This window comes from Anomalospiza imberbis, chromosome 2 (genome assembly GCF_031753505.1).
Source record: "Anomalospiza imberbis isolate Cuckoo-Finch-1a 21T00152 chromosome 2, ASM3175350v1, whole genome shotgun sequence".
Classification (NCBI taxonomy): Eukaryota; Metazoa; Chordata; class Aves; order Passeriformes; family Viduidae; genus Anomalospiza; species Anomalospiza imberbis.
The window spans coordinates 9,896,814-9,968,902 of record NC_089682.1 but is presented as its reverse complement, the minus strand read 5'-3'; positions in this window follow the sequence as shown (position 1 = coordinate 9,968,902).

The window sequence follows — 72,089 nt, the reverse complement described above, 5'->3', positions numbered from 1 at the left end:
TTGGGTTTCCCTGCTTGCAGGGCATGGATCAGCTGCAGGAGCAAAGAGGAAGGCTTAAAGTGGGAACAAGAGCACTGCTCAGGGACCATACAAGTAAAGATTTGTTAAATCAGGCCTTTCTCCCTAACAGAATTTAAAAGTGTGCTACAGTTGTCCATCCTGCCCACTCATGGTGAGACCACTCGGCTCTGCCCGTGCCAGGCTGAAGGACCCAGAGCTTGGCCCTATGGCCACTGTAGGGCAATGGGGCCACCTGGTCCCCATCCCACTGTAGCTGTGGACAGTTTTCAAAGTCATTTGAGATTTGCCACAGCCAAGACATGTTGGAGGTGGCAGGAGCCTAGGCTGGCCCCAGAGGCTGGCGGGAACTGCTGGGGACAGAGCCCAGTGTTGGAGGAGGTGTCCCTGTGCTGGCACCCTGCACTCCAAGGCACAGACACACACAGCCTGGCACCCCAGCTGTGATCTGCAGGCTCACCTGCACTCATGTGCCAGGGATAGCTGCCAAGTCTGACCTCCAAAGTGTCATCAGGAGACTGTGCAGTGACGAAAAATGACAAAAAGCCTTTGTCCTATATAAGTTAGAGAATCACCTGAGAATGTGGTTTTGAAACCATTGCATCCACTAAAAAAAAGGAATAGCACTGGGGCACTTTTACTGAAGCACAAAATATTTCAATGTACATTTTTACAGTCTCTGAATAATTTAGGAATGCAAACTTGATAGAACTTGCCTTATTATTCCAATACTTTGTCAAGGTTATCTTCATTACACAGTGGTTTACCACATATAGAAAAGCTGTAGGTTTGATTGAAAAAAGCTATTATAGCAGCCAGAAGCCCCTTGAATTATATGTGCCCATAAAAACCATTTGCAGTAGCTTTTACTGCATTTTTCTTGCATTTAAACTCTCTGTCAGTTTCAGATATCTCAAAAGTCAAACACTGTTTTAAGATGTACTGAGCATGGAAAAGAAAAAGTCAGCATTGTGGTATTAGAAAAGGTTTTAGATTTGAAGAAATGGTGATCTATAAAACTAGCCTTAGTCCCAAACAATTGACAAGGATACTCTCAATAACAGTGTGTGGACATATAGGCCAGCTGCACGGAGTTTGAAGGGCTGGCACAGCACATAATTTAAAAGACTGTTTCTCAGTTGACCCTTCAGTGTGCGAGAAAATACCCTTCAGTACAGTCCCCTGGAAACTGCTAGGAGATTGTGCCTTCTTTAATGCTTCAGAGGCTATTGACTAATATGTGATTCATAAATCCATCTCTGGTGCTGACTCGTGGAGGGGTATGTGGACTGATCGTGGCCTTGCATATATTTTCCAGTTGCAGAACTATCAGTTCACCCGCATCACCATCCAGTCAACAAACACCATCACGAGCAGAACATGTCACCCTCTGAGGCTTCTCCTTCTGGAAAGACAGCCTGGAAGAGAAAATAGCTCCCACTGTACACAAAAGGGACTAAAGAAAGTGATCTAGGGAAAGAATAGGAAAAGGAGAAATGAAGGAGCCATGAGGTGTTTGTTCAAGGTGTGTGTGGAGGGTAGGTACATGAGAGAGAGGCTTACAAATGGCTGAGATTGTTATTACCAATAGTTCCTATTCACCAGATACCTGAAAAAAAAAAAAAATCCATCATTTCTTTGATTCAATTTTCCCAATTCACAGCAACAAGGGAGAAGCACAATTTTTTCCCCGAGTTCTGACGATCCCATTTTATAAACAGGGAAGGCTTGTGCTGTGACAGTACAAGCTGCATGCATTTCAAATCTCATGTTCAATTTTCTCCAAACAAAAAAGGTTTCTTAGGCTTTTCCAAATAATAGCAGATAAAACTGCATGTATGTGTAGCTGCACAGATAGACACAAAGTATTTTTCAAAGTTTTCTGCACATGCAACAGGAATTTTACAGGCAAGAAAAGCTGGCTTGAAGGAACTGGCATCGCTCACTGAATAAAAAATATAATAAAAAAAAAAAAAAAAGAAGAAAAGACTCTGACTTACATGCCTATAGAGCAATTACAGGAAAATGCTTGTACTTTGGCTACCAGCCTTCCCAAGCCTTACTCCCTAACAGCAATTTAGAAATTTATGATGTTATTATTATAACAGTTGTTCATCCTGCATACTTCAGTAACCTACAGTGCATTATTATGGGTCTCCATAAATAAAATTCTATCTTTTATGTATGCAATATCCCCCTCTCCCTTGCATTGCAAATTCCATTTCAAATTGTGCAAATTCAGAAGTGCTTAAACTTCAGCAAAACATAGGAATTTAGCAGATTTACAGTGCAGTAAAAAAATAAAAGTCAACAGCATACCACCAATCTGTTCAAAACCAGACAGCCAAGAAAACATGTGCACTTCCCAGGCTATTGCATATGCACAGCACTTTTGCCTAGCACTGCCTTCCTAGCTTCAGATCTATCTTTCCTCATCATGCCACCCAAAATCTTATTTGAAGATGGTAATACAAATAATGTTGAAAATACATCACCTTGCAAATGGTTATGGTTTGGGAACCTCCATTCTTTTCTTCCCAAACATCAACAGGTTGCAGTCCCGTTTTGCCAGGTGGGGAAACCCAAGTGATCAGACCAGTGAAGAACAGAAAACACCAAATATTTGCACAGCAAGAAATGATTACACCATTGTCCCTGGTGTGAAACCCACCAAAGAAACTCTCTTCCTGACACACTAAGCCAGTTCCTTTTAAAGCAGCATCTGCTTATTGGTGAGATGCAGGGCAAAGAAAATTGTGAGCTGGAGCAGATGAGACATTTAGGATCATGCAATATTTATGGGATGCTTAGGGGAGAGAAGGTAGGATGATAAAGGGAGAGATCAGATCAGGAAGAAACACGAATAGGAAAAGTGTGAGGAAGGAAGATCAAAGGGTGCACTTCCATGTAAGCAGGCAGCTGAGCAGTTTATTTGGCAGAACATTATGTTTGATGGCTACAGTCTGTTCTATTTTCTATTAAATCCTACTTCTAACTCAGTATTGGATGAGCATGCCCCATTCAGAGCAGGTGCAGACTGCCAGGGACCTTTACGTGGGGCAGGACATGAGCACCTTGGGGTGGGAGCATAGGCGAGGGCTGCTGCAACCACCCTCAGGGTGTGCATGTGTGTGTGTGAGCAGCTGGAGAGCTTCAGGTCAGAGCAGCAGGCAAGTGGGAAACAGAAGAGCTGTGAAAGGGGTTTTTCCTTCCCTGAGGATGGGGGTCAGTTTCAGGAGTGGCTGGAGTTGGGACCTGGGATGAAAAGAGCAACCTCAGCTTTGCTGCAGGGAGGGGAGATCTCCTGGGTCCACAGTCCACCAGGTTCAGCTCCCTCAGACAGAGTTCAGCTGTTTGATCATGCATCACAGTCCTGTTAGGGACACAGGGTTGTATCAAATGTAACTGCTCAGCTGGGCTGGCTGCAGTGGCTGGACATTGTCACTTTGCTCCTACTTTCTTGTAAAGCATCAATAGGCTTAGGAAGAACGTCCAGACTGCCATGCCAGCAGTGCTGCATATCTAGCCCTTAGTCCTGTGACAACTCTTTCAGCCCCATAACACAGATTCACATAATTCACAGAATGACTAGGTTGGAAGACACTTTCAAGATCATCGACTCCAACCCAGATGTTGAAGAGAGAGACTGAAGCACAGAACAGCCAAGGAACTGTGATGACTGATGGAATTAGCTGCAAGTCATTACTGCAATGCCAAGGAAGAGCAGACCTGCTGGCGAGAGGAAGCAATCAAAACAGGAATGCAAGTCTAATATTTTCTGTCTTTTCGTAACTGGCTTCAAGCTCTAATAAACCTCTTCAGCTTTTCTTCTGTAAAAAAGAATATTGTTCAAGTAGCCATATGATTTCAGCTTCAGAAGTACAATTTATCCAAAGATTTATTTTTCTTCATTCAAAGTCAGTTAAAGATACATCTAACAGAAGAAAGACTCTCAAGATGTAAAAGCAAGGGATGTATTTTTATGAAATCTACACAGGAGAAGACAAAATACACACACACACATGCATTACATAGATAGATATGGATATATATATCTGAGATGTTAAAATTCTTAGTACACTAATCATAAGACTTTCACACCAATCAATGCATCACTTCAGTTCCCAATAAAGCAGCTTGGGACAACAAATGAAATTTGCTGAGCAACCAGAAGGCCAGCAATTTTTGACAGTGATTGTCCAAAGGGAAGGAAGCAAGTTTCAGAGATGATCTTACATCCTTGAAAAAGTATTTTCAAATTTGATTAGGTAGCAATCTGGGTGAGTGCCTCTGTCGATTTCAATCATTATGGTGAACTGCAGAAATACCACTGAACTTGGAAGAATCCAGGATTCAAAGCAATTTATAATGTTCTGGAGAACCATTGCACATCTGGATAAACTATATAACAATCCTATTACAATAAGTATTAATGGGTCTGATCAGTCACATCTAATAAAGGAAAAGCTGATTATTGTCTTTCATTACATGATACTCCTAGAGTACAGTGTAAGAGAAGAGTTAGCATCCTAGCAACTTCTCTGCCTTCATTTAAATTAATGTAAAATGGATGCCAAGCTGAGGAAAGGATTTCTCTAGCAGCAAAACTCTGACAGACTGGTAAATGTGACTGACAGGAAGCACTTCTGGGCCCGTCTGCAAGAGCAAAATGCTCCTTTGGAGGGACATCCAAAGCTGAGCAAGTGCAAGACCGAAGGTGAGACTGGAAATTTCTATTCCAAAACAGAGAGGAAAGGCAGATTGTCGTGCCAGCAGGAAGCAGAAAGGATTGATTAGATACTCCTAGAGACTTATAGGATAAAGTGCTTCTCATGCATGGTCCCTTAAGAACCCCTCCTGTCCATAATACATCATTTATAAGCTGAAAACCTTACTCTGCCCACTGCTGCTGCTCTGTGTGAGTGCAAGAAGGAAACTTGGTGCAGAATGAGAGGCCACCCACAGCAGGTATCATGTGAACACTCAGTTCCCTTTTTCTGCCCAAGAAGACAAAAGAAAGCAGCTAGATGCACAAATCTACTCCCTGCATTCAGGGCTGAGCAGGTGCTAACAGTGGTTTTACTTATCTGTGTTTTTAAGCACCTAACAGAGCTTTCCATCGATCAGGACCTCATTGCAGTAAACCATTGCACAGTCATAGAACAAAGAGTCTCCTTCCCCAGGAGATTGCAGGAGATGGTAGATAAGGCAGAAGGAGTCCACAAGTCCCACTGGCAAAACGACTTGGATAATATTAGTTAAAATAAGAAACTGTGGTCTTAGAAATATCATGGAGTTCTGATGACCCTGGACTGGAAATTTCTTCTCCCTCCACATTGTAACTATCAACTCCACTCTGGCCTATCAGCACTTTGGATGCATCAGTGATCATCAAGGACTGATGCCAACATTACAATCCTTTACTATAATAATTTTCCTCTATTATTAAGAAAAATCATCTGAGCAAAATTGGACCACTATTAAATGAATATATTCATACAATTTATTAATCAATGTTATAACTTTACAACCTAATTTATTTCAAATATAATCGTACCAAAATAAACATAATTAAAACCATCCAAGCTGACATGTCAGGACAAAGTATGTATTAGTAGATAACTACTGCTGATTGTGAATCATATAACAAGAACGGAAATGAAACTTTTTGTTAACTTTAAGAGGTGTCATGCCTAATTCTGATTCTAATCTAGATTATATTAATCTTGCATTTTAATGAACTGAGCCAACAAACAAGAACACTAACAGGCAGCTGTTCACAGAAGCAATGCAGTTTAATTTTGTTGTTTGCTTTCCATACCCTGCTGTACATTTGTGAAAGAAAAAAAGTCAATTCTATATACCACATGGCTATTTAAGCACTTCTTATTATGCTTTCCAGGAAGACCTGTCTTTCTTTTCCACCCAAAGCCTGATCTTGCTGATTATGTTTCTGAAAGAAGCTACGAGGGATAACCCAGCACTAGACTGAGAGGTAAGTATCCAATATGCAAATTATTTTTATCTCTACCTGCTAAAGGAAAATCCACATTTCATTTGTTAAGGAAACAGTCTCCTTGAAAGTAAATTAGATGTCAAATTTTCAATTAATATAAAGCAAGAAAGCACACTTGTAATTTTTTGTCTTCCACAGCAATGGTCCCCAGCCACCTGACAGCTCATCACTTGAATGTCCTTTGGAAGCTGCTTGGTGATCCAGCCAGCACAAGTTTAGAGCTTCTGAAAGCCAGCACAAGGCTGGAAAGAGTCACACATCTTATGCCCAAAGCATATCTGGCCCCCACATCCACTCATACCCTTGACAGCTTCTCTCTTCCTTGAACATTCTGAGAATGCCCAAACTGCTGAAGCCTGGGAGGTGCTGCAGGTGTCAGAGCCGAGCCTGCACTGCATGGTGCCCTCTATAAAACAGGGCTGCCAGGTGAGACCACAGGTTACAGCAAAGGTCAAACTGGCACAGCCTCTGGGACCTCCTGAGCTCGGCATGGTCACTGCAGAGAGCGCGGTGCAGCTGCAGTGCAGTCTGCACTGCTTCTGGCAGAAAGCTGGGGTCCAAAGCTCTGCTGCTCGAGCAGAAAACTGAGAGTGTCAGAACATCTCCTGTACTTTCACCAAGTGCTGCTGAACCTGCATTCTGCAATCCTTGGGAAGGAGCACGGAGCAGCCCAGTAGTACCAATAACTCAGCACTGCTCTCCCTCTGACAGCTTCTCCAAATTCTCATGTCAAACAGACCACTAAGCCTCACTTCACACCCAGAGGCTCATTTTTCAGCTCATTCTCCAAGACTCTAAAGAGCTGCACAGTGAACTCATAATGAAATCATATCTTTAATACTGATATGACTAAAACACAATTAGGACACTACTGAGAATGTTGTATATGGAAACTCCTGTATTTGCTTTCCTTCAGAGACTAGAACGTCAGAAGCCATCAGTTAATATTAGGTAGCAAGAAGGGACTGACTATTGAGCTCAAAATAATTTTTGATACACAAATATAGAGCTTGATAATACTGCTGATATTTAGGAATGGTGTGAGAATTAATTAGAATGTGAAGATTTACTAACTGGAGATGCACCTTACAGACATTTGTAAAATCATATTTCACCATGTATATTACTTAGTTCATGCACTATGTCTGCAATTAGAAAGTTTAATAAAACTTATTTTAACATTTTTTCATTTCTGACCCAGCTGACTCTGAGTTGTCACTTTGCACAGATTCTGGACACAGTCTTTTGCTTTGCATCATTCCCACTTCCAAAGCTTGTGTAGTAGAAGATAGAAGTCTCATTCTTGTCTTTTATTCTCACTTGTATAAGGAAGTGTGGACAAAAATATTTAATAATTCTTATAGATCACTGAGACTTTATAAAAAAAAAAAACCTCTGAATCCTATTTTTTTCTTTCTATGTATTTTTCTTCCTATGTATTTATCATTTCCTGTTCACCCCTAGCAAAGTTAGGAAGCATTTGCTCATGTCCTAGTAGTGTAAACATCAAGCACTTCGTAATATCTAACATTGCTGGTTTTGACAACCTCAATTTTATTATTAGGTCTGCCTTGCCAACAAAACATTGCTAACCTAGAGAAGCTTTGCTTCCCATCTTCTACTTTAAGCCAGTCAAAAAAGAAACTATTTTCAAGTTGTGAAAGCACATTGCCATGCTCTTCTCTGCTTCCCAATTTATCATAAAGATACACTAAATGTTATGATTCATATGGTGAAATGCAATGTATTCAAGTTTAAATGAAAACTACAGCAGTGAATAGCTACCAGCAGAAATAAGAGAGAATTTGAGGTTCTTCTTCTGTAGTTCATTCCTTGATTAAGTCTGACCACATTTTTCTTGCACCTACAAGTCTCTCTACAAGATAGATAGATGATACTTAATGGCCTGCCTTGAGACATGATTTTTAATCCTCAGAGGGAGAGACCAGAAAATCCTCAAATAAAAAAAAAACTCAAAGTTGATTAATAGATTATACCTCTCTTCATAACCCTGATAGAGGAGGAAATACATTTTTTTGATTGTAAAGAATTTAAATGAGCATAACTTTATGATGGATTCTAAACTACACATGAATGAGTGAGATGAAAATGCATTTAGAAAACCAGTGCATTCTTATTCTCACCTGAACTGGCAGATCAGAGGAGGCAGCTTTAGTTATTCGAATCCAAGGCTATAACATCTGCAAAATGCTGCAGTGTAACCACAGACAACAAATTTAAAAAAATTGAAAGAATAATTAAATTGAAATTCTTGCCTAGAAGGTCAAGTGAGTAGCTTCAGTTTTAAGTCAAACATGTTAGAAATCAGTCATCTAACTTGAGTTGTTAAAAAATAAGTTAAGCAAAAAAGGAAGTGAAACTACCTTGCAAATAGTTTAACAGATAATTCAAAGCCAATGGTAACACACTCTTTTTTTTTTTTTTTTTTCTTTTCAGATGAAGAAGAATGCTTAAAATCTTTGCAAAAGATCTGCTCATTGAAGCAGTTCAATGATCTAGAAACTAAAGGAAATATTTTTGGGGCATTTTATAACATTGTAGTTAACTGTTAAAAGGTAGAATAGAAAAAATAGAATATGCTAAAAATTGTTTTTATAAAAGGCTGGAATAAAGCATTTCAGCATTTCTAAAATGAGCCATTAGTTGGATGTTCACCTTTGAACAGCCCAACCAACAATCCTACCTACAGCTTCTCCTCCTCATTACCCACATGACTCTTCTTGTCTTTCAATACCATATGGAAAAAATACAGAGAAAACAATGTGGAAGAGAGTAAAAACAAGCTAGAAGAAGGTTAAAATGCACCTCTACACACCCATGGCATGGTCTGTACCAAACAGCAGGCACATGCCAAATACAGAGCCCCTCATAAATAGCCCTCCTGGAGCTCAGGTACCAAAACCTTCTGTCCTTTTCAAAAGGAAGAGATTAAATCACACATCCCTCTCTTCTGGATTGGCAAAGAGACCTGTGAGCACTGCAAATTCAGAGAGAAAGTTCCTCAGCTGTGGAGCAATACTCACTCTACTTATGGGTTCTGCCAGTTCTAGCCAACAACTTCATCCAGCTACAATTTTTAGGTAAAATAGCACCAATGAACATATTCATAAAGTCAATTAAAGCTCAACTTATTCTTCTAGGTTGAGAACAATTTGCATTCAGTCTTAGCTTTGGAAAGTTAAAATAATGATGTAGATAATTTCTTCCTATTCATTAAGGACAGTGGATATTTTTATCATGTTGGACATTTCTGCAGCATTTAGAAACACTATTTCAGAATGACCTAGTGTTATCTGAACAGAGAAAAAAATCCATGCATAATGTATCAGAATGTTTTTTCAGGAGCGTACAAAAGAAGCAGTGATAGCCAGCTGTACCTCTAGTGCTATAGCCTTACTGCATGGGGTATAAAACGAGATCCTGTGGAGAGGGGAAGAGCTGATGACACTGTGTGAGCCTAGTCAGATAAAAAGCATTAAAGTAAACATCTGCTGGGTATTAGACAGCTCTGCCAATGCACCTCCATGTAAAATCATCCCACTGTTACTGGGACCCGTTTCTTTATAGGATGAGTTCATAAATGAAAACCAGGTTACTGAGGCTGGACACAAGGATAAAGGCTATAGCTCAAGGGAAACTTTAAAGAAGCCACAGTCTTTCTTGTTTGAAAATACGTGTCACTTGTAGTCAGGGTTTCTGCTGTTCTAAAAACTAGGTTCTAAAAACTTTGTAACCCTTCTGGTATGGTTACAAAGCACCATGCTATCCTAACAAACATATCTGGCTTTTTTCATCATTTCAGTGTCACTTTTCAGTGATAAACTTGCCTATGAGTTCATCAGGAAATTGCATGAACAGGAATATACAAACCTGACCTAATTATCTTCTCTTTAACTAACATTTGCCAGCCTTTAAATATAAAGGAGTCTAGCACACACCTGAGGGTCCAAGTTGAAGAATGCCTTTACTAACCTTATACTGAACTTTTTATTACTAAATAATATGCCAGAGCTTAAGATAGTGGAGTCCGAGACTGCCAATCAATTCCTGCAGGAGCTGTAAAATAAAAGTAATGAATAAAGATTTATGATATTGCTCAACGCATATAGTGAGAGCATCTAGTACACTGAAAAGCACCCCCTTACCAAAACAACACATTCTTTGCATACTCTGAGGGGACAAGAGAAACAGAATGATGAAAATACAAGCAGTGTGTGGGAAACCTGTAAACACATTACTTAATGCACCACTGGCAAGCACAGTGTAAGAGAGGCCATTGTGTATATGAGCAGAATAAGAATTTAGGTAAGTATTTGCAGCAGGAAAGTAAAAAGTTTTTGTTTAATACAGATATGTTGCTAATACAACCAGGATTGTCATGCAAGGTTATTGCTAATAGAATCACAAAATCACAGGATCAGTTAGGTTGGAAAAGACCCCTGAGATCACTGAGTCCAGCCTTTGATTGAGCACCATGCTGTCAACCAGACCATGGAGTGCCACGTCCAGCCTTTCCTGAAACACCTCCAGGGATGGTGATTCCACCACCTCCCTGGGCAGCCCATTCCAATATCTAATCACTCCTTCTGTGAGTAAATTTTTCCTGATATAATGTTATGAACCATAAAGGGAATGTAATTACTCAACATTTCTCCAATATTACTCTAATTTATTTTCCATAAAATTATGCTGATTATATATATATATATATGTACATATAATTTTTAGTAATTACACACATACACGCACATATATATACACATATTGACAACATAAAATTCCCCAATAAATTTGCAATTACAGAAATTGATTTCTGATATCTGTGCAGATATAAATGCAGGTGTATTTGATAATAAATTCTTTAGTGTGGTAAATTTAAAAACATTTTTAAATGAAGTCTGATTAAAATTCTAAATGAAAATTTTAAGACAGCTTCTTCTTAGGCAAAACAATATATGATTCTAGTGTATGTTGTAGGGATTTTACATCAAATGGTATGGGTTACAGTTTTATCCACAAGATTCTGGGGATGAAAAGATTGGAAAGATATCTGGTTTTTTCCACTACCTACTGTTCAACAAAATGTTTTCTCTGTAGTAGGAAGCAAGGCAATATATAATAAGAGAAGTATCATGTCTAGTTTAAAGCACTATGACTTTGATGAGTTGGGGGAATTTTGTAATTCTGACAGCTAACTGATTATATTGACTCAGATTATAGGTTGTCATCATAGTGATGGCAGATTGGCCTTTTCAAACTAGGTAGATTGGTCCCTTCAAATGAGCACCTTGGGACAGTTTAGGTGATTTTCCCAACTCTGTCCTCTAGTCCATACTGTGTGCTCAGAGACTCTTCTTTAGATTTATTTCAGGGCCAATCACCAGTTTTCTTCAAACTTTTCTCAGCCTCAGGCATCTCATACTCCTCAGCCCACAGCAATAAAGACCCTCTGCCAAGATCTTCTAATTTCCTGAGAAATCTGGTTTTGAAAGAAAACATTTATTTTAATTGCTCTAACTTTACTCCCTGGCTTCACATACATCTGGAGGTAGGGAGTAGAAGCAGCTTTTAGTGTTCCTCTCTAGGCAGATCTAGGATAGGCATGCAATCTGGATAAAAATATGGCCTCAAAAGCAATCCTTGGGTTTTCCCAAAAGTTCTTGCATGAAGATTGACAGTGATATTAATCCCATTAATATCTTTATACACTGCAGGTATATTTCATACTTTCTGCTAAATAATTATTTCAGAATACAACAGCATGGCATGGAACATATGTGCAGCAAAAAATTATCTCCACAGAAAACATAAGAGATCTGGATTCATTGGTGCAGTCATGCTATGCTCCCTCAGTGAAGGCATCATAGCTTGGCCCAACTGCTTTTTGCCTGCAAGCCCCAAAAGTACTCATTTAAAAATGGCATTAGTAAAATTTAGTTTGCACATACTGAAAGAAAAACAGCAAGTGTTTGCATTTCACTGTTTCTGTACATCACTGTCCTGGGCTCCTCAGAGGCAGCAAGGAGCAACAAGCACCACCACCCACTGTGCATAACTCAGCCTTTGCATCACAAAAAAGCAGCTTTGCTGTGGTCTTCCTCGCAGCTGGCATCTGCAGGGCCTCTTTTGGATCAGGAGAGGACACTTAAAGTGGTTTATCCCCACGTGCTGCAGAAGGGTTCTCAGTGGAAAGGGGCATCTGCTCCTTTTGATTGAGCCTAACCCAGAAACTGTGTCCTGCACGTTTACCTAATCTGGTCCAACTGATGACAGGGTTTCAGTCCACAGGAGGATACCAGAGTGACTCTGAAGTAAACCTCTCCCTCTGGGGGTAAACCCACCACAGCCTCAGCGCTGTTTGGCTTGATAAATACAGTCTTACTGGGTTGCATAGTTTGGTGATACAGTAAAAGAAATGTGGAAATACCATGGCAAGATGGACCCTAGTCTCTCAAGAAGGGATTGACAATTAGTGCTTGGTTTTTTGCTAGATTTTTTTTTTGTTTTTTGCTCTTTTTTTTAACAAACAAACAAATAAAACCAACCGAACAACAACAACAAAAAAAAAACCAAACAGAAGAGGAAGTGATCTATTCTCTGGAAGTGTTCAACTCCAGGCTGGGTGGGGTCCTGGGCAGCCTAATCTAGTGGGTGCCATCCCTGCCCATGGCAGGGGGCTGGGACTACATGAGCTTTAAGGTCCCTTTCAGGCCCAGCTATTCTATAATTCTGTGAAACACAATATATGTTTTATTTTACTGCAGATGGCAGTAGATGAGACCTTTCAAAGATCTATAAAATACCATATTCTTACATTCCCTTGGGATCTTGACTGTGTTTAATCTCTACACCCTCTAAAAGATTTGACCTACAACCAAAAATATTATTTCTTACCTGTGTCTACCTGCAGACAAGCTCCATATAAACCTCATTTTATACCTCCTGGGTAGCTCAGGAACATTGATCTTCAAAGCACAGTTATGGAGTGGTCTGGTAACAACAGGAATGTGCTAAATTGTGCCACTCTGGGAGTGTTCAAGGTGTTTGCTAGAAGTTTTTCTTCAAGTAATACAAATATCAGTCTCACTCACCTTATGAGGTCAGGAGTCACAACACAGAATGACTCAGCTGATGATGTGGTGAATGACTGTCAGTTGTTTGTCTGGCACTATTATGCAGGCTCTCCAAGCTCCTGGGAGAAAGTAAATGTCAAAGGCACCTTTAACCCAGGAGCTGAGCTTTTTCAAGAGCTGGTGTTTAATATATTCATGCCAGGCTAAATAGGAAGGGTGACACAGGTAATCTGACTTCATCTGCTGCACCGAAGCACCATCTGTCAGTGTAATGAAGAAGGGCACGTTGAAACCAGATTACATTCGCCTGGAAAAAAAAAAAACAAACCTGAATTTTAGACTGGGCATTCAAAGGCCAATCCTTTCCCTGTTGAGTTCAGGCCAGAATGAGATTATGAGCTGTCTTAATTTATCTCACTTCCAATTCTTGTAAGCAGGGAAATAGAAACCTAAATAAAGTGAGCAGTAAATACTTTCTGTGGTGTGCAGAGAAACAGAACTCCTCTCAGCCCTCTCAAATATCTTTTGAAACAGAATTAACTTGGCTGCTGTGTTTCTGTGCATCTCCAGAATAAGACACTACATGCTGATGGGGTCATCCTGCTGAAGAGAGAAGAGACTGCCAGGGAGCTGCAGGTTAGGGAGCAAAAGTGGAGAAGCTCTATAGATGCGAGAAGGACTGGTAACCCCTGGGGACCTGCAGCCTGCCCACCACTGCAGTGCCCCTCACTGTGGGAGTCACCCTCCTGAGAGGCAAGAAGAGAAGGAGGAAATGCCCTGTTTCCCTGGAAGGTAGGTTGGCACTGGTCCCCTTTGTTTAACTACCTGTAGGGCAAAAGTTCAACTCCTTTCTGCTGTGTCCCCTGCAATCTATCATATTTGGTTGAAGGTTGGACTTGATCTTGGAGGTATTTTTCAACATCTATGATTTTATGATTCTGTGATCTATTAAGTAGATACATGTAGATTTCCTACATGTATCCCATGTAGGAAATTAGCAGTGAGCTGTTCAAGCTGCTGTGAGCCTTGAATAAAATTATCGGGGTCAAGTAGTGCTGGTAACAGAATCACCATTTGGAAAGTCCACAACACTGCTCTTTTCTTATTTTTGGAAGCTGTACTTTAAGTGCATCATTTTTTAAATGGTACAACCTGATGTATGGTGTTTGAAACATATTTTGTGCAATACATTCCCAGAGGCTCTTTGAGGGGACCAGGGAGGTAACAATGGGCAACAGAAGGTGAAAATAATGAGGAAGGTTTGGAGGACATCTTTTCTCCTCACAGAGTTCATAGAGTTTCCTTGTTTGTTTTTTTTTGCCATAGACTCTTGGGAGGAGAGTTTTTGCCCCTTAATTTTTAGGATTTTCACAAGACTTGATGTCCCACAAAAGAAAAATCTTCATTCTTAAGACTAAGGAAAGCTGACAAAAACTCTACTTCTCCCAATATGTTTTAAGATTAAAAAAAAAAACCATGTCTAAGTGTGGAGACTGACTGGGATAAAGCTTTCAGAAATCAGAAATAGAACTGATTCAGCGCCATTACCTCTTCCAATACTACTTTGCCTGAAGGGATTTCTAAAAGCTGAACTCTTCTCCAGCTGGTTTTGGGGCAATCCAAATATACAAAATATGACTATTCCTGCTTTGCCTTTTCCCTCCTTCATGCATGTATAATAATACATTATTATATTATACAATCATAAAAATACTCTTTGCATTATGTTATAAAAATGTTATTATATTGTTATAATATTCAGCAAATAATTCAATATTAAATTATATAGTATGTATTATATTCCTGCTACAGAATGATGTTATAATACTTTTTCTTCCCATATGGAAATAAATTTGCTATAACTATTGGTTTAGTTGTGTCTACACTGGATTTTACTTTAAATCAATATGTACAGATCTTGAGCACTCTCACGCCCACAGGGTATGATGACTTTTGTCCTGAGCATCTCTTGCTTCTCAGCTCTCATAATGAAGACTGAGGTCATACATTTCCCTCTAAGGTGTTTTTGTCCTTACCTTTCTTTCAAACCCTTTCAAGAGGTTGCCAAATGACCACTGTCCCAAATGACAATTCCCAGTGCCAGGACAATGGACAGTGGCTGGAACAGCAGCCAGCCCCATGTTAAATGCTGCAACCATTGTCTCCTCAGTCTTGAACCTCTTGATTTGGGACCATGGTACAGCTCCGTCACTGACAGGGCTTGACCACTCAGCTCTCAACTCCTACTGCTTTTCAAGCACATGTGAAAACAATAGATTTCATTTTAAAATGAAGGTTTTGTCATGAGGATAAGGGAATAAGAAACACTCTGCCATTTGCTCTGTCTGTAAACTATCTGCAGCCTTAGTTAGGTGTATACCAAGTACAGCTGAGACTGCAGTGCTCCTGAAGAACTCTGGATGTAAAAAAAAACTTTACAGAGCAAAGGAATTCAGTGTTCAAAGATGCATTTCACAAATAAGATATTAACTTCTAATCAAGAAGAGAGACACCACAATCTTAAACCTATCCAAGTACAGAAAATGCCCTATTTGGGGATAGGAATGTCAGAATTTCACTACATAAATAGTCATTAAACTAAAACAGAGATCTTGTAATGCAACATAAAATACAGGTTGTAAACACATACACCACAATGCATTTCATTTCTATTTCATTTTCCAGATTCCAAAGATTTCCAAACTTGTAATGTGGATTTCTCTCAGGGTTCCTAAGGTCAGGGTGACCCCGAGCGATCAACAAGAGTCTTTGCTTCCCTAACCCAACGGAAAGAAGGAGCCGGGAATGCTTCCAATTGTGCTTTCAAGGTTGTTTATTTCTTCTTATATATAATATTTTCTCTCTGACCTGCCGAGCTCTGGCTAGCAAGGAGGCCATAACATTCTGCTCTGCCCTGTCAGGCAGTGTTTACCTTTTATATCAAAAGGTACATATTGTCTATTTATAACAATGTACCAATATCTAACATCTATGTTGGACAGTGTGTCCCGATCCAAATCCAATAGAAAAGTGTCACCATCACACCAAGACATGGAGGACAAGAAGGAAGAAAAGGCTAGGACACGCCCAGATTCCTCCATCTTGTACCCCCTTGAACCCCATTCTAAAAATCCCAAAATTCTACTTTTCCACCCTGTGTTAATTCAAATATCACACTACTAAAACCCTTGTGACTTGCAATTCCCCATACAAGTTGACAGCCCTTTCCATAGGCTAAAATCTAAGCCACAGGTGTTTTTGACTTCTTGCCAAGGTCCCCGAGCCCCCTACCAGGTTCTCGAGACATCCAGGGCAGCCAGAGGGATGTCCTGGACTCCGACCGGAATGTCAGAATTTCATTACATAAATAGTCATTAAACTAAAACAGAGAACTTGTAATGCAACATAAAATACAGGTTGTAAACACATACACCACAGTGCATTTCATTTCTATTTCATTTTCCAGATTCACATCCAAAACCTAAATGTAGTTACTGTTGTGTGAATTTAGCAAAGAGAAGCATTAAAATCTTTTGCTGTTCTTTCAAAAGACAATTTGAAAGACCAAGTAGACGAGTTAAAATCTAGAAAGATCTTGCACATTTGGATATGCTGTCACTTGTGGATGCACACATAAATGCTCTCTTTCAAAATATATTACAGCCTGTGCATATGTGTGAAGGAAATATATACTTACACAGAAATATATTTTTCTAATTAGTAATTTTCAAAATTTTTTTTTTATTTTCTCTTAATTGTTTTTTGGAACACATAAGATAAAATTACAGAGAAGTGTAATTATAAATTATTTATAACTAGAAAGCATTGCACCTACCAGTATCTGGCTGTGACATAGGACAAATAAGAAATGCATCTTAGTGAAATCACCTCGCTGTTCTGCATTGATGAAGAAAATGGATAAAAATGCATGATGAAAGGCTTCAGAACAAATTTTATGGTCTACTTCATTGGAGTGGAATATATCTCCCCTTTACCAAACTCTCCTTGTTTTTCATGCATAGACATGATAATTTATTTTTCTGTAGAAGTACACTGGGTGCTGTATTTTTGTCTCAAATCTGAGAATTTTAGTGTGTCACCAAAACCACTTTCTGAAATGTCTTGTATCTGATCTCTATTTTAATTGAAACAGGCTGGTAAAGTAATGCTCATACAAGCTGCTAATGTGTGTGTAGTTTATCTTCATTTAATGAAATGTCAGGTTTAAGACAGGAGAATCGTGGAGTTTCCTAAACTGTGAGGAGTTTCAGCGTAATGAGATTGTGTTTCCAGCATTGCCAGAACTGTTTGAACTTTCTGTAGTCAGAAGGGCTGTACATGAGGTGAAACACTTTGCCTCCGTACAATTTGTTCCCCTTTAATTCTAAAAGACAATTCTGAAAGGTGTGCTGTCACTGATCAGCATGTACAATTCACACTGAGGCCACTGGGGGCTGGCACACAAATCAGCATCAGTGGATGTTCCCAAATACACCCTGCTCTCAAAATAACTGAAAAACGTTGTTTTAATGTATAGTTCTTCATCACAAAAAGAAAAAAATGAAAAATAAACCCTGTCCAAAATGATTCTCTTTCTTTTTTTCTCCTTATAAAATGCCAGAAATATCAGTGTATGACCTTGCATGGGAAGAGCACACTGCTGAATGACAGGCTTAAAATCCAGCTTGCTGTGCTGCCACCTCATTCCTACAAAAGAAGGGAAAGAAATTAAAGGCACACAGGTGATACTTTCTGATTAAATGGGGAGGAAAATTCTCATTTTGATGTTTTTTTCTATCATAGAATCAAAGAATATCCTGAGTTGGAAGAGACCCACAAGGATCTTCAAAGTCCAGCTCCTGGCCACACACAGAAGAGCCCCAAGAATCCCACAATGAGCCTGAGAGCATTGTCCAAATGCTTCATGAACTCTGTTGGGCTGATGCTGTGACCACTGCCCTGGGGAGCCTGTTCCAGTGCCCAGCCACCCTCTGGGGGAAGAACCTTTTCCTGATACCCAACCTAAAATATCCAATAGGCAAGTTCTCCTGTTGAATTATAGGTAAAATTATTTCAGCCTTTTCTGCATGGATTATTGCTGAACAGGGGTACATGGAGACAGTTGAATTTTGACATGAACTGAAAATTAGGCAAACATATAAAACAAAGACATGCTGCATTGCAGCAACACCACTGTTTTCAACTACAGCAGTTCCAAGGACTGCTTTACAGAATGATTCAAGAAAATGACATTTCCCCTCCAACCCCCATGTAGGTTGTTTTGCTGAAACTGCTGAAAAGCGGAGGATTCTTCATAACAGGTGAAAGTTAAGTCTCCTGGGAGGCAATGAGATTCTTCTTGTTACCTTCATGGTTGTTTGCATTTCTATTTTCTTGCCTTTATTGTTCGGAGGCATCTGTATATTTACCAATTTCGAACAAAAACATGAAAACATACATGGTAAACTGAAGCTTTCAATATAGCTCCAGAAAAAAATTCCCCTCCTAAGGCAGAATGGAGTTTCAGGACTTTTGACCTCAGTATTGTGAAGTGCTGTAAATGTATCCACTTACAGCATTTTCTCATCTATGAAAGGAGGAAAAAAAAAGCTAAACTGAATTTGAAATAAGCTAGAGGCATGAAATAACATGCTATAAATACAATATATCTTTTATATCACAAAGTTGGTATGATTCAAAAGAAGAGCTGTGGGGAAAAGGCTATTGAACTTTCCTTGGAAGGTGACAGAAATAAATCTCCTACTCTAATTTATCAGCCAGTATGGAACTAAAGCCTCTCCAATCAGAAGACACTGAGATCTATATATGAAGTGCAGGAAAAAGAAAGGGAAAAAGTAACACCCCAAAAGTTCTAACCTTAACAAACTCAGACTCACAGACTTCAAACACGCAAAATAGAAGAGTTAATAAACACTTTAATAGAAGACCAGTATTCTTTAGAAAGAAAAATTCTCTGATACATGCTGGTAGGTGTATATTTATCCTTTAAACCAAAGAGATACTGTGAAATTATTCTTATATTATATCTTGAAAGTGGGAGAAGCTGTAAAAAGTGGTATAATCATGTGGATGTTAAGGACTCACCACACTGGGTTCTTATACTCTTCTCACCATTTGGGATTTTCCCTTTTATGTCCCTTTGATGCAGCTAGGAAGAGTACTTCGGCTGAAAGGACTGCCAAGATTTACAAAACAGAATTGTTTTGCTTGAGTCTTAATCATAAAACCTTGCAGGAATCTAAAGTGCACCCCTCTTGCTGACATTTGGGGCTGGGTGGGTGTGTATGACCCTGTGGTGGTGAGGACAGGTGTCCCCACTAGGACACTGTCAACTCTCGTGCTGTCACTCCAAAGAGCAGCATCCTGAGCATCTGGGGATGTGTCACCCACACTTCTCCCCTGCAGGGAGGATCTATCAGCACATGGTGGGCCTTGGCCAGTGCTCAGCACCCAAAATGTGGCAAAACAGGGTAACTGCTAAGTTTTGAGCCACTGATTAACAGCTTACAATAGCTAAATAATGTTAATGATGCCATTGCCCTGTAATTAGTGTCATAAGGTTTGTGCAATGTCTCTTTTTCTTCTAATAGTCATGCAAATGAGCTCCATGAAGCATTTTTAGTCAACTTATTAATTTCCTAATCAAAACATTGAGAACAGACTGTCAGATTTTTTAACTTTAATTCTACTTGGTTAGTTTCATGCATTAAGCATCTTGCAGTGATGTTTATTTTGGCTTGAGCTACTCTGCAGTGCCACAAGTTGAACGTCCCCTGAGCTCCATGTGCATTTTTTAAAGATCTGTGTTTCGGGTAATTGGACTGGGAACTGTTTCCTGTGTACTGGTTGCAGATTAAGGAAATTAAGGGTGCAACAGTTAGAAAGGTGCATTTCTGATTTAATTTGCTCTCTGAAATGACAGAGCTATTCAATCAATTTCAGAGCATTGCTATTATTCTGGAAGACTGCCAGCCAGGGAAGTATAACTAAATTTTTAGCTGGATTTGAAACAAATAAAATGGAACAGGGAAGCAATTGGCACTGTTGTAATATAAAAGAACTGAAGGTTTGCAGAACAGGCTGACTTCAATATGTGTTGATTTTTAATTAAAAAGAGGAAGTAATTATTTTAAAAATCCATTCTTTGCAAGGCATCTGAAGATGTGGAAAAAGATAGAAGATAACATGCCTTTTTTATTTTTCAGAAAACAGGAATATGAATAATGTCATATAATAAAAAAAAGAAAAGAATTTTTACAAGTGGAGGGTAGATAAATAGGTATAAGGAAGTATAAGTTTAAAATTCTTGTTCTTGCACACTTGGCAGACTAAATAGTAGAAGAGATTGTTGTTAATGAGGATAAAGCTACTTTCTTAGTTCCCTAACATCTATAAATGGAGTTTGTGCATATTCTGGAAAGGAGTTTGAATGAATATGTATTAGACATTTGGTTGCTGTCATTTGATTATTTTCCTTTTTCCTTTATTCTGAAGAATAATAGCAGTGAAACTGGAGAACTGTATTAGTGGGTTGCTGATTGTCTCAAAAGCAGGAATGCTGTAGCATGCCCTGCCATTGCTGTCCTGCCTTGAATTAGGTTGAAGTTTGAACAACATGCAACCAACAGAATTTTATCTAATGATTATTAAATCAGCTGTTGTCTGAAGTAAAAAACTGTCAGGTTGTCCCTAAATTCTCATTAAAATAATGAAAGATTGTTTTCCTTTAAATTAATAAATACTGAGGAGACTCAAAAACTTACAGTAGGCATTTTAAGTTTTGATAGATACATTATGACTTGGCTCAATTGGAAATATAAAGGGAGATACATTCGGTACTCTGAAAGAGTTAAATTTTATTAAGTAAGAAATGTTTATAAGTACTTGGAGGGAGAGTGTTAAGAGGCTGGAGCCAGATTATTTTTGGTGCTGCTGAGCAATAGGACAAATTGACAAACTGGTACATAAGAAGGAAAACTGAAATTTTCATTAATTTTGAAATCTCCAAGATTTAAGGCTATCAAGAATCTGTATGTCAAAAAAGGAGAAAAAAAAAAAAAAAAGGATGAGGAAAGAACACTCAGCCAATCACTCCAATAAAGATATCAGGAATCAGCTTTATATTTATGAACAGGAAAAGAACAATTAGCAAGCTAAATCTTAGCTATTGAGTAATGGAGGGCTTAAGCAAGAATTGCCAGAAGTCAAGCTGAGAGTTGAGACCTTGCAAAGAAATAAAAGAAACAGTTTAAGAAAAAAAAATTGGAGGTTAAAAAGTGAGGTTCCTAAGTATAGAACCAGAAGGGATAATCTAAGCAAGTCTCCAAAGTCACAGAATTCACAGAATGACTAGATTGATAGAGACCTTCAAGTTCATCAAGTCCAACCAAGCCCTAACACCTCAACTAAACCATGGCACTGAGTGCCACATCCAATCTTTTTTAAAACACATCCAGGGATGGTGACTCCACCACTTCCCCAGGCAGGCCATTCCAGTACTTTATCACCCTTTCTGTAAAAAACTTTTTGCCAATATCCAACATATATTTCCCTTGGGACAGCTTAAGACTGTGACCTCTTTTTCTGTCAGTGCTGCCTGGACAAAGAGACCAACCCCACCTGACTGCAGCCACCTTTCAGGGAGCTGTAGAGAGTGGTAATGCCAGTTCATACTCTCAGTTTTCATTATGAAAGCTTCGAAGATATAAAAGTGAAATGCAAAAATGAAAACAGAGGTGTTTGAAATGACCATGTTAGAACTGAAAGGAAAACTCCAAGAACCCTACAGAAACCTGAAAGGTGCAGCAAAACAAATGTTAACTCTGGTAACAAAAATGTCAACTAACTCAAATTTGGGATTAGTGGATATAAAAGGAAAGAGTATTTAGAGCAATAAAAAAAAGGATGAAGAGATTGAGAAATCTGGGAATCTGATGTCCAAAATATGCATATTTTTAGAATATGAGAATAATAGAAGAAAAAACTGAGATGAAATGTAACACAGTTCACATAAATTTAACACAGTTTACCTAGAGGAAATTTGATTCCACCTCTGAAATTCTTCCATCTTTGTATTTCTACATATTTAATCTAGTGAAAATTTGTCAAATATTGGTCCAATTGAAGAAGATGCAAGCGATTAACTAAAAGCAGACAAGGAAGTGTTAAAGCAAAGGCCTGTAACATGTAACTGCTGGGACTGAAGTTATATGTTATATTAGACTTGAGCTATTAACAATTATTAGATTTTGTTTAATATTTTTGCATTTAGTCTACCAAAAAAAAAAAAATATATATATATAACAGAAAAAATATTAACAAGACAGAAGCTGTATTTAAAAAGTAATAATTTTAATATTCCAAATACTTATAAAATGTTTCTAAGAGCAATTTACTGAAATTAAAAGGCCTCTAATTCTTAGAGTTTTGGATATTTGGGATGTAGAAAGAACATCTTTACAGTAGGCAACACTGCAGATTTTAAAAAAGCCAAAGCAAATCTCTAATTATTTATAATACTGTACCCTGTAAGATTATGAAAGTCACTGCATTGTGCATTATTTGTGGTGGCAGGTGATTGCTTTTTCTCACTTCAGAGGTCCTGAACAGTCCAAAGCACCTTAGTGCAATGATCTAACAATTTTACAGCTCTGAAAGAAAAAATGTTCTATGGATTTATACCAACTCTGACTTTAACTCTGGCTTTCCAGCATGTGACTGCTAGGTCTAAATGCATTTTTCTTGCATGTGCCATAGGTCAACACAGCTTTCATCTATACCTGAGCTGCCTTTCACCTCAGAGTGCTGGGATTACCAGTTTGTGACACAACACGAGCTCTCCTACAGCTCACACACTTCAGTTAGAGAAACAAAAATTGGGGTTTTCTTTGAATTTTGCAGCAGATACAGTTTTTGTGAATACGAAAGATGAATAACATTGACAACTAAGCACAACATCTAATTGGACAACAGCAGGTGTAAATCAGAAAACCAAGGTCTGAACTGCAAATCAAAGCCACAAGACTGATGTGAAAAAAACCCCTAGAAATAGGTATAAAAATCTGCCAGAGAACAATCAAGCTTTTCAGTTAAAATTCCCTAAGAACAAGCCAAGACCAGAAGTGATTAAAGTCATATGTTCTTGAAGTGATATTTTCCAAACTATTAGCATCTTAAATTTCATCTCCCAGATAGAGTGAAAAATGAGACAAGTCTTTTAAAACATACTCCTTTAATGTATTTAGATATGGCACAAAAGAAATTAATTTCTTTCTTCATATGATTGGCAGCACCAATAAAAATGTACTCTGACTTTTAAGAGAAATGTTTCTTACAGTTGTAAAATTGCATTTCTCAGTGTCTACATGCATTTTTTAAGAGGCCTCTAATCTTAACAACATAAATTACATCAAGTAGAAAATGTTACCTGATTAAACAAGCTGTTTTCAGGCCTTGAGAACTGATTGTTGATAATGCTTTGCCCCAGCTCTACAGCATACTTGTACAGGTAGAATTTTAAAATTTGTTTCTTCCAGGATGTTTCTCAGGAAGCAAAGCAGGTTTTGATCTTGAAGCCAAGTGATTGTGATGGTTTCCAGTGTTGAGTCACTGATGTTAAATAAAGCACATACTGGCATTTCTGTCTTTCCCTCTTTGAGGGCACATAAAGTGATCTCTTCATTGTCTTTGACTACAGTTTCATTTAGTTTTTCAAAATTGAATGGCTTTGAGATCTCATGTGTCAGTAAGATCGGAAATGCTATTTACAGGAAGGTAAAGATAGAAAAAGAGAAATGTAAAAAAGAGAAATTTCAAAACTTTAAGACAGATGTGGTGGTGCATCCCTCCACAACAATCCCTCCACAATCCCTGGGCCTGGTCTAGGACCTCAGGAGTTCCTGATGAGCCTTGACCAGCTGGGGGATGAAGCACCTCTGGCTGTACCAGGTGCTCTTCCATGGCACAGGTGGGAACACCACTGAGTGTAACAGGAACATCAGCTGCCAAACAAGGTGGGGAACAGAGGATAATCAGTCATCCCCAATGGCCTGCTGTTATCATGAATCTATAATAAGTCATTGTCATAATTGTAGTGAATCCTGTTTAATCACTTTACGATTATTAAATTAGTGAATGATTAAATGCTGCTAAATCCTTTTGCACCCTTGTCTTTTGTATTTGCAACCTTATGCTTTTTTTACCAGGTAAATAATTTTTAATTGACTCTCATATGATTTTCCTTTGTATGTTTCATCCATGCATTAAGTAATAAAGTGAACTTCACCATTAAATTCTGTTAAAGTTGCACTTTCACAAATTCTTATTAAAACTTGCTATTTGCCAATATCTTTGATGGTGATTCTTTCACTGATGAAACCACTCATTAATGACATAAGGCCATAAGTGCACACTTAAATTAGTTCAAATGTGCAGTGAGCCTTAAATCTGAATTACCCCACACTACAGTGTAGTCTCCGTCTAAATGAATAAGAAAGGGACCTGCTTATCATTGTTCTCTTTGTGGTGTAATTTTTAGTGAGTTGTACAGATATTTTCAAAATTGCTAGATGTTATTTTGTGTCTGCTTGTGCTATAAGTATGTATTCTTGTGAAATACGAGTGGGAGATATTAAGGAAATGTCACTTGAAGGAAAAAAAATGGAGAAAAAGCATTGCTGACAAGTATTAAAAAATTGCGTAGGAGCTCAAGACCATCTCTGCATGAAATTCGACATACCTTATCTCTGCTAGACACCACAATGGTTAAGAATAGAAAGCAACAGTTATCTAAGCACTAAAAGTTGTCTTCAAGGCCACAATTTGAAAACCAGAAGAGACAAGGTGTTATTTTCTTCCTTCTTTCAGAGCTTTGAGAAGACTTTCAGCGATGCTGTTCAGGTCATGAAAGCAAGGTGCTGCAGGGAAGCAGGCAGGAGCAGGTCCTCCTTCAGCCTGTGCTTCTTCTACTCTGTGAAGTTCTAAGCACCCCTTTCCTTTCATAATGAGAAAAGATTTTTTTCTTTGAATCTGATGCAATACATAGCAGAGGAAGAACTAGGAAAGATGGGAGAAAGGAAAAACTACCAACAGCAAAACTGAAATGAAGACAATTCACATTTAGTGTAGCATGTGTGTGGTAAGAAAGTATTTTTTTGTTGGCTGGTATGAATCTGAAGACTGATGTAACTGCCCTTTCATGCACTTCCAATCAGGAATATATTGATCACTTCAGGAAGCAAAAGCCCTAATTGTGAATCACTCTTTCAAGCAGAGACTCTCTCTCAGTAGCTCAATGTGGCGGCACACGTGTAGTACAAGAGGATTTCATGCATGTTCTCCTGTCCAAGCAAGAAAAATCTTATTAAAATGTCTTAATCTTCTTGCATTTTTTCTTATTTTTAAAGACAAACAAGAATAAAATTCTGAATGTCCCATTTTCAGTGTTGCAATTGAACCAATAAAGCTGCAAAAGTTCCACTGTCGGGATCTCTGAAAATCAGGGCTGCTTCAGAAATGGAAATGAAGGATATTTTCTTGGATTTCAGGTTTCTGTCATACAAATTCTTTATTCCTTGTGCCTGCTTTGAAAGGTCTCCTAATGAATGTGGAAAACAGAGGGCAGAGTTATTCCAGGGCTGTTCCCATGCAAACAGCAACTGTGGGATTCCTCTCTAACTGAGCACAAGCTAACTCATTATCAGAGTCCTCAAAATTCTTATCAGGAGTATGCACAAGAGAATGAGCTTAAGGAAACAAAATTAGAAGTGATGCCTATACCATTATCATTTTTCATGCCTTTAAAAAGATAATACAGTCACTACTATACAGAATAATTTGGATGCATTTTTTAGTATGCCTGGCATTCTCAGAGCCTGGAAAATCTTTTTTTCATGAGCAACTATAGCCAAGGACTACACAGAAAACAATTTTAAAAGAAAAATATAGAAATCTCTGCTGTTTCAAATCACAAAAGATGTTTTGGAGATATTTGGAAATAATGGAGATAACAGAGCAGTCTTGGAAAGCCTAATACTTAGCCATCACTCTTAATAAAAAAACAAATACTACCTGATCTAGTAAATTTACATTGCAGCAATTATGCAAATGGGCCAGGCTTATTTTCAGTCAATATTTTAAAATGTTTTCTTAGTCATATTTATTCAAAATCTTCATGCTTCTCTGCCTCTAGCTGTAAAAAGCAGAGGACAGAGAGGTGTTAAAGAAAAAAGCCATTTGTCTCCAACTCGTCACAAAGACAAGATTTTGACCATTTGTTCTTTACTTCAAATATTTAAGCCTGAAATTCTTTCCTGTCCATTCTTTGTTCTATTCAAACTTTTATCTTACAGGGACTCTTAAACTTTGCTGAAAGGCTTGATTGGCAATGGACCAGGTCCCCAGGTCTGCAGCTAAATTAAATAAAATAAAAGCAGATTGTCTCTGCTCTAATACAGGAAGACTGTGTGACTCAGATTTATAGTACATCAAGTTGCCTACTGAAATTCTTCTAGAAGATACATAAACACATGCTTAAATTTCTGTCTGGATCTTAATCACATTATTCCCTTTGCTTTTAGTGGAATTAAATCACCTGCTCATTGCTGGTGATTAAGCACTTTCCTGACTTTTCCTGCTTTCTTCTACCAGTGCCAAAGGGCTGCACCCACAATTACACCCACAATCACAACCACTCCAATGAACATCAGCACCTGAAACCTGCAGAGTACCAGCTGCAGCTAAATTCACCTGTGGCAGGAGTGGCCCTGTCCTTTGCATCCCTGTGGTCTGAAATCAGAGAGCACCACAACTCCTTCTCTGCCCTAGTTTTTTCCTTATATAGAACCTAGGTATGTAGAGAGATACCAAAATCATCCCAAAATGGAGCCACACAGAAACAAGGTGCACATATGTCAGTAAGGTTTATTGGCACCCCCTGAGCTGAACCTCTAGTGTGGTTGAATTTGCATTCTCCTGAGGTGTTCAGATTTTTTCCTCTTCAGTTTTCTGACCTCTACTTCATTTTCATTTTCCACCAATATTATCCTGTATCCACGTGGCTGCAATATTTCTGCACACTGCACACATATATAGAATCAATAGGCAAAAATCCCAGAAATGCTTCAAAACAGAAAACTTTTGAAAATAATATGTTGAATTCAATTAGCTGAAAAAAGAGTCCTTGAATAGCTATTCCAAAAAGATATATTTTTGAAGACCAACACAAAGCTTACAAAAATTGATTCTCTAAAGGTCACTTTCATCCTATTTTCCCAGTAGTTGCAGAAAACAGAACTCTCTACATCTCTAAATTACAGAAAAAAATAAAAGTATTCCTAAGTTCTTGATGCTGCACATACTAGGACTAAAATTGTCTTTAGAGACACACAAAATTGCAGTTCATGAAAAACCACTTAAATGAGCACTAGGTAATTCTTTGAAAGAGTTCTCAACCATCCTGTGCTATTTCAAAACTTGGTTTGGGTGTTTTAGAGACCTGAACGCATTCTATTCGTTTTCTGGCTAGCTTATAACTAAATTTTGAAAGCGACTTCTGCAATTTCCAGATGCATTAATCCTTGTAATAGTTTTTTGTTTCTTCACTTTTTGGTTTGTTTGTATCAAAGACCAGCTTTTAAAAAAGTTATTTATTTGTGTTTATAACATGGGTTTCCAGAGTGTTCCATGTACTTTCACTAAATTTATGATCTATAATCACAAGCTGAATCACTGTCCTCATCCTTGTTCATGCAGGGACGCATTTGTAGGTGATAAATGCAGACAGAGTTGAGGGATAAAACGAATTTTGGCTCCTCAGGCAGAGCTTCCAAGACAAACTGCAGCGGCTCCCCATGGGAGTGTTCCCTGCAGGGGAATGCCAGCCCTGGCACTCTGCAGGGAGCTCTGTCCCTGCCTGAGCTCATGTGCTCCCTGCAGAGTTTTCATGCTCCCACAAAGAGAGTTAAAGAAAGCTTCCTAGAGATTCAGGGCAAGGTCTGGGATTGAGTGTCATGGCCTTCTCTGAATTTCTGATAGCAAAACCTGGGTTCTTCCAACAATCACTCTCACACCAGCTCCAGGTAGTCCACTGGATAAAGAAACAAGTTGGTGAGTCAAAAGTCTGTGACACTGAGTCCCCAGTGTGCCAGAATCCTTACATGACCTTGGGTAAGTCACTTAAATATTTATCCAAAACTTTATCTTCCTATTTGTGCAATGGAGTAGTTCCTTGCTTCTCATATGGGTAAATATTAAGAATTTCAGTGCACTCAGTGATAATGGAAGCCATCAAGTACCTAAATCAGCTACTCTTCATTGATCTATGATCCATCTATCAAAAATAATACCTTACAAACATAATCAGCAAAATATCTTTTGCCCTATTTTGGGAATAGTTTTTCAATTATGAGGCTGAAACTAATAGAATTTACTTATGTTTCCAAAGTGTATTTATACTTAACTCTTTTCAGATATACACTAGCTATTCCCAGAAATGTATCTGGTTTTATTCCTTTCAAAATAAAGTGTTATTGATACCAGTGTAATTGTTTATATTATGCATGAGCAATCCAACCCATGTCATGACTAACATAGAACTTACTCAGAGCATTCACATATCTTCACATGTCTTCCTATTGTCCCTTTTTATTCACTCTTTTATCTAAATTATGCAAGTTTTTTAAGTGCTATGATGTAATTTTTTTCCTGCCTTGAATAATTGCTTGTTCCTTTCTGATGATTTGCTTGCTGAGCTGAAGTGGCCAGAGCTGGACATAATCGATGAAGATATTATTATTTTTCCTTTCTGCAGGAAAAAAAACATCTTACTATGCAACTTGTTTTATGATGGCTTCAGACCTACATAAGCACAAAGCCTAAATTCAGCTTTTGAAGTTGTTACACAAGCAAAAAGTCACATTAAAGTCACATTAAAAATTGCACGCCTCATAAGCCTTTTTAAACATATCCTAATTTAAGGAAACACAAAGTGTTCCTTGTAACATTTGTCCTTAAAATGTGCTTCTCAAACAGATGAAAGAATGAAATGTAAATAAATTGTGTCTGAATACTTAATATGTCATTAACGTATTTCACTGTGTTTTAACATCCCCCCCAACTATTCACAGGGCCTTCGAGATAGTTCCCTCCTGTGTCTTTGTCACCACAAAATAATTCTTGCCCACGGTGCACATTAAGCTTCTGAAAGCCCAAAGGACAAAGGAACAAAACACTTTCTGTTTCTCCTTATTCTGCTTTTCTCCAAGGGCAATGGCACAAATTAGCACAGCTACGCAAGCGTCCACAATCACCAAAGCAATACAAATTGCTCCATTGCCCTTCCCAGACCAGCTCACCAGAGCTGCGCCCCAGCAGGTGCTCTGTGACAGGATTTATAACAGGGTAGCTGCAGCAAGGATGGTGAGACAAGTTTAGTTAATTAACTAAGTATAGCACCAATTCCAGAGAGCACTGCCTCAAATTTCCCTGTCAGGGAATTCCTCAGATCTTGGAGTATCAGCTTTCTCTACTCGCTACTAGGTTTTCTTTTCTTAGTACATCAGAGCTTTGCACACCATCTGCAACCCCACTGGAAAGCATTTTTTCAGCCCTGGTTTGCAGTGCAGATCAGCCCTACGTGGGTCATCCTTTCTCAGCTTAGTCTTGTGCTGCTTCCACACATTCATCCTCTAGTTATGGTCATTCCCACAGTCTTCTCTCTACCTGAGTGTAAGTTTCAGCAGTGTTGAGTGTAAGGCTTGGTTATGATTTTTAGAGGCATGAGAATTTTATAGAGCTACTTTTTTTTTTTCCTTTTTGGCTTTCAATCTAAAATTTAGGTTTTCCCAGGACTTTTCAGGAAACAATTTAATAGCAGTTTAGACAATATTTAATGTTTCTGTCAGGAGATAAATTCTGCCTCATGGTTAGGGCCATTTTCACCTCTGCAGGAAGACATTACATATTCTGAAAGCATATATTCAACACTTCCATTGCAAGGACAGCTGCCCTCTTGCCAGTCAGAGTGAAGCTCAGTTAGGAACGGGCATTTCCACCTAAATTATTTATATCTTTTATAAAAGAATTTTATTGAATAGAATTTTATAGAAGTTTAAAGATTGCTTTCAGAAACCACTTAAGTTAGGAAATCATTATGTGTTTAAACAGTCTGGCTTTGCTGCAGAGGCAGAGGGGCAGACACTGACTGACTTTTATTGGTTTCAACCAAGCCTTTGCTATATCATCATGGCATTTGCTATATTATCATGTGAAATTAATTTGCTTAAAATACAGAAGTCAACTAAGGTATCTATAATTTTGAATTTTTAAAAGCCAGCCTAGTCATTAGAGTTAGAATGTTAGAGTGTATATGTAAAGACAGTGCTGGACATTGACAGCAACTTCCAGAAAGAAGCAAGTTCTGAAACCATCTAAGAACTTTTCTAGACTTGTGGCCAAACCCTACAGAGTTTATCCATAAGAAGAAAAACTCACATGATTTGGAATATTGTCACAAGATTTCTTGGGAAACCAAGATGGTTAGACTTCGTTATGTGTGGTATTGTAGTGAAACAGGCTAGGAACATTTGCATAAACTGCCAGGTTATTATTACAATAAAGATCATAATTTCTAAAACTGCTAGAAGGTTTCTGGGGCAATATTGTGACCTGGCTTATTTTCTTAGAAGAAAAATATGACTCTCTTCAACATCAGTCAGAAGTCTCCCAGAGTAACTAAATATACCTGTATATGTACATACAAATATTAAAATCAAGATATTCTGTAAGATCCATATGAATTTCAAATACCTTGGTGCAATTAAAAGGTGTAAGAAATTGTCTAAGAAGTTCTGCAAGATCAACCCTTTATTGTCTGTTTCTAAAACTAAAATATTTTCAGCATTATCATGACAGATGAGAATGGAGTACACTTTAGTATGAATCAATATAATTTTTCATTGTCACATGCAATGGGCCATATTATTTACATTCACTCAACTAACAAGACCAGTCTGCAACAATATCATTTTCCAGTTCAGTAATTTTCTTTTTTTTAACAACTCATAACATTAATATAGCTGTTCCAGCAAAAGCATTAGATGCATTGGACATAAAATAAACTACATTTTAACAACCTCAGCGGATGTTGCCAAGTCCTGAAGTCAGCCAGGACCATGTGCTGCACAGTCTCAGTGCAGAAAATAGCATTAGAGGGAGCAAGAAATATTTTGTCATCAATGCTGAGATTATTTACTTGAGGTGCTTTTGTGTAGCTGTACTTCAGCCCTCTATGTGTCCCTAAGCTCCTTGGGTGAGACACAGGCTCAGTCACACTTTCACTGCTCTCAGAAGAGCTCCTTCAGTGGGTCTACAGCTACTTCTTACTGTCATATATGCATTTAATTTATGTCATATGGGGTCAATAAATGTACACACTATGGATAACTGCTATAATTTCCATCCCAAAAGTCTTAAGCAGTGTTCTTCTTTCTAGGCTGTGAAAGCAAGGCAAGCTTTTCTGTAACACCCAGGCCAGTTCCCAGGAAGGCTGTTTCCTTTGGCAAAAGGAAATCCCAGTGTATTTTTAACTGGCTGTGTTACCTCACTGGGGTTCCAGCAGGCACACAAAGAGAAATTTCCCAAATATTGTGATAAAAACCACAAGCAAACAGATAGTCAGGCAAATAGAAGGTCGTGAGCTTCCAGCCTGAGGTACAGCGAGCCACAGATTTTTTTTTCCTATGGACATATCAACAGGGTGAAGCACACTCCTCTGCTGTTCCCTACATCCCAGGGACAGTGTCAGCCCTGATGAAGATCCCCACTACAATGTTCTTTCACTCACACAGTGCTCACAGTTTGGTTTTGGTTCTGTCCCATGAGATGTTCAGTGTCAAACAGAAATTTGCATCATGCTGTGACTGAGCTCCAGCTGTGTCTTGACACTGAACAGCCACTGCCTCTTGAGAGGCACGTTTCCCCACACAAAGAAGATAACAGGTAACTATTTAAGTCCTTTGTGCTACTGATTTGTCATTCTTTGAAATTAAATAATAGCAAAACAGACAAATAAACAAATATGGAAAAAGGGGCTTCTCCTTGCAAGAACCTGGGAATTGCAGGAGTTTATCCCGTGTACTATGGGATGTATGAGTTGAGGCCTTTTGGATTAGATTTCTGAACAAAGTAGGGCAGGCTGTGGAATTTACAGAGGTTATATTTCCATCAAGGTTGGCTAATATTTGCGCATATTTTTATAATTAAAGATGATAAAATAATTTTCAAAGAGAAATTTACAGCAGTTCTGACCCACAGGATCAAACTGGACAAAAGAAGAAAGAGAATGCATTTTCCCTAAAATATGTTTAGCTTGAGTCTGTCTGTATTTCTAAGAAAAAAGGAATAATTTCAGTTTCCTGTCAGTATAATTCAATCTTTTATAACAAGCTTAAGTGAAAATTACAGTGAATGAAAACTCTTTACAAAATAATAGCTTTTTTTTTTTTTTGCAGTCTAAGACAGGAGTAACAGATGTCAGCACCTTACACTGAAAGAAGAGAAATTAGGAAAAAAAAATAGAAGTCTACCTTTTAAGAAACAAATTCTTGAATAAAAACCATTTGCTAACAATCGATTCCCCCCACCCAATTTCACCTTTACTTTTATTGAAGAGTAAGTGAGGAAAAGAACAAAACCAGACAGGCTGTGTTTAGGAATCTTGGGAGTTCAATTAATTTTCACTGCATGGCTGACAAGCCCCCAGTAAGAGAAGAAAGCAGTTAGCTCCTCTGTGCAGGTGAACTGAAACTCTAATTCTTTAGCCATGTGAGTTAGCACTGCTAGATAATATCCAGTGAAATGAGTTTGTCTCAGTCCACCTGATTTAGCTGTGAGATATTTTAGCTGGCTTTGTACTTCCATGACATGCTTGTATTTCAATAAAGCTTTATGAATGGAGGCTCAGCCAAGATTCTTCAGTCTCTTTTATGTATTCTTGTGCTCATCAGCATTTTCTCTGCTGAACAATAAAACAGCAGAACAACAAAGTCACAATCTTCTGGTTTATTGCCATGTCATTAGATTTGTCACACTAAAGACCACTTTAAAGGGTGGGCATTTTGATTCTTTTGAAGCACGTTTAAAGTAATTGATCAAAATGTTACTTGAATTTCAGGTTCCCTTAAAATACAACAGAGGATGTTTTCTTCCTCAGTCCCAGAGACTTTATTTATTTATCCTCCTACATCACTTCAGCAGCCCCTCAGCACACATATGCACCGAATGAAGCAGACAACCCATAGAAGAGCTGTTAATCACCGGCTACCAGAGAGTTTGTTAATTCAGGGCACACTATTCCAAATGCAGTTGTGGCTTCAGGACCTGGCCAGCACCATGACACTGCCATATTTCTAAATTACTTTCCCTTTTGCTTTATAGAAGTCCATTCCTGATACAACTCCTCAGAGCCTGAGAAACTCCTGCCAAAGGCTAAAGGTTAGTTTTAAATAAACTGACAACACACCTACTACCTTGGTCCAGATGCAGTTTATTTTACTTCTTACTACACAGAAATCAGGCTATGTCCTGTGAGGAGTTTGTCAGTGCAAATGGAAGCTGCAGTAAGGTCCAACCTGGTATTTCCTGAAAACTGCTGGGACGTAAAACAATCCTGACAAGTCAAGCCAGAGATGTGTGACATTAAAGACTACTGGGACTGAATGTACTCTTTCTTACGACTTGAAAATTCCTTTTCTTCAAATGTTCAGTCCTGCCACATTCTGCTTGGTGACAGAAGCAGAAAAACCTATGCACAAAGAGAGAAGTGACTGTCTGTGTTGAACCTCATTTAATGTAAATAAAAGAACTTGATCTTTCTGTCTGGCTCAGAAGAGTAACATTCACATCCTACTTTGTGCTTGATCTTTCTCTTCTACCTGAGCAATAAACTTTAAGCTAAGCTCTGCACAGGGAACCAGTCAGGACAATGCTTTTAGCATGTTTCTATATCTGTTTTACAGTAATGGAGCTTTGAAAGTTAGCAGTGTGATATGTTTTGACGTGGCGGCAAAATGTAATTTTTATAGGCATATTCTGCATTTGATTAGAATGTTTTATTTGGAATGCAACCGGTTTTGATCATGTGGCTCAGACAGTTTGCTGGAGTCAGCAAATTACCTCTGTTTTAAAATATTGTAATGCTTCTTTTCTGTGTTCCTGTGTGTGTGCACATATAATCATAATTATACATATTTTTCTCAATTAATGCTCAGTGAAGGAAAATTGTGGTACAGAACAGGAACTCCTCTACCTGTAACAATACATGGCTTTTAGTATAGTGTTTTGGAAATGAGGTTGTGTGTGAATTGACTGAAGAGTAATCTTTACTGTACATCTACAGAAATCATTCCTTCTCAGTTGCAAAATAGATTTTTCAACACTGTGCTTTGACACCTTGCTCAGAATTTCCATTCAGTACAGTGACAGCTCAAATACTATGTTCATTGAGAGGTGGAGATGCACCATTCTCAGAGACTGACATATAGAAAGAAGTAGCAGCGATTATGTATGCTTATATGATTTTTTTCCTAACTCACTCCACTACCTATTGTATTCTTTAATGATCAACAAGCTATTGAATATTTTCCTTTTTTTTCCTTGGCACCCACATTTAGCAGTCCTAAATGCCTAGAATTGAACTATTGTGAAGAAAACTCCTCCCATTCTTGATGGTTCTGAGTCTCTCAGGACTTCCTTTTCTTACATGGGTTTGTTTCACACAAATACAGTGTTTTTTTCTGGTGAAGGATGTGGAAGTATTCAGTGCCCAGAGAAGCAGAGAGGTTTTCCTCTCAAGCAGCCATCTACATGTGGGAGCAAAGAACTCTGTGGGCTTTGCAGGAGGGGTGCCTCTTGGGGGAAAACACATTGGCATTCCCCTGTCCTTTCCCTTCATAAAAATTCATCTCTTCTTGAAACCAGAGTCAGACTTGATGTGGCAATTCTGTGTAAAGTTGGGGTCCACTGCTGAAGATAAGGAAAAAACACTAAGACAGGGAAATGTGCATAGCCTGCTACATCTCCTATACCTGCAACAGGTCAGCCTAGTGCTTGAAATACTTGTATTAACTTTGGAGAACAAATAACATAGACAAGTCAGTAGGCAGCGAAGGAATTTAATACTAAACAGAAGCTCTGCTCTGTAACTTCCTGTCTCCTTTTCCACTGCAAGACAATCACATTATGTATTGTTTTTATAAAAGAACTGTGAGTCACTCTAAATAAAGTTTATTCACTATTAGCACAGAGAAAGTAAAACGTTATTTACCCTCAGATGACAGAACACATTCCCAGTCTGAGTTCATTGCCAGTTATGGGCTCATTGCTCTTTGTACAGCACTTCCCTCCAGCTGAACTACATTTTCTTACTTCTGGTGATCCTCAAAACTCCCCTTTGAATTGTTCTGACTTGCAAAATGAACGCAAATTATTTTGCTCTAATCCCATGGGACAAGAATTCAGTTATTGTGGTCATAGCTGTAGTCTTTCTCTGAACCGGTTCCTGCTAAGATTTATATAAAATTTTAAAAAATCAAACAGGATTTTCAGAAGGTTATAGACCAGGACTTACCACACTCCTCTCAGCTTCCCTACCTGAAATAAAAACATCCCCCCTTTGGTGGCATTAGTCATTTTTATTGTACAGAAAGTCTTCATGTCCATCCCAGAATGAACTATTTTTAGTTCCAGAAGATGAGTTCCCAGAAAAAAATTTTCTCCCAAGAAGAAATTTTGCTACTTTTTTCCATGTATTTGACCTTGCATTTTGTGCTTCTGACTCTGAAGCACTTCCATGAGATGTCAGGGATGGGATGAGCGCTGCTCACAGGAGCCCACAGAGCTTCACTGGTAGAAGGAAGACAAGGTGGCTGTGTGTGATGGTGGCAGATGCTCTGTCTTCAGAGACAAGGACAGAGTCTGGGGGTTAAATAAACTACTGCCTCGGTAAAGGACAAATTGTTCAGACTAATGGCGAAGAATATCCTCAAGGTTTTGCTTCCCTGTGAAGCTCCTGTAAACCTGCCTCTTTGTGAGAGGATTGGTGCTCTTCCCACACACCTGTCAACCACCCCAGTGCATGGCAAAAGTTACAATGGCAGAAGCAAATAAACACAGACATTTATTTCCAGCTTGATACTTGACTTTTCGTTAGTCTAACTGCACTGGAAGGAGAATTGAAATTGTCTGAGGCCTAGAACAGAATGGGAAGATGTGTTTAATCTTGTTGCAGATATGCTATCAAGAAAGACGCCACTGGCTAGACATGCTGCTTGAATTTAGAGAAAATAGCCATCTGCCTTTTAGCATAATTCAGTACCAAACAGAATAATTGGTTCTTTGAAACAGAAATTAGATCTTCATTCACAATTCCTGGAAGGAAGCTCAAATTGGAAAAGTTGTCTAAAATAGGTGAGTTTGGAGATAGCATTTTGTACAATGGAATTTGCCCATTTAATTAAAAACTTGGTTGTCAGTTGCTGTTTTCTTTCAACTAAGGTAACCCTGAGATTGAAGGGACACACATCTCTAAAGATAGAGCAGTGCAAATAATGGGTTTGGTTCCAGCTGCAAAATGAAGAAAGGTATTTTGAAATGGATAGAAAGTGGGGTTTTTTTGTTTGGTTGTTCTTTTCTTTCTCTTTTTTTCTTTTCTTTTCTTTTCTTTTCTTTTCTTTTCTTTTCTTTTCTTTTCTTTTCTTCTTTTCTTTTCTTTTCTTTTCTTTTCTTTCTTTTCTTTTCTTTTCTTTTCTTTTCTTTTCTTTTCTTTTCTTTTCTTTTCTTTTCTTTTCTTTTCTTTTCTTTTCTTTTCTTTTCTTTTCTTTTCTTTCTTTTCTTTTCTTTTCTTTTCTTTTCTTTTCTTTTCTTTTCTTTTCTTTTCTTTTCTTTTCTTTTCTTTTTTCCAGACAGAATGGGATTCAGATCCTTGAGTTGTAGGGCACAAAACAAGCTGAAAAGTCTACCAAGAACTGCTTATTAGTAATTCAGCTCAAAGCCAGTGAGTTCCTCAGAAGGGGTTAGAGGAGCACCAGAAATATTAAATAGGTGAAGATCCTTGTTTGTGTGATGCTGTTGCTCTGCTTGTGGCTTCTGTGATTGAGTTCTGCTAGATTTCTCTTTATAGGCTCAGTGGTCACACAAAACACAGACAGAGGTGACCTGCAGGGTCACAGCAGAGCTGGGACACATCCTGTGTCTCCCACACATTCTGCTTTTCACCTCCTACCACTCCTCTGCAGTCTGCACCAGACAGACCCCAGACCTACAGTCTTATTTGGCTTTTCCTTGAGGTTGACACAGCTTTATCCAGAATAACTGGTGGCCAACTTGTTGATTTATGTCTCCTCAGACTTCTTTCCATGGGCAAGTAATACCCTTAATTTTTTTTGTAAAGTTACTAAATATAGATGATTTTCTTTTTAGTTTCTGCAGATTATCAACCTGAACTCTGAAAACTGCACTTAATTCCAAACCCTTTGCCTTAAGGTTTCAACCCTCATTCTTTACTTTTTATCCTCTTCTGCTGATCAGTATAAGCAGACTTGTAAAAAAAACCCTCATCTTAATCTGAAAAATTAAAATAATTGAAGTAAAATATATTTTACAAATTTTAAAATATTTATTCAAAAGCAAAATATTAAGTAATAAAATTATTAAAGCTTGTATTTTACAATCAAAGAAAAAGAGGATGGAATTCACTAAGGACTTATTTGTGCAATTAAATCTATAGTTCTTCCTGTACACCACATAAAAACTCACACAACAGAAAACACTGTAATTCAATTTGCTCTCTTTAACTTAATTATCCACTTAATTTCTTAGAGCCATATAAAAACGCTAATTTTTTTTTCTTGTTAAACCTCATTGTGAATTTTTAAACAGAATTTATATGACTGTGTTACCATATGTATCTCAGTTATGTCATGCCTGAATTCTGGAAACTAGACTATCCTCCCAGAGGATTGAAAGCAAGGATTTGTTTTACTTAATTTTAAAATGCTTTGTTAACTGCTTGGGTGCTGCCAAATGAAGCTGCTAAATCCTCACAAGAAGCATTCAATCCTGTAATACCATCAACAATCAAAAGAAAGCTGACAAATATGACTCCCTCCACAGAACAGCATTATTAGAGCAGGCACTGCAGGCTCAGGCAGGAAAGATGAAGCAGTTTTCGGGCTGGCTCTTCTCCATGTGTTCTCTGAGGTGACTCCTTCACTGGAATAGCTCAAATGACTCTCCCTCAGCGTGGTACTTCCACCCTTTATCACTTGCTGAAATAACCTGGCACAACCTAAAGCCCTGGTTGGGTGAGTTTCAGTGTCCTGGAGCTTTGGTCAGCAGCAGCCAGGGAGGAGCCCGGCCGATGTGCCAGCACTCTGGGACACCTGTGCAGCTCCAGCTTCCTGGGGCTTGCCTTGCTGAAATGTTGTTGTGTGCTCGTGTCCAGTTCACTTCTCGAGGCAGTATTGTTTCATAAGGTTTCTGTCCTTCCCCTGCTCGTTTAGAAAGAGAATTTGCTGTATGATGACATGAAGTAAAGGTGGGAGGTGGGGGGACAGAGAGAGAGAGAGAGAGAGAGAGAGGGAGAAAGAGAGAGAGAATCCTGAAGTGCAGGAAAGGGTTCCTCACTGGCAGCAAAGCTTTCACCCAGGGAAACTATTATGGACAGGAAGATACCCTAGAATTAATACTATATTGACTGCCTCAAGCTAAAATTGGGTGGAGTCATTAATTATCTGCTGAAAATTACATCTAGATTTTATGTAAAACCATGAAGACCAAAAGCCCGTTTCAGACTACAATTCATTAAAACCAAAGCATGTGACAATGGAAACCATTACTTGAATGCTTGGAAAATAATACTTGAGTGAGGTATTTCTTCTTTCTGTTCAGACTGCATTTGAGAAACACATTGTTCTCTGTGCTGAAGCAATAGCTTCTGACACAACCTAACCACAATATTACTGTTGTTGTTGTTGTTTATTGTTTTTGTTGCTGTTGTTATAGAAGGAACTAAAACTAAGACAAAAAGCTCCATGCATTCTTCTCACTCTCGGAGCCAAAAATATGCTTTGAACATTTGGAAAGAGAAAGTAGGTAACTGCACAGAGATATATAACCCAGATTCTTGGGCTGTTTATTTTTCAACATATTTTACATTTTATTCTTCTTATACTTGATGTTCTACAGTGACCAGCACCGAGGTGAAAAGGGGTTAGCTGGTTAGAGGATTACATTTATACTGTTTGTTCCAGGTGGCCTTCTGATTACTCTCGGGATCAGGCTTGACTGTCATCTTTATCCCCGGGCTGCAAGTATATATTTCAAAGTCACTAACAACATGCACTCCACAAACTCCACATGGTATAGTATTTGCTAGGCAACCATGTACATGACAGACATTGTTTCAATTGTTTCATTTCAAATTAGTTGAGTGTCTTATATCTCCAGAACAAAGATACATTAGTAATTAATCCTCAAACAAAGGAGGAAAAAAGTAAAAATTGATTCCTTGTCACAGAAATAGAGAGCTAAGGCACAATATTAAGTGATAAATAATTAAATAATGTATATAGGCAGAAAGGTAGAAGATTTCTATATAAGCTGTACTTAAACAGTGGATAGTGAATATTAAAAGGTGGACCAGTGTGGTATCCAAGGGTATGGACTGTCTCTGCAGAACTTATGCTTCTAAGTAGATTGCTATTAGTATTTAGAGGTCTCAAAAGAATCCTGCAAATTGCCAAGGATACACTTTCAAGAAGATAGAAGTCAGTAAAAGGAGTTCAGAACTCCCTAATCCCAAGGTGCTTGTCATACTGCTTGCATTCCTAATTGTTTGTTCACATTCATGTACTGTATTTGCATAGCAAGAGAAAAAAAAATTAGTATTTGAAACATAAATTTCAGGCATATGTCAACATGTCTCACTAGAACTGCCTTGACAGTGCTGTCCTGGTGAGACTTTGGTTTGACTTTAATGTCAAGAGGAGTAATTCAATTTGCAGTCAGAAAGACATGGAACTCTATTCTGCTCACTGGCCTGCAGCCAGGTCACATTGGGTTGTGATCTCATAAACTTAAAAGAGTCAGCATGGATCAGAACTCGAGGAAATGAGCATTCAGTGATTTAGAAGTGATGCTTCTCATCTCAAATCAGCAATGCCCCAAGATGTCATTGAGGGCTCAGTTCCCCTATAAAGCCATCATTCAGATTGAACATAAACCTGATGCTTTGACAGTTTGTGTTTATTAAAGATTCAGGCTACTTTTCAGTGTCCTGAGCTTACACTCCCACTCAGCTCTCCAAGCTGACCTCTGCATGTTCCTGATGCACTGACCAGTGATCTCTGAAATTGTGCTGTCCCATACCATACCTGATGTGTTTTCTGCATGACTTTTACTGATGTACAAAATGTATCACACAGGGGAAGGTGCAGCCATCTCTGCTTCTTTACAGCTGGACAAATGTTAAAGCGCGCAAAACTTTCAAGTGTTTGTGCAGTCAGGAAAAACCTCGGCAGTTACCAGAAAACAACCCCCTAAACATAGATAAAATGTAACATTTTCACTAGTAGGACGTAGTGATCATCACTACATAGTTTGCAACATGTAATATTTATATTTCTCAGTACCTTTCAGAATGAGTGGTATAACTATGGCCCAAAAATGGTTATCTGGGAACCATATTAGCTATGTCCATCAAGAAATACAGAATAATGAAAAAGAAGGATAAAGAAGATAAGCAACTGACTGTTTTCTGACATCAACATGTTTTTGAGAAACCACAGAAACAAGGGACAGATGATAGAAATAAGAGGTAGAAGCTAACATGGCAAAGGAATACAATTGTTGAAATGTCAAAAGAAGATTGGGGTAAAAGGTATCTGTAACCACTTAAGGATTTTTTAAATGTCAGATTTTGAGTGAACAATGTCATTTAAACAAAGAGTAGAATTTTTTAGCAAATTGCTTGGCACAGCATTGCAGGCCAGAGTTCCAAGGAACACTGGTCAGCAGAAACATTTAACTAATGAGACCTTTGTGCACCACCACTAGAGAACCAAAGGACTGCTTTTACAAAGCTATAATCTGGCAATTACTGAGATTTGTGAACCTCAGATTGGATGTGATATCAGCTTCAGCAGGGATGCTGTGACAATTCAAGCTGGGTCTTCAAGAAGAGGGAAAGAATATACCTCATAAATCTGTATCTATTCCAGGTACAATGAATACTAAGCCTTTGAAAGCTACAATTGAGAGACTGCTTCACTTGGGGTAATTCTTTACCAGTACAATAAGCTTGTTTCATCAATCACTACATATTAATATCATGATTTAATTTTGATGTGAAGTTGTAAATATCTGAACATGGATAATTAAGTTTATGTTGCACCTGGCCAGAGATGTCAAGGGAGAAAGAGGAAGAGTGACAAACACTTTATACCAGGTTCCCTGATGCGAGATTCTCCAAGGGTAGCAGAACAATTTGCAAGCACTCTGGCCCAGAAGGGTCAGCACAATCCAGAAGCAGCACCAAAGTATTGATTTCTGTTCTCTTTGGCCTTTCTTAGAGCTGAGCTTGATGTGTTTCTCCTACTGAATGATAAATGTCCTGAGCAAGGATGGTTGCTGTACCCGTAACATTACAGTCACCTCACTCCTTGAGTAGTTCTGTGAAATAATTGAAGCAGAGCTTGAACTGAGTAAAAAAATATAATAAGGGCATCCTAATCTGCATATCTCTTGATATTTTGTTTTGCATTAGTTCACATGATCAATATTACAGAGATGCAGCTCAGAGTTCATATTGCATGTGTTCTGGTGCCTTGGACCCACATGAATAAGAAGGGATATTTTTAACTCCTAAATCCAGCATTATAATTCAAGTCACATATTCTATCTTATGATTTTATGAAATAGAATTATTGCCTGCGGATGTTAATTTCCAAAGAGAACAGTTCTCTGTTCAGAACAGGTTATTATAGATAGTTGTGTAGCTAAACTATACTCACTGTCACTCAAGAAGAGAAAAAGCCTCAAACCAATAGGAAATATGACAAGGGAAATGCTAGGAAAGCAGTTTAATTTTGAATATATAGTAATCTTCAGCTCTTGGGAAAAAAAGGCTAAAATATGAAGAGCTAAAATATGAAAAAAAAAAGTGTGACTAAAATAATAATAAGCTATCACTAAAATATAAAATTTTTCTAGGCCTAGATCCACTGAGGATGCACTAGAAGCCTAATAACTTTGGGGACATTTAAAATGAAGAGGTGGAAAAAAGATTGGCATTGTCATGTAAGTGTCAGATATATCCTAGGAAAAAAAAGCATAAGATGACAACATCAGTCTTTTCATTTGAAATTGTTGTGTATAAATACAGCTCAGACATTGATTAAAAAATAAATAGATGCATATCATATGCAATAAAAGTATCAGTGAAGTGAATAGAAATTTCAAAGAAGTTGTATAGGTAAACTCTATGCAAAGTAAAAAACTGTGTATTTCTCTGGGAAAACATCCTGGGAGATCACTAAATTTTCTAGTTCATCTTTTCGTAAATCATCTATTTACCTCTTTTTTTCTTTAGCCAGAAATTCTCACTCATACACTCAAAAAGTGCAAGAGAAAAATTGCTCACCCGAGAATTTCTTCCCATGTCGTGTATTGTTTTCTTTAGAACATAAACTGGAGAGAATCAGATGTATTTTCCATCTTTTTTTTTATTCCCATCATGTCTAGAATAGGTTTCCTTAAAAAATTGTGCAAATATCCAAGTAAGCCTGATGTTTGTTCCCATTTTTCCCTCATTTTCACACCTTGCTCTGTAAAACCCTTCAGGCCATGACCCTTAGAATGCAACTGCATCCCCTTCCCAGACAAGCAACGCTTTTTTTGCTAAGGGAATTGATCAAAAGCTGCTCTCATTCAGCAGGCACCTTCCATGCCCAAAAAATGTTCATCTGCTCAGGAATATTAAGAATGCACCACGAAGGAGGATTAAAGAACCAGCTACCTGTAACATGAGTAGCAGGAGTCATCATGAGTGAAAACTGATCAGTGAAATGACTTCACGGCTGAAAACAGCGCCTGGAGAGTGATCCCAGCTTACAGCAGAGAGCAGAAACGCCCACCGAGGGAAGATCAACCCCATTTGGTGTTAACACGACTTGGGTGCTGCAGGGTGGTGGCTTTCACACCACTCAGGAGCTGTCTGAGAAGGCAGAATTGCACTCCAGGGGCACAGCTTTCAGTGGATGACTGGCAGACAAAATCCTGAGAGAAAAGCAAGTCAGGCAAATCTTACCAGGCAATCCCTGAGAAAGATAAAGGTGTTTTGTTTTTTTTTTCAAGAAGGTTATGTAAATATGTTGAGCTAGTACTCCCTGTTGAGCTATTACTCATTGTACAATTGGCTTAAGGCAATTACAATCCAACACAGAAGCTAATCTGCATGTAGACTCAATTCAACAATCCAAAATCATGTTCAACAGCATTTTTTTTCCATACAGTCCCTCTGAAAATCACTGGGAAATTACTATACAACTTACACTGTACCTTTGTGTCATAAAAATGTGCAAGAAAGCACTCTAAGCACAAAATAACTTACAATAAGCCATTTGAAGTATTTAGAATTTATTTTCTTTAGGGGAGAGTTATGAGAAAAACATTATTTAAAAAAGATTCCCTCAGTGGCCGTGTGTCTCACAGTGGAAAAACTATTGGACTATTCACCAGTAGAAGACCATAAACTTTTATTTTCTTTCAGCTCCAGTGGTATTTACAATGTCACAAACATTGTTGGTGTCTGTACTAAAAGGTCAAGGAATAAGATTAATGCACTTGGAAAGATCCTTACATAGTGTTGTAGCATCATGAAATGTTACCTTTTTATAGCTAGCTTTTATTTTCAATTCTTGGATTTAATGTGATTTTTTTAAAATTAAGCTTTAAGAAAAAATAAATTTTTGTTTTAATTTTCATCTTTAGTAAATGATATTAAAGCACTAGAAATAACCTGGAGATAAAAAAATGTCATGAAAGCATGACTTGTTCTCATGATAACCACGTGCAACACACAGCTTCAGTTTCAGCAGTCCCTCTAGTAGCAATTCAAATTCAGAAATCCTGGTTATCATTGAAATATCTGTTCAGCTTCTGCTGTCTCACTGAAACAACACAAACTAAAGAGCCTGGACCATTTAAGAAAAAAATGATTGCTTTAAACTTTCAAATGGAATACATTAGTTGAACAATTTATTTCTTGCATTCTTACACAGTTTAAGCACATTGTAAAGGAACTTCCATCAAGAACTGCTTAAGATTTAAACCAAGTAATTGTGCAAAAGCCTCAAAGATCAGAGTAGGAGGAAAAAGGAGACAGTATGATTGATCACTCAAAGTCAGCAGTGTTCATATCCTGAGCAAGGCACATGCCAACTGCTCAGTGGAAGGGAAAAAAAGCCAATGGGATGAAGGAAGCAGGGAGTTATTTTTGCTTTCTTTGTATATCACTCATAATTTTGAAGACATCTATCCTGCTTCTCTCATCCATCTCTTTTGTAAACTATATGCCTTCAGTCTCTTCAGTGTTCCTAACTGTGAGAGTTCAACCAAATCTGCAATTATTTGCCCTCCATCCTATTTTTTGCTATATTCTTTCCTGGTAAGTTAACAGGAACAATTAAAAAGAATTATGTTAGAACATCAATATTGTATTAGAGAAGCAATCATTTTCAATATTTATAAATTATTTAGTATGCGTGTGTACACGTGTGGGAATATATCCCTAATACAATATATTCTGGTTTAATTTACACTGAAGCCTTGATTACCTCTTATTATGAGAAAAGAGGCAGTTGGACCCAGGAGATGTTGCAGACCACAGTCCTTTATGCCACTGTGGAAAGCAGGAGACAAACATAACTTGGTGTTTTGTGTTTGTCAGTGGGAAATGTGCAGGAGCCATTTTGACACTGGAATAAATGGCTGTGAAATGCCAAGTATATCACTGTCTTCAACTGTGCTACTGCAGAATGAGAGCTGTGTCCTTGAGCTTCACTTACCTCTTCCTGCCCATATTGGCATAAAATATTTTGGGCTGGAAACTCCTCTCAGGGTCTTCTGTGCACCTCACATGAAATAAAATCTCATGACTACTCATAGGATCTGTACCTGTCACCCCCAACAGTATATGCCTGAAATTTTGTTATTTCATTGGTCCCATTCAGTTTTTTAGGCAGATTGACATCCAGGAATTTTTGGTGATGCACGTAATAAGCTTCAACACTGATCCTTTGCCCAAGCAATACCTCATTGCCTGACAGCCTTTTCTGACATACAGAGAAACAAAACAAAGGGATTTCCTGTCTCAATATTTCCACAGGTGATAGAACTACTGAAACTGAAGAAATTCCCCACATTTGCTTCACATTTCAAAACAGCAAAAATGGGTTAGGAAAACAAATTTCTAAAATCAGATGTAAGAAATCTATATTGGCCAGTCCTACTATCAATTTCCAAGATTTTGTCCCCTGGTGCAGGTGTCTGTGAGGTTATTTCCCTGTCTGTGATTACTCCCAGGGGATGGATAGAGTGTGCACATGACCTCAGGCTGAATGAAGTAGAGAAATGGCAATGTTTACAAGTGGAACAGCCACATTTCATGTCATCCTACAGCAATAAAGTTCACAAAATATCATAGTGGGATATACAGCTGTAGAAACCAGTCAGGCCAGACTGCAAAGCTATGGTAAACTCAGCAAACAGATCACTCTGGGACAGAGAATATGCCAGATGTCATTACAGGAACTGTCAGAATGTCCATCTCTAAATACAAATAAACTACTATCAATAATAATTCATAAATTAATTATGAGAATAATTATAAGCAGTTAGATTAAATAAGAGATGAGCTAGCAGGAAGATTGGTAAATCAGTTTCCTTTGGAAGCAGCAAATGAACTGAGACAGATATTCATTTTACTGTCAAAGCACACCGTGATAAAGACAATACACGTCAGCCTTTCACAAGATTCCTCATGAGAATCCCAAAGAATATGTTCTTAAAAGAATTTATACAGCCTCCTAGCACAGACACCATATTCCACATGTAAAGAACAAAACCTAATTTTCTCTTGGACTAATATTGATAAAAGTTACTGCTATTTGAAAGAATCCTGGTGCTGAAAAGAATTTGAACAAGGCAATTTTTGCTATTATGGGCAAAGCACGATTCTTTTCTGTTTGGCTTTTGATTCACTTTGCAAAGCTCAAAAATGATGTGTTTTTTGGATAGATATCTAAATGTTAATCCTGTGAAAGAGATCCAGAAAGAAACTTTGATTTCTATACTTCTCCTTCAAAAGTAAATTGCCTTCTGACCCAGTATTTCTCATAATCCAAAACTGTAAAGGGAGATTAAAGTCTCTCCTGCCTGTTTGTGCCCATGCATAGCTATCAATAATTACATCCTTGCCCTCATTCATCCATTTAAATTTACTTTTACCTATCTGAATATACTCAGGTCTTTTAAAAACTGCTGTGGTCCACCCCTGCATCATACATCCTTTAGGACATTCACACACATACCTACTTTTGTGTGAGTCTAACTATAAAAATACAACAAGTTGCCTTAGATTTCAGTCATAAGTATTGCAGAAAATGCTCATAAGTGTCCCAGGAAATTCACACAGCTACTTAAAGATAGGTCTTACTCATAGCAGAGTCACTGGGAGACATTTACTAAGTGTCTGGTTGGGTTTTGAACAGCTTCAGTGGTGGATATCCCACAATATCTCAGGATATCCAGTGCTTGAGTGTTCTCTTAGGAAAAAGGTTTTTATATTCAGACTTCCTGTGTTTCATTTTGTGCCCATTGCCTGCTGTGCTTTTGCTGCGATGCACTGAGAAGAGTTTGGGTCTGTTACATCCCCTCATCAACCTATGCATTGGTAAGACCCCAAAGCCTTCCCTTCTCCATGCTGAGCAGTCCCAGCTCTCTCAATCTCCCCTGACCTGCAAGGTACTCCAGCCCCTCAGTCATCTCTGGGCACTTTGCTGGCTCACTCCAGTATGCCCATGACCCTCTGGTGCTGGTTGAGTAGATCCATGGAAGGATCACTTCTCTTGCCCTGCAGGCGCTGCTCTGCCCCATGAAGCCCAAGGTGCTGTTGCTGTTTTGTGTCCAACTAGCACATTGCTGCCTTGTGTCCAACTAGGTGTCCTCTGGGACATTTTCTGCAGAGTCGCTTCCCAACTGGTCAGCCCTCCACCTGTGCTGGTGCCTGGTGTTGTACTGGTGCCTGCTGTTATTCCACCCCAGGTGCAGGACTTGGCACTTCCCTTTCTTTGTCTTCATAAGGATCCTGTAGGGTCACTTCAGCCTGACGAGGTCCCCCTGAACAGCAGCACACCCGTCTCTGCATCAACCACTCCTCCCAGTTATGCATCACCTGCAGACTTGCTGAGGGTACACTCAGCCCCTTTTTTAAGTCACTGCTGCAGAGGTTGTTTTACCTTGAGCTTGGCTATTAAGTTTGGTGATCTGGTTGGTGTTACTTTTCATGAATCACATCCAGAGGATACAAATCCTGGGTATAAATATAATCATGCACTATCTCTGCACCCCTGAGAAAATCTTTCTTGTGTGAAGTACAAAACTTCCCCAGCTACTCTGTTCCCCAGATTCCCCAAATTCTCTGTGTTTGATGAGAATATGAAATCAAGATTTGGCAACTGTGTTTGTATGGCACGGTTCCAAATAATTCACTGATTTCCCACAAATTTATAGTCTGGACTGGGGGAAAAAGTCAACATTTTCAAATCTGAGGTCCTGGTAATGAGTATTTAGCATGATATTAAAGTCTTTGATGAAGCTAATGGAGTCTTAGATGTGTTGAGCATTTCCTGTCCCCTGTGAAGGCTGCAAAGATTAAGACCAGGCTACTTACTAAGATACAGAAATATGAAGATAACTGTCAGTCTTAGTAATTTTTGTATATGTAAATACAGGCATGATTAATATTAAAAGGATGTGATGTTCCCATATTTAGCTCATTTTAGCTGAAGGCTGCCAAAAACAGCACTGAAAATGGGATGAACTTTCTACACTGCACATCTCAATGGGACATGAGCTTCAAAGGCTGTTCGGGCATCTGAAAACCTAATGCAATTAGTTAATCAGTTTATTGTTCCTTTGATTGTAGGCAAGAATATATTGATTTTTTTTCCTCCTTTATTAATTCTACATTTAGAGTTCTATATTTGAAGCCTGCAAAAAGGGGGAAATGAGTATCTGCAGCTCACCTACGTCACAAATATTGCATGTTTTTCAAAGCATTTTTGATATGACATTTCTTTTAGTGCAATGAAAGATGCTTCTGTGGCATACTTAATTTCTTATTTCCTGCCTGTCACATTTTTGTCATTAATATAGCTTGCTGAGTATTTAACTAAATGAAATGGAAAGTAAAATGTCTGATTTCCTTCATGGTGTGTTTCTGGGAAAATGGCACTGTGCTTTACCCTACCTGAGCATTTGCCTATAGTTCTAGCAGAGAACCCATTCCAGAGTGGATTTTGCATAGTTCTTGTATTCCTGAGATAGTTTCTTAGAACCACTAGGCCACCTGAAATCATTATTCAATCTTACTATGTATAGTTATTACTGTCATTACTGTTATTTACATGTAAGGGAAATATTGAATCTCTACTTTTGCAGACAGAGGCGACAAACAATACTAAAGGTCTTCAAAGAGAAGCAATTGTCATCTGGTAATTATTGTTACTCTCCTTTCACACACCACATATTTTCATAAGGATTTATTTTTTATTAGAGTTTTCAAATTTAAACAAAAATGTGCTTCCACTTCTGAACTCAACCCTGCTCCATGTTCTGCAGGCGAACATGTGAAGTTTTCTATACTAACAAAGGGAAAATCTGTCATTAGCTTCATGTCACATCATTAGAATCATGCATCATAAAATATTTAAGACTCATACTTTTGTTTATTTCTGTTGGAAAAACAAAATACATCTACAAAAATGGATGGAGCAGCATGTTAATCACTAGATAGAGTGGAAAAATGTGATAAATACTTTCAAAGCCAGCACGTTGACTGGCAACTTCCAATATTTCTGTGAAGAATTTGTAGTCAGTGTGATGTCAACTCAAAAGATCATGTGACATGTTAGAAAAAGTGCATTTAAAAATTCATATTTCCTGCAATTTATATGGCTATCAAATCTAGAATCTTTTGGTCTTGAAAATTAATTACCACATGAATAAGTCATTATAAAGATGAATAAGCTTGTAACCAATCACAGAAATGTCTTGCTAGTGAAATTCAATTTTGAGGACCTCTTCACACATTGTCAGTGCTTTCATTCATGCAAGCTTGATCACAAGAAATGATGAAAGAACAGTTTTTATAATTTCCGGGTGGCTGCCAAAACTTCAAATCCAAATCCAAGTTTGTGAGAGTGAAAAAAACTCTTCAGAAGCTAATGGAACTGAACCCAATTATGTCAGGCTGCATTTGGTCCAGAGACCAAATTGTTAACTCTGTGTAGAAGCAACTCTCCCTTCAGATTAGGGAGAGCTGTACAAAACATTTATGACCGTAGGGGAAACCAAAAATCATCTCTAGAAGATTTAATCCTATCTTTGTCTCTTGTTAACAATTTTCTCCAAGTACTATAATAATGCACATGTGAATTCTTACTCTGTCTTCCCATCTTCCCACACATACCCCCAAGCCAAAGTCATGAAATATTTTCTAAGTCATTGCAGTGATAACATTGCTAGATAATTTACAGAATATTTCTTTCAAGAAGAACAGCAATTTTTATTTAAGTATGTGTCATGTCCTGTGCTCTGCTGTTGGCTAGGAAAATACTATCATCTCCTTTGCAACACTGATTAACTTTCATGGGATTTTTTTTGTGGATTTTTTTCCTACCAATAATTTACTAAAAAAACAGAATCACATAAATTGATAAAATACAGAAACACAAAGTGCACTTTAATTTGCAGTATTGACATAATTGTAGACCAATTAGCTTCTGTTAATGATGAGTGATGCTCCTTACGAATACTGTAATGAAGATTAGCCAGAACTGGTTTCGTTCTTTGCTGCAAGACCTTCAAAGTTCAGATTTTTCAAACTGGAGGAACATAAAAAGAAGCTACAAAGGATATGAAATCTCACTATCAGCAGAAGGCATAAATTTTGTAGAAACTCCTTTTACATTATTTTATGGCATTTCTAAGGGATCTTGATTTTCCTTTATTCTGTTGCTTCACTCATCTATTTGCAAGCATTCAATTCAATAAAGGCAAAAAATTAATGGATTAATATTCCTCAGTTTTCTACCATAGGCATATTAACACCTTAATCACTTTCTTAGAGTAGAACCACCCAGTTTATGCCTCCATTAAAATATGGACTAAGAAGACATCCTCCTTTGCTGTGAGAATAGTTTAGTTCAGGTACTTGTCATAAATAGTATCAGCTTTTTTTCTAATGAAGTAGGTACTCACTTTGCCTCTCATATGTCCTCCTATTAAATCAACATATATTTTAGAATATTTGAAAAAATAGTGAAGATAATTTATTCTTAACAGCAGTGCTGGTGACCTTTCTCTTCTACCATGCAAAACCAAACAATCAAACAAGAGCAAATCCAAAGGGAAATCAACAGAAAAAAATGTGCCTAGCTCTTTTTCCATGAACAATCTGTCCTAGGCTTCAGCTTTCCTGTCCACAGAACAATTGTGACTAACATGCTCTCCTCCCACAATGGTGCTACATGGTGGCAGCATGGCAACAGCAGCAATTAATGCTAATTGGACTCCTTGCATTTATAGGAAATCAGCTGTGTGTCAGAGCAAGGACACACTTTGGCACAGGGAATGGTAGAACCCAAAAGTACATACACACATAGTTATGCTGGCAATGGACTGCCCAGCTATGTTTGTACCAGGATATTTCCCTGGCAACAACCTACATCTGATTATCTGAACTAATCATTACATTATTTTATTAGAGATGTCAAATTTGCCATGTTTAATTTCCAGATGAAGAGATTGTAGAGATTCTTAAAAGAGTCTTGTAAAGATTCTATATAAAGAATTTTCTTTTTCCCACCTCTTCCAACCTGCTTTTGGCCTTCATACTTCAAGTCAGCTCATCTGATGCCTTCCTGAGCATGAACACAGACAAACTATGCAACTGGCTGAGGTTTTAAAATTACATATCCTCTCTTCAAGGATTCTCACTTAATTATTGACTAAGGCTGTTGGAGAAAGGCCAGTGTTTCACTTCAGAGAAGCTGTACCTTCAGCTCACTGGAGGAAGAAGAACAATGTGGTCACTGAGTTCCTCAGACCTGCCTTGAGGTTTTCCAGCACTTGTACTGTGCCCTTGCAGGGCTGACACGAAGGTAGAAGCAAAGGGTTTTCATCTCATTACAGAAAAAAGGAACTAAAATTAATGAAAGGTGATGCTCTTTCCTCTGGTTGATAGTGGGAGGGGTGGGATATGCAACCACTCATTTGGGGGGATTAATACCCACCCATCCCTGCTCCAGTGTTACCCTGGTGCCTTTGTCTGTGGCACTGAGACCACTGAACTGAACCTCTCGGTACTCTCTTGAAAGCCCAGTGCAGAGAAGGGTCATTAATCATTTTGCTCCCCAAGATACTTTGCCTCTGTCAAGAGCAGCTCCTTGTTACTTGAAGGATGCTCATGGAATTAAGTGAAATTACCCAAGTCAAAATGAACAATCTTATTATATAATAATGAATAATATCATCATACGGGACAGGGGGTAATTAAACTGAAGGAGAGCATGTTAGATTAAATATTATGAAGATATTCTCCATTGTGAGCGTGGTGAGGCATAGGAACAGAGAAGTTGTGGCTGCTCCACCCCTGGAAGTGTTCAAGGCCAGGTTGAATGGCAACCTGGTTTAGTGGAAGATATCCCCGTCCACAGCAGTGGGGCTGGAATGAGGTGGTGTTTAAGGCAGCTTCCAACTCAAGTGATTCTATGACAGTAAACTGGTTTGAAACGTTAGTTTTATCCATGCCTTCCTATTAATCCTTGTACTTGAAAACACTTTGTATTTTTGAAAAGCATTATAGTCTGACAATATAGAGGAGTGGGTGGGCTTTCAGTCCCCCTCTACAAAAACCACACAATAAAGTGATATATTCAACACACTTATTCACATTAACAGGCACACTTGAAAGCACAGGAAAACCATTTGCCCAATAAACTACCTATAAACAGCTAAATCAATATATGACCAGTCTGAGGAAAAGCTGTGTTTGGGCCTGCTTGTAAGCACCTGTAAGTAATTTGCATTATTTTTCAAATTAATAAAATATATATTGATGAATTAATGGGATTTTATGTTTCATATGTCTATTTAAAAATTAAGTATTGATATAGGAAATTATATCAATATATTTTAATGACATTTGAAAAAAAACTTTATTATTATTTGAGTGGTAAGTGCTGTTGAGTCATCTGTGATTCAGTTATTTGCCCCACTGCTAAAGCAGTAGGGGTTTCAGCATGACACTAGGATTTCTTACTGACAGCACACAGCACTTTGCACCCACTCATCCTACCTCCTTCTATCTTCGTCAGCTGAGACTCAAAGTTTCGCATGCATTAAATCTGAAGGCAGCTTATTAGGTTTAATTCATTGATCACTACAAAATTTAATTTGCTGGTTTTTATGGGAAAAAAGACTCAAAGCCTATACAAGTATAATAGCAATTTCCAACATTTTGTAATACTTCCTGATCTATCTACAGATTTTGGACTTGGTTTGTCAAACTGTGAGATTATCAGCTGAAATTTAAAAGAGTGGGAATTTCTAGGTCTTCAAGTCAAATAAGAATGAATATTCATGATGGTCAGAAACTATTAGTCAAGTAGAAAAAATATTGTTAAGTCATCATCATCATTTTTTTAAAGTAGCTTTAAAAGAAAAAAAAAAAAATCTCTGGAGGCTGGCCAGGCTGCCTTTGTGTGTTTCTAACTGTGTTATCAGGCCTCTCAAGCTAAATTGTCTCAATGAATGGATTTAGAAAGATCACCTCTCCTTTCTGCACTGCTCTGGATAATAATGGTATTTATCTCTCCCAGAAAAGTATTTGAGGACCTGGTTAACTATCCATTATCTGGCATCCAAAGGCGGGGTAGAACTGTAAAACATTAATAGAAGCAAGCAATACTTACCACTTAAATACTTAAGGCATAGATTTATCTCTCAAGGTGTGGAATTTAGATGCTGTTATTTGAAAACCCTGTATGTTTGCCAGCGCAACCAGAAACTGAACATAATTACAAGAGGCTTGGGTGACTTACTAATAGTGCTTCACATTAAGTAAAGACAACAGCTGGCATTATCAGGGCTACATTTCCATGTTCATTGTGTTTTGAGAGAAAATGGCCACAGCTATGGAGAGCATGTCATCATCACCCTAGCTAAGTAATTAATTTCTCATTTAATATTACCACTGTTGTGAAAGCCCAGCATGTGCTTGGATGGCCGCAGAAGAGAGCAACAGCAGCATTTAAAATGTTGGGGGTTTTTTTTTGGTTTTTTTTTGGTTTTTTTTGTTTGTTTGTTTGTTTTGTTTTGTTTGTTTGGGTTTTCCTTACAAATCATTTAATTTGTAGATTAAAAGACTGGGCATGCAGTTAAATGACCAGTTTTCTTATTTACCTACCAGCAACAGAAATGTTCTATTCTGTTAAGAGAATAAATTTAGATGCTGTAGCATTTTCATTCATTTTTCTTCTTAAAGTAGCTCTCTGTCAGGGACCTAAAAATCTAGAGAAAAGCTTGATATCTCTAAACAATTCATCCTTGAATTTTAAAAGTAAAGGTAAGCTCCTCACAGACTAATGGAAAATAAAGCCATGGTTTAAAAACACAGTATAAAATTTACCTAGCTTCTAACCAATGCTCAGATTCACAAAATTATTTCATCTTCCACATGGGTGCTCAACACCTAAATCCTCAAGTGTTCTCCACAGAGATCTCCACTTAAACGTTGGGCCTCCTTGGATGATGACAAATAAGAAGCATGTCTGCTTATCCTCTGTGGATGTTGCAGCTTCCAGCTCTGCTTCCCTCCAGCCAGAGCCTGGCAGGGCTGGGAATGCAGGCAGTGGTCTTGGCAGGGGTTTGGTGCTGCTCTAGCGGGTGGGAGGTCCCAGTGCTTCAGTAGCTGCTGTGAGAAAACTGTGTGGAAGCTGTGATTCAAAGAGGTGCCTGACACTTCAGATGCTTCCTGCTTTGTTTTCCAGGGCTGACACATTTCCAGGGCTACAATACCAAAATCGATGGTTTATCCATAAGCAAAGAAATAATGCTTCTGACAGTTCCTTCATTTTGTTTACTGGCTTTCAGCAGGGGGGAAGGAAGTAAAAGGAAGGAACGTTTGCAAAATACTGCTTTTGCTGTAATTGATAGAACACACCCCCTTTGACTGAAGAAGGAGTGAAATGAGATTAGGAAAGCTGAGGTGATGTGCAATCAGAAAAGAAAGACAGGTGAAAATACAATCCCAGATACACACGCCAGTTCAAGCTTTTTCCCTGGCATCACTTTTCTGTAAGAATGTATGGGGACATTGTACAAGATTAGTAGCTCCTGGCAGTTATTCCAAAGTACTTACCTAGGGCCAGATTTCTGATCTCTGTTAGCATGAAATTATACTCAAACCAGTTCATTTTTTAAAATATGCACTGAATAGTGCATATTGAAATAGTGCATATTAAATAGTGCATATTTTAATGTGTGTTTCAATATATAGTTTATTGTTACAAGACCCTTTCATTCTGTATGAAGGTAACAACTCAAAGCTGGAGAGGGAGAAGATGGTAAGGCTATATATATTTTGAAGAACAAAATGAGGAAAATGGAACTGGATTTTAGAGTGAGATGGGAGAATAAAAGTGAAAATTAAATTAGTGCAGCTGCATGACTCTTTATGGGAATTCCTTTCTCATTTGCCACCTAACTTTAATGTTAGCATTAGGATCTGCCATAACTGTTGCATGTAGTAATTAGACACATATTTAAAATTTTGGGTAACACCTACAGCTTCCTTCCTCCTCGTGGGAAATGTAGTTGTTGGCAATATTTTAAGAGTTGCAACTTCTACAAGAACATCACTTCCCTGTCTTAGATCCAGGGTTTTCTAGCACTCAAAAATTCAGAGATTGCTCAAATGGAAGTATTTAGCTTAGGTTCTAAGGGACATGAGGAACAAGAAGGTTGCTTGCCAGAGACATGGAGATACCTGAAGATGTAGCTCTCACCACACTGTTTGGTCCAAGCAACAGGGAGGTGATGTTCAACAGAGAAACAAGCAAAGGAGATAACAATGAGGAAAAGAAGATTTAAAATATCACAGTGGAAGTAAAACTAGGAAAGTCTTTCAAATCTTGAATAGCATTCCACCCATCCAATTTGACATGTCAGTTTCAATTTTTAAATACTTAGGACAAAAGTTTTTAGATATTTGTTATTTCACTTCTTTTTTTCTTTTGAAACATGCACAGGAAATTTTCAGCCCATCTCTGTCATCAGCCAAGTAACACAGTCCCAGCAAAGGCCATGTGAACAAGAAAACTAATCAGAGCTGGAGCTCCAGACTGTCTCTGCTAGAAGCAGCATTTTAAAAGAATAAGTGAAGTTCAAGGAACTTGAAGCTGCCCAAGGCAGCTAATTTATTTTTTTTAATGCACTACTACTCATCTCCATACATGAAAACAGTCATTACTGATGATATCATATACTGAGTTCTCTAAATGCACTATGCACAAGCAACTGGCTTGGTTCTGATCATATAAAGTCTACTTTAGTACTTTTCTTGTTAATTTTAGTTATTTTAGTTCATATTAGGGCACCAAACCTGTGTAAAACATTATCATAACCAGCATATGGTTTTCCTGACCTAGATTTCAGTTGTTTTTATCTCTCCCCCTTTTAAAATGGTATTTACATAGCACTTAAATTAACCTCTGAACACTGCAGGTTTACCTCTTCTATTATGGATAATTTGTTACGATCAAAAAAGAAACTTCCATTTCAGTTTTGGTGAAATAGCGGGATCGTTTGCATCCGTCCCTCAGCCATGTTGATGTTAGTCTAACTGGAAGCTTTCACCATGAAGGTGGCTGCTGTGATTACATTTGATCAGCTGTAAAAGGGATTTCCCAGAAAAAGGAATGGAAATGCTTTTATTGCCTTTTAGGTAATGTCAGATTTTTTTTTGTTTTGTTTTGTTTTGTTAATATGAGCTTTTGCCAATCTCTAACAGCATGATCCAAATCCCATTTGAAGGCAATGGAAAGTCTCCTATTGAGTTTGATGGCCTTTGGATCAGTCCCTAAGTGCATCTAGACTTAATGAGATGTTAATGTGAATTTTATGCTGCCGTGTATAGGAACAGATTTTCCAACCTTTCTTTTCCCCACTAATGCAAAAAGAGTGATCTGCCTTTTTAAATGTTTAAATTTTATTTTCCTGCTGTAGTCGGTATGCACGCAGAAGGAGGATTGATGCAGCTCAGTGTGTTCCCTACCTCCTCCCCCTCCCACCACCCTCTATCGCTGACACGCTGCAAACTGCAGAGAGCATCACCCGCTCTCGGGGGCGTCTAAAGGAGAAGTGAATCCCGGCCTCTCCTTCGCCTCAGCGTCGCCCTGAAACCCCGGGTTGAGAAAAAGGAAAAAGGCAAAATTAAGGGCGGCGGCGGTGGAGGGGGGTGGGGAGGGAAGGGACACACGACACGACGACGACACCATCAATAAAATAAAAGAAAATCAAAAAAGGAACAACGAAAAAGCACCAAACCCCGGGGAAATCGGGGAAGTCTAATCCTGGTTTCTTGCTCCACCTTGCGGGAGATGCGCACAGGGCCAGCGCGTCCCCCCGCACCTGAAGCGACATCCCGGGCGAGGGCGGTGGGAGGGACCCGCCTCCCTCTCCGGTGGGCGTCGGGGTGTTTTAGGAGCCCGCGGGAGGCAGCCGGGGGCTGCTGTGGGGTGTCGCGGAGCGCGTCTCGGCTCACGCACGGTTTTCTCCTTTTTTTTGGGTGCCAAAAGGGACTGATGCTTGTTCTGCAGCTCCTCAGGGCTGTCACGCGAGTTTGACTTCCCTGGGGACGCGGGGAGCTTGTGTGGCTCACAAGATTAACCCGTTCCTCTCAGTTGCCTGATACCCGACCCGAGGGCAAGGTTGCAGGGCTGTTGTCCGTTGGACAAAAATTCCACGTATAAATACACAGAAATTCTCAGAAGAGAGAAAGTGTATCCTGTGGGAATGTCTCAGTCACTCTAAGAACAAAACATCATCTGCTTCGGGTCAGTGCCATTGCTGACCTGGTCAGGAACACTCACTGAGGGTGGGAAGTTGAGGACGCAGCACAACACGTACTGTAGGAAGTGGTTTTGATCAGTGTGAGCAATTCCAGTAGTTCTCAGAAGCTGTTAGCATATCTTAAATCTACTCTTTTATAAATATTTGGAACACAGACAGGCGTTAATGGCAACGTTTTCATGCCCTTAGGTACAAAGTGAGCTTTCTCCGGAGCACTCTGCTCAGCATCTTTGAAAGCCTCAGCAGAGGATTCACCGCGAGCTGAAGCACAAGGGAAGCCACAGCTCCACACCAAGGCAGGCTGCAGGAGGAGCAGCTGAAATCCCATCCTCCCGAGGACAGCTGTCCCAGCAGGAGGGGGGAAGCAGACTCCAGACTAACACTGGGTTGTTCTGGTTGCTCAAAATCTAATGACCTGGTGACTTTTTTGGGCTACCTTGAACGTGGCACTGTGAGGAGGTCCAGGGTCTCAGACTCTCCTCCAGAGAGGAGGTAGTTTGTCTGTCAGTGCTAACAGGTGATGTTGACGTGTCAGGAAAGCCAAGGACTGCACTGTGAGCTGAAGAACAAGCAGAGAGAGAGTTCTGCACCTGGCCATGCGAGGGAGGATATCCAGCTATGGACAGCCCGAGTGCTGGCAGCCAGGGCTGCACAACAACGGCTCTGGACATACAATTAGACACAGGGAAAGAGGGTTTTCCATGGATTCATAGCCAGACTCTGGCAGAAGTGGCAAGCCCTGATCTAGATATTTGACACCACTGGGATGGAAGTAGATGCAAAGTTTCACTGTTTATTAGATTTCCCAAGAGCCCATGAAGGAAAAAAAAAAAAAGTGTTACCAGTAGAGACTATTTATAACAGCCATTAGTTATTTTCTCTCCATTCCTTCAATAACTGCTTCTGCAGTAAAGGCCAGCTATTTGCAGGTGGCAGAACATAGATTCTCATTGTGTTGATTGATAATTGAGGTATTTGTAAGTCAGCCTCGATTATGTAAAAATTCTTGGCATGTCTGACTTTTAAATAGAAACTTCCCTCAAACAAGCATCTTGGGAGACCATTAGAAACCCTCTTTCCCCAAAAAGCCTGAAAAGAGATATGCTATCTATCTTCCTTTAAATGTCATCAAACCAAGCCCATTTATTACACATTTCAGATCCAACTTAACAGTTTCAGCGTGATGTATTTTAGGAAAGTGGTAATCTCTTAGATTGCTTGAAAACATGCTGTTCTTCAGTGAAAAGAAAGAAAGATACATACTGCATTAAAAACCAAACCAGGAAAACTTGCATTTACCAGAGAATAATTACTTTATTTCCTCTGGCCAAGAATTTTCTGATCTAGCTAAGACCGAGTAGCTTTCAACATTAAACATTTTCAAAGCCCACTAGAATATGGCCATGGGTATCCCAAGTAAATTTTAGATCTGAAATCAAATCATCAAATAGATAATTTCTGCAATTGGCTGGTTGCAATAGCTCTATCAATTCAAACACTTATCCTACCTGGACTGTATGGATATGTCCAATACTTGGTTCATGAATCCTGCCAGCAGTGCAGGAACAGCAATTGTGCATCAGGTGAGCTGGAGCAGATGACATCTTTTATCTGGATTCACAAGCTGATCACCCCAGCTGTTTGGTACAGTTTGTTTACTCCCTGAATTCTCCCTTGTGCCTCCCCTCTTTGCTTTCATCTGCATTGAGCAAAACAAGTATATAAATGAGAAGGAACTTAGGCTGACAAACCACAAGTTCACTGCCAAAGGAAGATTAGACATGTATAATCAGAAGACATTACATATATTGCCATAGCCGCACTCAATGTGCAAAGATTATTTACCAGGTCCAGGGTTTAAGTGTGGTAGATGGATTCAGGCTAGCAACCCCCATGAACAAAGATGCTGTTTCAGAAAAAAGGTGTGTTCAGCTTCTGGAAAAGAAATTTACCTCTCAGCAGGCACTGGCAACTCTAATCTTATTTGCATTTCTCAAAGCAGCAGCACGCATCTCCCTTTCTCAGCCCTAACTCTCCCTGCCAGCTGAAGCTGTGCTATACAGATAGGTACTAAATAATGTAGGATTGTGCAGGTTGTCATGAGGCCTTTTCCTTCTCCTGTGCTGCAAGTGCCTTTTCAGAAGCAATAGTTAAGTTGTCAGCAGAGTGGGATTACAAATCTGATACTCAGCACAGTTTTGGACAGTTTGAGCTTTCAGGCATTTTCCATCAATGGACACCAATCATTTCACTGCCACGCTGGTGAGGTGCTCTGTTGGGTCAGGCGTTTTTTAGATGGGGATCAGAGAAACAAGCACAGGAGGGTGAAAACAGATATAATTTTGTAGATTCATGCAAGGTACCAAAAAATCTAAGGCTAGCAGATAATCTCCTAGGCTTTGAATTAAAGTGTCTTTCAACTTTGTTTAAGGGATTTGCATTGTCAAATCAAAATTCCTGAACATAAACATTTGTTGCTATAAATATTTAAAATTCTCCTCTGTGAAAATACAAATGAGACATATTAGCAAACACAGCATTGTGTCTCATTATGACTTCTATGCATAATGAAAATGTTAAAAGCAATATGGTTTCTTTTAAAATAATACTAGCACTTAGAGTATAATGGTACACCCTTGAAGATGTTATTTCACAAATATTCAGCGTGCAGGCTCTCATACTAATGCTTGTTGTAATGCAGCAGAAGCCTGTACTGCTATAAAATCTCACTAATGTAAATTACTTAGAGGGATGGAAAAACCTGCCTTTATGTTATGTAGTTCATTTTAATGTCAATGTCATTCTTCATTCCTCTATTCATATAGCTCTATCATTAAAGATATTTCTCTGTTAGGTGGAGATGAGAAAACAGCCCAAATTAAAAACACTTAAGGCACAGGCAACTGCACAAACAACCTGTGCTTCTGGGCATCCACCTCTGCTTGAGAGACTTCAGCTAACGCCCTTCAGGCATGAATAAGGTTGGGACTCTCAGGCACAGTAATAAGGGAGGAGTTCCCAGGTTCTGAAGAGCCTTAGGCTCTGTTTTACCTCTCAACAACTGCTCCTGGAGCAGTTCCAGCTTTGCTCTTTGGTGGAAAAGGACTAACCCTGTTCCATAGGTGAGAGGCTGGAATTTCTGGGGCTCAAGTACATCACAGGGCAACATTTTTCCTGCCAGCAGCCTGCACAGAGCCACCAGCCATCCCTACACATCAATAGGATCCAGGCCCACATAGCTCCCTCTCCACACTGTGGTGCTTTGAAGCAGAAACAAGAGATGTCACAGGGCTCATGACAAAAACCTGAAATTTGGCCAAAGTGCCTCCTTTTGGTTTTGATCAACAGCACAAACAGCAGGTATGAGCACAGAAGGTGGAACTCTGGCTTGTGCTAAGAGGTCACACGGTTTCTCCTCAGCTCAAAATAAAAAGGCTACAAGGATGGACATGAAAAACAGACAAACAAAGCAAAACACATACGTGCATCAAATAAGTAAACAAACAAAAATTAACAAAAATAGGAACCATGAAAGTTTGAAGCCAGGTATAATCAGAATTTGTGGGGTTTTCCCCCATCATAATGCAATCAGATCCACTTACCATCTACCCTGTTACCTTATATCCTGAATAGTTCAGCTTAATATTTACAGAGATAAAAGTTGGGGGACATGATACGTCATATTCCAAAAATCTAATCAATTTTGTTCTGGTTTTGCTGAACTAGAAAGCCTGCATTTGATTTTGTTAAATATTGCCATTAAACAAGTTTTCTAAAATAATGCAGACAATTTCCTGGGAAAGACATAAAAAATTCCATAGTTTCTATAGTGAAAATTCCCCAAAGAGAGCAGTCTCTCTCTCCATTAAATTTTCAAAAGAAAAGCTTCCCTAAGGCTCTGAGCAGAAGATGATAGTGAAGAGAATGTATCTTCCAATGTTTGATTGGTTACCACACAGAAAATGTGAATTCCAGTGAAAGTGAATCAAAGGTACAGTTAAAGGGAAACATGTTTCTGCTTCTTTGTCCTTAGCACCATATATGACAATGTAACAATGAGGTGGAAATCTGGAATGTTGCAATAATTTTAACCAAACATTTTGTCCTCCACAGCAATCACATTCTCTTTTGCTAGTGAACTACTACTCATTTTTCTGCACCTTTTCTTCACACCCATGCACTATGGTAGAGTTCTCAAAACATTGCCTCTTGTCTTTAATGATCTAGAAGAAGAGTTTTCACAGACATATTCTGAGTTGGAAGAGACCCACAAGAATAAATTACAGTACGCCATGTTTTTTTAATTACATGGGAAACATTTTTTTCCTCAGTGTCTCTGTGCATGCATTTCTACAAATAGTGAATTACATCTGTATTCTGTTTTCAACTCCTGATAGTACTGACAGCTCCTTTGGCGGCAACTCCTGATAGTAATGACATTTCCATTATGTCCAGGCCATGATGGGATTCCATCCACTCCATCATTTCTTGAAGATACCAGCCATACCACACAATCAAAGCCATACAAAACCAACGCCTTTCTACTTATTTATGGTTTTGTTATATGTGGGAGTCATTCTAACTGCAGGTGTTCCCTTGAAATCTCTGGCAAAATAAAAATGCAATCACATAACCCTGGAGCTTGTTTAGAAAGTACTTTAGTCATGGAGAAGTTTAAGCCTTGTCCATATTCAAGATTTAAAATATAAAAAAACATTATTACTAGACTCTCCCCTTTTCATATTATGAACTTTTTACTGCTACAAAATTAGTGCTGAAACTGATGACAATGCTACAGCATGGAGAACTTTCTGCATATGCACGGCTGTGGGAAAAGGAAACCTTTGAGCAAAGGAGCTACTGACTGACAGCACAGAGCAGAAGTGTGAGAGAAGTTGGTGAATATCAAATTGCAAAAGCATGAGTTTTTACTACCTCAGAGTTCTAGATTTTTTTCTTCTTCTTTTTACCATTTATCTTCTCATTTTTCCATCACCCATGATCTTCTGACTGACAGAAGAAATCAATCTCTATGCCTCTATTATGGGTTGTTTTATTATGGGGAATTATTTAATAACAGGGTATGTCTTATCTCTACCTGTGTTTAGGTGATCTCAGTGAGAAGCTTGCAAAACTCAAAGCAACTTAAAGAAAATGCATGGGTAAGTGTCAAGGGAGAATGAAGTTAAACTACAAATGCTCCTTGGAGGAATGTGAGTGTATTAATACATTCCTTCTAAACACAAAAATGAGACATGACCATGATGTCAGAATTAGTGGATGTACACAATCTTTCAGGAGTGAATGGTAGAAACAAGACTGCATTTTGTTTTTCTATAACAGAAAAAAAGAATAGAAAAGGTAAGAATGGTGTTCTAAAATCTGTTCTCTAAAGGCTGATGAAAACTGCAGAAGAAAAAAACCCCACATTATTGAGCTGAATTATATTTCCACGACATGTTTGAGGAGTGAATGAAGAATTTTTGCAGTTAAGTTCCTAAATTAACTCTCACTGCAAGCATATGTTTGCCAACATGTCAATGCTGCCTCAGCTCTCTGTGTCAGCTGCTTTTCTTCCAGGGCTGTGTCTGATATTCTTCCTTTCCATAACCATTTGTCACCTGGCAGATAAAACTCTTGATTTCTTAGCTTGATAGGCTAAATTCAATGCCAAAGATCCTGCTGGTCAGAGCAGTGAACTATGGCAGGTTGAACAGCAACATTATATTAGTTAAGGAGTCTGGGTTTTTCCCTAACTCAAAGATAATTATTATAAATTTTAATTCAAATATTTCTGGCTTGTAAGTGTGATAACATGGACTTTTTTTTGTTTGGCTTTTTTTTTTCCCAGATTATTAATCATAATAATGATATTAATCTCCACCATAATTTTTATCTTGAAAAGTTCAGTAACATATATTAGTAGCTTGTATTTCTGTAACTTGAAAATAACTTATTCTATGCAAATGTAGAAGACACATTGATTTGGCCTATACATGCTAAGTATGCCAGAGTTTTATAACCCAAATAATCGATTTCTCTGTTCTCTGCTGCAGTCCCTTCCTCTGTCTAAACACTATGGTGGCAGCAGGATTGACTGCATTCCTATAACATAATGGGTTTGGGTTTCTGTAGCTTCCTGTCAGAAGAAATAAAACCCAGAAGGAAAAACTGGCTACTGGAATGACTTTGTTAGGACTGCCTAGTAGTTACTTCTATGGATTTGTTTGTTTTTATGTCAAGAATTTGTGGAAATATTAGTGAAAATGAGAAATTGCCTCATACATCATGACTGTGAAGGGCCTTCATTCAGCTTCTCTGAGATTCATTCCCTGTTTCATGTGATCCTATTGGGTAGTGTGTGTGTTTCCATTTGCAGCTCTGCAAGGATCACACACTGCAAAATAATCACACAGGTAGCAGAATATCCCTCTTAAATAAAAACAACCACCCATAATCCTGGCTATTAATTTCATCAGACATCTCAGTCTGCTTCTGATGTTTCAAAAGATTTAACTAGAAACAATTAGAAATGTTAAGCACAAACACAGTGGGTTTAGTCACATTTTTTGAAGCCAAAAAATACAAGATTAAATTAAAAGATGGAGTTTCAGCACAAAAGAAATGTGCCTAGTGGAAAAATATGAGAAATTTCCCCTTGGTAAAGTGTTGTGACTGTACAGCTGCCATGTGCCTGTGCACACACTTCCTAAAAGTGTTGAGGCCTTGATTTTTTTTCTCTCAAGCAGCAGAACTCTTGGGAAACTGCAGCTAATAGAGAATGCAACCACATGTCTCCTCGGCTGCACTGCTACTGGGAGCACATTAAGCTCATCCTTTGCCCTTTACAATTGCTTCCCATAGAATATCAAATAAAATTCAAGGTTTCAGCACTTATCTGCAGTGCTTAGATACCCAAGGCTGTAACCAGAGTGGTGAGCACAAAGCACACGGGAGCTTTCATGTCCTGAAAAGACCCTGTCTCCACACTTGGGAAACGTCAGGGCATGCAGAAAATCCCACTAACCATTTTGTCTAGGTCTCCATAGCAAAGAAACTGCTTTGGATGAGAAACAAAGCAAGACAAGGGGTGTAACTATGTACAGACACAGGACTGAAATTATGGATATCTTATTCTGGAGCTAAATAAGTTATCTGACAGATACTTTATTCTGAGCCTGGCCTGGATCAGCAATAGTGTGGCAGCAGGACCAGGGCAGGGATTGTCCCCTGTACTCGGCACTGGTGAGGCCACACCTCAAATCCTGTGTCCAGGAGCCTCTCACTACAAGAAAGGCGCTGAGGGGCTGGAGTGGGTCCAGAGAAGGCTGGGGGAGAGTCTGGAGCACAGGTCCTGTGAGGAATAGCTGAGGGAGCTGGGGGTGCTCAGCCTGGGGAAAAGGAGGCTCCCAGGAGCCTTATCGCCTCTCCACAATTCCCTGAGCAGAGGTTAAAGCAAGGTGGGGGTCGGGCTCTGCTCCCAGGCAACCTGACAGGATGACTGGAGATGGACTCAAGCCACACCAGGACGGTTCAGGTTGGACATCAGGAAGAATTTCTCCACTGAAAAAGCAGTTAAGCACTGGAACAGGCTGGCCAGGGAAGTGGTAGAGCCACCATCCCTGGAAGTGTGCAAGAAACTACTGGAGGTGACACTTAGTGCTGTGGTTTGCTGGACATGATAGTGTTTGGTCAGAAGTTGGACTCAATAATCTTGAAGGTCTTTTCCAAGCTATTATTTTGAAGACCACATAAATAATGCACCCAGGAACTAAGGAGCATCACAAAAATGTCAGCCCGATACAAAAGACATAATTCCATACCATCGTTAACATAATTGCTGACACAGATGAATTATTATTAAAAGAAAAAAAAAAAAAAAAAAAAAAAAAAAGTAAATCTATTACAACAAAAAGTCCTTTTGGAAAGACTAAGTGATTGAATACTCTAGGCACTGAGGCTGCCTTGCTCTTCAGTGTGCAGAGCTCATTATATATTCACACCATTTCAAATGTGCAGAGCTCATTATATATTCGCACAATTTCAAACCACTTTTTCATTACAGACAACATAATAGATATGTATTATAACTGCAGACTAATTATTCCTGATGTACTAGATACTATTTGATTTTAATTTAAAATATTTAAAATTGCTTCCTAATGAAATGTAACAGAGCCATGTACTTTTCCGCTCTTAATTGTAAACACATTTTTAACTCCAAGAAGTAACATTATAACACAGTTTAAAATGCCTCTTAGCAAACTAAAATACAGTTTGGAAAATTTTTCAGATTCCTAACCCACAATTTAAATGAGCTTTCATCATTGTGACCTGTAATATCCAAGTCATGGGATTCTTAATTTTATGAGCAGTTCCACTAAACTTAGTCAAATCTACTTGTGTGAATGGAAAAAATAAAGAGTTAATCTCTTAAAGCTGATTGCAATTTTTGTTCTGTCAAAATTTGAAACAGCTCTGGTTTAAAGGATGAGCATTTTTTTTCTGCTGAACTGAATAGAAAAGTTTAATTTAGGCCAATAAACCCAGACATATAGAAATGAAAATGAAAATGTGAATCTTGAACAAAAAGTTACAATCAGAAAAAAGACTTGGGTTTTGAAGATTTGTGTTTAACTTTATAATACTAACTAGTGCAGATAATCCTGGAACCAAAATCGGGAGTTCTTCATTTGATTGCAAAATTGGGCTACAAATATCTCGGGTAGACATTAGCAAACTTTTGTCACTCTGCTTGTAATGCCACGGGAAGTGAAAGGTGCTCTCTCCCGCTTGGATCTGACTGGGGCTGTATCAGACCCAGTGCAGCCCCTGCTCCCGATGCCTTGTGAAGGCTGACCTAGAACAGAGGCTAGATAGAGTTAAAGAATAAAGTAGAGATTTATTAGGAGGCCTCAACAGATCCATCTTGGGAAGCACAAGAGCCCAGCCAAGGCTACACCCAAGATGAACCAGAATGGTCACAAAATGGACGACTGGTCACAGGATGTCACTCTTTTATAAGTTTTGGTCCATTAGCATATTGGAGTTAATTGTCCAGTTACAGCTTTCGCCCATGAAGTCCCATCCTTCTTGTTTTCTCTGGAGCTAATTGTCCAATTACAGCTTCAGCCCATGAAGTCCCATCCTTCTTGTTTTCTCTCTTCAGTCCACCGTTGTTTATGCTCTTGGGCCTGAGATCTGGATCAGCTGCCCTTGGTACCCAGCTAGAGAAGGAATTGTTTTGTCTCCCTGCTCTGTGAAGAGAGCTCACCATCCCCTAATATGGAGCCTAGGCCCACATACTAAAGCACCACAGAATCTGAAAAATATAAAAGCTAAAACATGAGGCATCACTCCCTTCCCACAGAGGCCACCCTTGCAGCTCCCTCTCTGCCCTTATCCTTGCCACCTACATCTCACACGCTCTTGCATTTTGGCTTTGTAAAACAACAAAACCTTTTCAAACAAACTGAGGACATTCTCAGCTCTGGCATCACAGTATTATGTGATCAGACAATGCAAATTGTAGAAAGATTAAAAGATTCTGGGAAACTAACAATAAGTGATTCAATGATATAATTTAACCTTTTTTATGCTTATATTTTTTTGGTTGGTTTCCTTTCTATAAACTTGTCATATGAAAAATTAAACGTATAAAGCAATTCAATCTTTTATGATTAATGTCTCAAGCAAGAAGAGATGTTTATCAGCAGCCATTCTATTTCAAGCCTATTTGTACATATGAACAGGTTCATATTTAATTTCAATGTAAACTATTGAGCTAACACTTCTCCATGCAATTTCTCTTGTTTTCCTTCAACAGTCTGTCTGCAAAATTTGCCTTGTTTTTTTTTATTATTTTTTATTGATGAAGACTCTAAAACAAATCAACTTCCTACCTGAATCATGAATCTGAAGATAATGAACACCCCTCACCCCCTGTCAATTCTCTACCCTTTGTAGACAATTGCCACAATTTCTGCTTTATCTTTATGTAGGATTTAATTTTCTTAAGAAAGCCTCTGGACAGTGGCTGCACATAAGGTTGCATTTCCCTCTCTCTGGGGAAATGCAGTTCCTACTGAACACACCTGTGTGACCCAGTAGGAGCTGCAGCAAAGTCAGAGTGAGTGAGTCTCTGTTCTCTGGATTAATGTTGCCTTTAGAGGTGGGGGAATTGGGGAACTCCTTATTTAAATTCTGAGAGCTCACAACCAGCCCAATACTTGGGTTGTATATATCCTTCAATTAGCTAGTTTTCCAAAATGCTTAAAAATCCCAAATTAAAACCATATAGGAGGGGAACTACAGCAGAGAGAGAAGATAGGTAAGGTCATGTCTGCTGCCAGTTGCCTCTGGCAAAAGTGTTCAGTGATAATACTGAAGTGCACAAAAGCTAGAAGTGAGCTAATGTAAAATTAACATAACTTCTGACATCAGTAAATATTATCAAAAGCCCGCAGGATTTGTATTTTCACTCTATGTTTATCTCCTTTTAAATAAAAATGCAACTACATCATGTTCCCTACCAGCAGCTTTAAAAGTGCTGCTTACAGCCTGCAGAATTCTTAAATCTTTACTTTCCTTAAAATTCATTTTCCCCTACTTGCAGACACACCTTCTTTAAAAAACTCCAACATATTCAAACATTCAAATCTTATTAAATCCATTCTGTTTTTTTGCTAAGCCTGAGATCACTATCATCAGGCCATGTTTAAACACAAGGGCCAAAAGTTAAAGCTGGAGAAGTCAAATATAATACCAGAAGTCTGACATTTTCTCATTTCTTGGATTAGTACATGTTTTTGCACGGGAAAAACATGCACAGGAAAATACCCTTACTTTATTTCACTTACAAATTCTGTTTGTAGACAAGAATGTAATACAGCAATGAGGACAGAAATACTGGTGATAGCCAACAATTGCTTTCCATAACAATTTACTCAGTGAAAAACATTTCTAGGAAGCTGTTGCACAATTAGCTTGAATTACAAATATATTCAGATATTTTAATGCACATGCCATAAGGGAATGGATAATGGAGTGGATGACACTATACAACAAAGTTTTGGCTATTATCTTGTCTTTGCTAGATTTTTATTTTGACACATTTTAAAAAGGACTACAACCTAGAGCTTTATTCTATTAAAATAACGCTTTCTAAAAATATTAAGTGAAATACTTCTTGTTTTCCAAAGATAAGATTGAAAATCTTAGGATTTGTCATTAAATTAAAATGCTTACAATATTTTTGAAAACCTAACATATCGCCCAGAAAAATAGGCAGTCTGTAAGAGTGCTTTAAACAGTTAGAGTGTTTTACGTTATTATAAATAGTTCTGTCTAAATCTATGCATAAATTCTATAACTTCAGGGTAGGGAAGATATAACACTTTTTTTTGGAAAATATATGTTGGCTAGGCACAGACGGATCAGCTAAATAAAAAAAATCCAGAAAAATCTTCAGGACGATTAACCACCTGCATCAAAAAGAAAAAAAAATCCATATACCCTGCTAATCCCTGGGTTATGAGCTCCTTGTTTGTAAAACACATGAAATTATAACGGCAGCATCAGAATCCATCAGTGTTGAATATATATCAGTGTTTATCCAGGCAAGTGTACACAAGGCAGATGTTGGACTGACCCTTGCTAAGTGAAATCTGTCTGATGGTTTAATTGCTCTTCTCTACTCCTTTGAAATGTCCATGATGGAGAAAAATGTCAGTGGTGCACCTTTAAATTTCAGGAAAAGAGCTGCTTACACACCTCCTTGGGAAGACACCAGATCCACTCTGAGACAATGCCGTGGCAGCATTAGTTTAGAGCATGTCTCAGACTTCTGCAAGGGGTGAAGATAAAGGAAAAAGAATTTGAGAAAAGTGGGGTTATAACATTGTTTTCCAAATACCTAGGGCTTGCTGTTTCAGGCAGGGTTCAGGAAGAGATAATGGCAGATCTTGTTATCCTTCAGATTTCCTCCTCAAACTGAAATCAATGATGGCTAGATGAACAGGATTAGTGAAGGAGGAGAGGAGAGTAAGAAACAAAGGTAAAAAAATGTCCCAAATCTCTACTGCTGAAAAAACAACATGTACTCCCAAAGCACTGCTGCTCCATGTCACTTCAGGTATTACTGGTGAGAAAACAATGCTGGAGAGTAACAGGCAGGCTATGGGAAGGAAGAAAATGTGCCAAGAAAGCAATCCAAAGACTAAAAATCACCAGAAAGTGTTATAAAGGACAAGGAGAGGAGAAGGGTGGGTGAGGTTGGCCTCTTGAGTTTGATGTATCTCTGAGTGAACAGCACTGTGTGTGTTTGGAGCAGTGTACATAGCAGGCCTTGGGGCATTTCTGGCCTATCCATTGTTTGCCACACCAATTAAATGTGGTATTCAATAATAATCCTTGAGGCAAAAGTATCCCTATATGCCAGTTAAATTATTATGGGTCAGTGAGCAACAGTCAACTGCCTACCAGTTTTCTATTCTTAACATGAAGGAAGCATTTAATTCTCTGGCAACTCTGTTATTTGCCTTATGTATAAGAAACGTTATCTTGTAATTGCCAATTATTAAACTTTGCCTCTGTAAGTATACACAACATAAGCAAGGCCCATAAATGAAAGTAGTGTGCCATATCTTCCACTTTGCCTGAGAAATTACCTTTCTCCAGAAAACAGGGAAAAAAAAAACATGCACCCCCCAAAAAAGGCAGGTATAGGCTATCTACCTTTCTGGTGATTTGCAACACCATGCGGGGAAAACACAGCTTCATCTTTTATTTAAGTGACAAGAAAGAGGCAGTGGAAGAATGACTGTGAACTCTATGGAGCAGCCAATAGTTGCATGGAATTATTATGGAAATAATTTTAAGAAGAAGCTGAAAGCATCAGAGAAGCTGTTTGAAGACAAGCACAACTACAGAATACAGCTTCTGTTTTCCAGATACAGTTTTATTTCACTGCTCCATTTATGCTCTTAGCAGATGGTGTTTTCTTCTGAAAGCTCATGAGAGCCAAAGTAAAAATAATATCATACAGGAGTAGTGCTTCAAGGGAATTTTTAGAAGGTTGTCTTTTCCTTCACCTGTATATTTCCCCATTTGTCTGAATTCATTGTGATTTTTCAGCTCTTACCAGAACATTCCCATAATTACCCTAATGTTAATATGGTCACTTCTGACATGTTCCCTGGAGTTGGTTTTCAGAAGTTTAGGAAGAAATATGACTTGAGACCTTAGAGAGCAATTTAATTTCTTACACCTTCCTTGCTTTTCCACTTTCTCACTGCAAAGCAACAGTTCCTTCCCATTTCTCCTTTTCATTTTGATGTAAAACTTGTTTATAAAATGTTCTATTGCCTACTTATCTTGCAAATAGATAGACGAGAGTGCAAGTTATACAAATACCAATGACTGGTGGCACTTGAAACAAAAAAAAAAAACCACAGAAAGGATAGAGGAAGTAAAACAAACATGGTACAAATACAGTTTATTTTCTTATTTCTTTACAACAGAAGAACCTATGTCTTCCCCCTCTATTTTAGCATTGTCTATAATAAAATATTGCCTGCACTATGAATCAATACAGAATGGAATAGTTATCCATTAAACACTAACTTAAAAATTCTCTTGCATTATGTTCATATTACTGCACCAGCACTATTACAGCAAAGACTGCATAAGTTTCCAATAATAACAACTTACTGAATTTTGGAAAAGAGATCTCAGCCAGTGGAAGTCAGAGGAATGGTTCACAGGTCAGCAATGTAAAAGCATGAAGGGGGTTTTTGAAGGCAATATTCTCAGCCAGAAGCATCCAAATAGCTGTCAGTCTCAGCTTTGTGCTTTGCGTTTTTCACTCTATTCCTGAGCAGGCACTGAAGAATTTAGTGGCACAAGAAAGAGCTCTTTTACAATCACAGAAATGTGATCCTTGGTTGAACACAATATTCTGCTCATTGCAGAAGTGGAATACAGCATTCTTTTCAGAGCTTGTTGTGTCATTTCCTATTGTCTTTTTCCAAGGAAAGCACAGTTTTCTTATTGACAATATAGAATGAAAGAGACCATAAGCAAAGCTATGTGAAATGGGGCTCTGTTAACTCTCCAAAATGTTCTCTTTGAACACCCTGCCCTTCATGGTACTGCAGTTATTATGGGGAAAATATACACGTCTCCACACTCTTGCAGGAGCTCTGGAGGTCTTTGAAATCTTTATGTGCTTGGGGCTGCCTGTTCAACAGCAGAGTTAGTAAAAATGTGCCCATTCCTTCAGTATATGGGAATGTTACCTCTGTGAATCTCACTGATTTGGCAGAGTTTTTCACTGCGGTTTTGTCTCGAGATTAATCTACATCACATGAGATCTGAGACAACCTGGAGCTGGAGGGAATGGTCAGAACTGTCCTGCAAAGCCAAGGCCCATTTCTATATCCCTTTTCTTCTTAAGCTGAGTCCCCTGAAAA